Source organism: Lepeophtheirus salmonis, chromosome 6 (genome assembly GCF_016086655.4).
Source record: "Lepeophtheirus salmonis chromosome 6, UVic_Lsal_1.4, whole genome shotgun sequence".
NCBI classification, from domain to species: domain Eukaryota; kingdom Metazoa; phylum Arthropoda; class Copepoda; order Siphonostomatoida; family Caligidae; genus Lepeophtheirus; species Lepeophtheirus salmonis.
Genome location: NC_052136.2, coordinates 21,545,740 through 21,617,828, shown reverse-complemented (window position 1 = coordinate 21,617,828; position 72,089 = coordinate 21,545,740). Strand labels below are relative to the sequence as shown.

Below are 72,089 nucleotides of genomic sequence, written 5' to 3'. Positions count from 1 at the left end.
AATAATGATGATACAATATTTGATATTCAGATGAGGTCTGGGAATGTCTTTCCCCTTTTTCTTGAATATATTACATAAATAAGAAGAGGTATTTTTTGTTCATTCATTCATATAAAAGACTGCTTTTGTTTTCTGTCGTTTTCTATAGGAAGATAAGTATATTTGAGCTCATATATTTTAAATCATTTGTGCTCTATTGCCCACCTTGTTCTAATAGACATTTAGTACTCCTCCACTTGGATTTACACAAAAAAGGATAAAGAAAGTCCAGAAACAAATGATACCCCAAGGAATATGGAAATAAAATAAGAAACTTCAAAGTATATTGATGTACTCCGAGTAGTATACCTTTTTTCGATAGTTTTACTCTTGTACTGACGCTTGGTGTAGATTAAATACAAACTAAAGGAAATCGGGGACTTAAATTCAATAATAGTTCAATTTTATTAATTTCTCATTTTTATCCTTGGCTAAACAAGGATAGCAATTTGTGAAAAAAAATACTGAATTATATAATCTTGAAATAGATTCAAGCAATGTTAGACATATATATTAGAATGTGTTGAGTTTGCGTCAAACCAATTCTATTTAACTGAGGCAAAAATTAATAGGATATCGTATTTCTTATTCGATTTTGATTAAAACCTTGTTAATAAAACACAGATATTTCAACAATTAGTGACTGGTCGCCCTGAGCAAGAAAAAAAAAGAACACGTATACTTCATGCAATGGCAGATTAACATGTAGTCCATTCCCTCTCTCCATCCCCCTCATAAATATTTTATCGGGGGTAAAAGTTAAAGAGGTGTAATAAAAATTTATTGAAATTATTTTTCTAAAAAAAAGGATTCTTAATTTATTTTCTTCAAGAAAATTCAAATTTAAAAAAAAGGAAAGATAGAAAATCAATATGATAATGTGGGTCCCAACGGACAGAAGATCAAATACTTATTTTCTAAAACAAATAAAGTGTACCGTATAAGATCGCCTTTACGTCATAGTTTTTCTTTCTATCTCAAAATTGGAGACAAGGTAATAGGAAAGTTGAAATTCAATTATCACTACCTTTCAGTCGCATCTTTGAGTAAAGGAATTGAGCCCGAGTCTTTATCCATTAATCCATAAGAGATAAATTCACAAGCACTTCTTCCACATAATAAGACCTTCCATCTACTTTTATGATCCTCCAAAGAGAAAGTATGATGTGTGGGTAAGCAAAATATCTAAATAAATATAATTTTAAATTTGTCTAAGAAGTAGCTTATTTTTTTTCACATACTTTTTTAAATTTGTAGCGTAGGGAAGGTCAAATTTACAGAGGTTTCTCCTGCTATACTATTGAGGATATGTATAATCATTTCCTTTGAATAGTTAAATTGGTCCCTGTATTTACCTATGTGAAACAAGTATTTTGCCTCTGTGTTTTCCTATCATAATTGATTCACTAATCATTTTATGTACATATATTAACCATGATAAATTGCTTATAAATAAATAAAATGATCTATTTTTAACAATTTTACTACAGATAATTCGATAAAATATGCATTATGGGCTTCTAAAAATATTGTAGATAAATGAGGCCCTTCGGGGATTATTGTTGTTTTGTTTGTTGATAAGCATTGAAAAAAAATATACAAATATAAGTGTATGTATTGGTCAATAATATGGAGTATTAATACTTACTAACTAACTTGATTGAAGAATGAAGAAAAGAAAAGATATTTTGTTGAACATTTATTGCAACCCTAAGCAAAAATAGAATATAAATTTGCAAGTTTCTCCTTTTTCCTGTTAATGCTTGAAGAAAATCAAATTGTCGAGGAATAAAAATACATTTAAATGTCATAAACGATAAACGAATAGAATGAATTTGTAAAGTAAAAAGACTGAAATCATCAAGTTTTAACGATGAAGACGAAGGTAAAATATGTATGTTTGTATTTATTAAAACGAGCACCTATAAAATAGAGAACTCGTAAATATTATGTACTTATATGTTCTTCTACAGACTACTGAATCACTTGTTATTACTCCAGTTTTTATATTTTCTACTTATTTCAATGGTTTAATGGGAATAGAGTTTGATATCCATAGATGAAAATACTATTATCCGTCGTGATATTTAAAAAAACGAAAATGAACATAACCACCCTATTCATTTGAAGAATGTTTGGAGAAAGAGCTATATAGACTCCATGACGTCTTATTAAATTTGGCTGCGAGTAGCTATGAGATAAAAGAAATAAATATAACCCCCAATCCGTATCTAGGAATGATATAAATAAAGAGGGGATGTGTGTAAAGAAAAAACTAAATATGCGATAGAAAAGGAAAAACGGTTAATGCTCTTTCTTCTTTCTTGTTCATTATTAAATAAGTCGTGATTGTGATACCATCTCCCTTTAAAAGAAGAATTATTGCCTCTCTTTGGTGTAAATTGATTTAAAAATGCAGAATAAAATGAATATATATTAATTTAAATATAATTATAATATTTTCCCTGCACTAATCTTATTTTATATGTAAAAGGTTATCCTCTTTGTAGCAGTAATACATTTTCTCCCTCCAAAATCATTAAAGAGGTAGCTGATATTAACAAGGGTCTTCATTCAGTACTACTATATGCCTTATTGACGCCTTCGAACTTTTACATAAATCCCATCTCTAGACATAAACAGGAATTACTCTGATGTAGATCCTCAATTCTACTCCGAGTCAAACACTAACTATATACACTAATAACTCTGCAACAAATCCTCAGTATTACTTTTTGTCTTGCACACACTAGTGGTTACTTTATATTTAGATATTTTCTGCTCTCTGAATATTGGAAATTAACAAAAGATATATTCTTGTAGCAACTACAAAAAGTTCCATTTGAGGATATCATCTACAGGGTTGATCTTATCTTGGGTACAGATTTTATTATTTACTATTTTTTAAGAGTAAAATTGAAACGAAAGGGTTGGCGAGGAAATTTATTTACAAAATCATCTGAAAATGGCGCTCGGCACAACTTTTATTGATTATGTGACGCCTCATCTCTAATAACTGCCTCAATAAGATGCCTAAACCCCTTGCTGGACCACAATGTCGGACTTGAGATTAGTCCACTTGATGGAATAGCACACACCCTCTCCTCCAGATGCGGCTAGATAGATTAGTCCAAGGGTTTCACGCTGTCTTTCAGGAAGGCCTGGGTCATAGAGGTGCGATGACGCGGAGTTACATCTTGAGTTGCCCTCGAACTTTTAAGACTTTTACTTCAAGGTAGCCCTTTCTTATGCAGAAGTTTCATGTAAGCATCTGCATTGAGCTGTTCCTTCCCTGAGACATTATTTGGATGTTCAGTTGTGATGTAGCAGCTGTTCTGCTTATTCACAGTGGCATGAGTCGTGATTTTTTTATAAGTAAACTTTGTTTGGCTTGACAAGGAGAAAATTTATAATCTTTTTTGCTCCTTCCAACCGTGTCAGCTTGCTCTGTTCACAGATAAGATGTCTTGTTGTCCTCCTCCATGATTTTGCATGAATGTCATGGATTGAAAATAATATATTGTGGCCACTAGATACGATAAACCCTCTAAATATAATTTAATTTTTTTATTGCTTATTTTAGGTGGAACTAGAATAAATGTGTTCGTTCGATTTTAGGTTGAGGGAGGGGGGCATTGTCAGCATTCGTACTGGGCCACGATTAAAAAAATATGTACTCCACACTCGGTTAATTTTATACAAATTATTTCAAAAAATGTAATACTAAAACAAAATCTTACAAAAAAAATGTCAGTTTTAGTGGGAGGTATTGAGAGGATTTTCTCTGGTCCAGTAATAGACAAATTGAACAGGGTAGATTTTTTTTTAAATATTACCCAAAAAATGAATAAAAAAAATCTATTTATAAAAAGGTCTTGAAAATTTTTTTGAAAGGTATTTAAAAAAAAAAGAAAAAAGAACTTTAAACTAAATTCAAATTTAAGCAAAAAAGAGCTTCCTTTTTATCTTTTCTTTTGGCCTCAATCACAGATAAATTGACTCTTTTGAAACAAGTAATTAGAACAGGGAATCTTAATGTGGTGCATTCCTTTTATTATGGTGATAAATTTATTCCTCTGAGGCAACAATGGAAATAGCAACTAATGCTATTTTTATTAAAATCACACAGAGATATTGAATTTTGAATGAAGAGTTGATTAATTTAAATGCAATATGATAAAAAATTGTTTTATAATTAACCGAGAAACTCAAACAAATTGATATTTTATGGCAAAACGAGGCACATAATTAGTATCAATTAACTATATTTATGCAAAAAGAACAATAGTCACATGATTTTTTGAAAATGGAGGAATATCGTGTTGATAATTGAATTCATTTTTTAATAACCCATATTTTAGTTAGTGAGTCGGATAAAAAGGTAAATCCATAAATAATATGATCATTAAATATTTTAATAATAAATACTTGAATTCCACTGAACGAAGATGAGACAAATTGAAAGTTTCCTGACGAATATGTATTCAAGAATTGTAAATTATTTGGAAAAATGAAAAAATCGAATATTGTAAGTTTTCATGTTTTTATCGAACGATAATCTGATAATATATATCAATAGATCAAAGTTTGTGCAATGTGCATGTATCCATGGTGGATATCATAAACATATTTTGATCTAAGAACAATGTTATCGTTATTATGAAATTATGAAATACTAGTACCCGGTATTAGCAGGAGGTATGAGACGTTGAACGAACATATACATATTTTCATCTAGGAAATAACAATGTAGTTGTATTAATGAACTATTGTAGGCATGTACATATAGCATCGAACGTGGATAGAGAGTGCACAGTACTCTAAATCATATGAATAGTTTTAATACAAAAAATAATATGTAATACAGTGTTATTAATGAAATATTGCAGACGTAAGCATATATACAAATAGCACTGTTTTTAGTAGTGTCTAATGTATATCACAAGGCATTGCATTTTAGTATATTTTAAGATTTGAATTAAATATATGGTAAAATGAATATTGTTTGTTTTTGTTAGTGAGGGCTCTAAAGAATAAAGTACTTGTCGGTCTTCACAACATGTATTTTTTTTCTCAAACTCTTATTATTCTTCTTTCATTCTTGGGGAGAGAACACGTCATATGAATGGATATAAGTATTGAGTAGTTACGTACGAGTCTCTCCATTAGAAACAGATAGGAAAATGAGAGGTTTTGGGTAGTTCGCTTCTATATTATTATTGAAGAAAAATTTGTGTTTTACCTAACAGCAATGCCGGATACTAGCGTTATTTTCTAATAAAATTGGTTCATTTTATTTATTTCAAATGACTATTTAGAAGAAGAAAAATATACTTTGATTAGCATATCTACAATTATCTACTATTGGTTTTTAACAATGATGAAATTAGCGGGTGAGAAACCTTTGTATTGTTACATATCGTTAAGAATTTCTGCCGCTTCTTATGCCTGAAAAGAATATAACATATTATATGCAGGTCACAATAAATTATTAAATTTATTGATAAAATCACAAAACTTTTACTTTTTCCAAATATTTTAGATTTCATAAACAATTCTAGTAGTAAGTAAAATGCGTATGTTATTAGGTCGTCAAATTAGGGTGCATTTTCAAATTACAATTTTATTATTAGTTTTACAATATTTAAAGGTTTGACCTAATATTTGATGTAAGGAAAAAATTATTAGGTTTGTGAGCAGTTTTAATATTAATTTTATGATCATTTATATTAAAAAATAGTAAATTTGCATTAAAATGGACTCATTCTCTTTCAAATGTAATGTTGATTTCATTAAGGATATACAAATATTTTATATGAAATGATCTTATTCAGAGAAAAAGTAATATAATTTTTGAGGATGAATAGAAACCTTGTTTTTCATTTGTTCAAGAGCAAAAACAAACTTATATAAATTTTCTTCAAAGTATTATAGCAATTGGCAATAAGAATATCACATGAATAATATTTGGCCAATATATATAGATAAGAACAATTTATTTTTTGCCCTCTAGGGGTGTTGAAGCCGCCAGGAATATTACTTAATGACTGATTATGCAACTTTCATGAATTCACCCATTTCATTGAATCAACAAGACAAAGGATAAGTTACTTATGTCTTAAAGTAAAATTATAAGTTGATGCCATCAGTGGTATCATAAAAAACAAAATTTTATCCAGAAAAAAAGATTTTACGAAGAGCAAGAATATACCTAAGTGTGCTTATAGCTTTGGTTTTTGTATTTGCTTCTATGAATCAGCAACAGTTTTGATCGAATTTCCAATTTTATTTATTAACTTTTGTTCACGACTACACCTTATAATGATGCATATTTTATGCACTGCCTTTCAATCTCAACTAATAACAGTTATAGCCCAAATACTAATAAGATTGTCATACAGTTAGAATTAAAAGATTAGTGGGATTTAAATATGTATAAAATACTCTAGACTCCAATTCCCACTAATACTTAAAAATGCCATAGTATGTTAAGCCAGTAGTTAGGTAGGTCTTAAAACAAAGTGACTGGAACTGTTAGCTTGAGTGGATTCTAGGTCGGAAGGATACCTTTTTTTCATATAAAATGTCACTTTTTATCATACCAAAGATAACGTCACTTTCAAATTTTCTGTCATTTCCCTTATTGACGCATTGTTTTTCCTTAGCAGAATTCACTTTGTTAGTTCAGTTAAGAGGGTGAGTTAATGGAGGCTACATAGTTAGTGATAACCTAATATTCAACGCTCTTAGTGGACACAACTTGGCGCTAAGAATACTGCAATTTACAAATATTGATAGTGTAGATTTCCTTTTGTCACTTGGCCTATAGCTTTGGGTATCTCCAATATTATCTATAAAATAATAAGCAATTAGAATCGTTCATAGAGATAAAATACATAGAGAAATGATGATGAGCAATAGCAAAGAAAATTATTTGACGTCACAATAGCAGACGAGAGAAAAAAAGATAGTTGGCCAAAATAATCGAAAACATAGTATTTCCCCCTATTTACTCCGACAATTCCATCAAATTAAAGGTATCATTTGCATCTCATTGGTCATTACATCACATCCATCCGTGCATCATTACTACACGCCTATATTTTTACATAATGTATGTATAAATGTGTTAAATATGCAAAAAAACTTGTGTGGCCTATACTTATACGCCAAGAGCGGTGAATTTCACAAAATAACGGTTTTAATAATAATATTTAGCCCTTTCAATATATTAATGATCATGTCTTTGATTCATCTCCTGAATCAAACAATATATTAACACTTATTCTTATATTTCATACAATCTTATGCAGCCTTAAACTTTTTAATTTGTGAAAACGTGAAAGTAAAAGGATTCAAGTGACCAAAGATAATAGCATTCACATAAATCTTAATCAATTTAAGAATCAATCATTACGGATTCTTAAATTTCATTGTTGTCAGAATAATCTTCCAAATTCATATTTAATATGTTCCAAGACTATATAAAATTATATTTAAATTTAAAAATTGGAATAAAATATATATATTTCGTAATTTTCATCTTTTTAAAAATACTAAATTAACCAATGGACATCTCTAAATTCATATAATTATGGTAATAAATTATTGTTATTATATAATAAGCATTTAAAAAATAAAAATATTTTATTTTGTTATTTGTGTTTTTAACATACATAGCTAATACATTTATAATGTTTTGTAATGTGTTTTTTTTGACAGTGTCAACTACTTCTTAACAATATTGTGCTATGTAATTTATCTGTATAGACCCGTTTATACTCCATTATTAATTTTAATCAAAATCCCTTGCATTAATAGATAAGTAAGAATATTAAGAATTTTCATTCTCCATTGATGGGCGTGACTCTTATGTCATAAGTTTATTATGTGGATTTCAATTCTTCATGGATTTTTCTTCCCTGGAACGTCAATTCAAAGGATCACAATTGCATATAATGTTTTGTTGGTTTTTTTTTCTAATTTCAAAAAATTAAATATTATTCTGGGGGGTATTTTCCTTTAATATTTTGATGTTTATCAGGTATACCTATGTGTACCTATGTACTCATCAATGAGCACCTATGGAGGATTCTACATTCCGACTAACATAACATATGTGTATACATACTTGTCAGGGAAAAATGCAATCTTATGTCAAAAAATCGTTTAAAAAGCTTAAAACTAATTTATCCTTTTGGACTTGAGTTGTGGTATTTTACCCTCTATGAAATGTGCATTTTCTTATGGAAATTAAAACTTAAAAAATATATTTTCTGCACAAATTGTAACTTGTATAAACAAATTTTATAGTAGTGTGTTTTTTTCCAATTTCATTTACGGTTCAGAAAAATTGTGATATCGTAAGAAAATAACCTATGCGTAGCTTTTGTTTGTTACTATGTCATCTTTCCGTAGCACATCTTGTTCAAAGTTTGAAAGGACATGCAAGTTATTTATTTCATGAATAAACATAATTAAAATAAAACATTAATCACTATTCAATTTTTATTAATGATGATGAACATTATTCTAACTTATAAAAAAATCTTTTTCTTTTTTGAAAAAAAATATAGAATAACACTTTTTTTGACTTTTCCTTTCTGAAAGTGTAAAAATAGGATGCGTACAATATGTCGATCATCAAACTTTCCTAACATTTTTTTTTCGTTTTTTTGATTCAGAAGTAAGTTTAAAAAAGACCTTTTAAAGATTTTTTATTAGTTAAAAAGGTGTCTATCCAAATTATTTTATAAGAAATAACTAAAAATATCAGCTTAGTATCTATATTCCTTGAGTAAAGAGTTTTTTTTTTTTTTTTTCATAAATTAATCGGGATGTGCGACATAAAGATGATCTCAATTTTGTATTGGTTATTCGCATACCATATGAGAACTTTTTGCACCAGTAGTTATCGAAATTCGAAAAAAGTAGAAAATCAAACTGCTCTATTGGACAATATCTATATATAATTATGCATTATTTAATTATTATAACATCACTCATATAAACTACTAATTGATGGTATAATTTCACTTTAAAATGAAATTACATATAATAATATAACTAGCGGTATTAGCTGGCATTGCCTAGAGTAATTATGCGTCGGCTTAAAGTCATTAAAAAAAAATAATATAGAAGATAAATCCCCAGGAAATCCTCAATGTGTCTCTCCGTTTTTCATGAGCACACCTACGTATAACTAATCAATTCTTATTTCAATTCATATGACATGTTGTGTCCTCAAGAATAACATTTTGAGAAAGAAATATATGTTGTAAAAAGGGATAAACACTTTATACATTAGAGCGCTTACTAACAAAAAAAATCATAATAACTTACCCAGCATTTAAATTTTATTCAAATCTTAACATATATTAAAATGCAGATGAATTATGATATACATTAGACACCACTAAAAAAACAGTACTCTTTGTATACATGCATACATCTGCAATATTTCATTAATAAGACATTATTATTATTTCTTGTATTAAAACTATTCATATGATTTAGAGCACTACATACCTACTATGCACTCTATATACACGTTTGATGCTATATGCACACGTCTGCAATAGTTCACTAATACGACTATATCGTTATTTCTAAGATAAAAATATGTTTGCACTACTTATATAATATATATTTATTATTGTTATTTTACCCGTAAAACACGAAAAAAACCTTTAAACCTTTCTACTACAAATAGGTTTGGTCTTTAGAGCCTTTTTTGAAATAATGTTTGGTGAGTACTTTTACGATTCAGAACTATTCTGTGACGTAAAATTATATATTGTTGAGAATTAAAGATTATAACAATTAGTAATAAAAATATTGCAGCATTCGAAAAATATAATATTTTTTATATTATCTTGAATACAGTTCCTACAAAATGTGTCTAAAAATACAAAGGCAAAAGACTTGAAGGGTCATATTTGGAAAAGTAGTTTTTGCTTCTTTTTTTTAAATTGCTTTATGTTATAGCTAAAAACTGAAGAATAAGCCTTATAGTACAACTTAAACAGATTTGCCGTCAAAAAAATTTATTTAGCTTGATTGGTTTTTTAACTTTGACTTTTTGAAGGAAGTTTGCAACGTCTCAATGTGTTTTATTTAATTAAGCATCAATCATATTAATTACCAACTATAATTGATGCTATCATTTCATCCTAGTCTAGTTAAATTACATATTTATTCAACATTTATATCTATACGTAATGGAACTCAACAAAAAAAAATGTAATTCCATATTCAATTCTGATATCCTTTAACAGGAAATAAAAGTTAATTTTCTTTTAGTAAAATTGTTTGGTAATTTCAAATATGCAAGGGAATATTATTTCGATTATTACATTATCCTCATCACAAATAGTTCTATAAATTCTTTATTTTCATAAAAATAACAAAAATAAAAAAAAAGTTTAAAAATTTATTTTCTAGGAAAACACATTTAAAATTGAATTCCCATTTTAAAATAATAAAAGACCTACACATTTATCTTTGTCATAGTTAGAGTTAATATGTTTGTAATGAAAAAAATACGTTTCAAAATTAAAAACTGCATGCATGCTATTTTTTTTTTTTTTTCATTATTCAATAGGTCATTGTGGTGTTCACTTCTCCCTATGACGTAAGCATTCTGACATATATTAATATAATTAAACTATTTTCATGGCAATAATGCTATCTTAGATGTAGAAGGTTCTCCTCTTTATAGCAGTAATTCATTTTGTCCCCTAAAAATTTTATAACAGGTAGATAATATTAACATGGCTCTTAATTCAGTAGTACCATATGTATCGATCCCATCTTTTTCTTGCATATTTTTTTTTATCACAAAAATGTCAACTATAACCATAGCATATGCTCACAGTAAGACTAACCCTACAAATACTATAAAATATAAATATACACTGTATATTGTTGTCAGCTATTGATTTTTTTTTGTCCCTTATCTATGTTCTAAATGTTAATGTGTCTAATACTAATTAGCTTTTTTTTTATAAAGCTGTAAACGTTTTTTAAAAGTGATCCATAGTTGTAAAAAATTGGCTAAGAATTACCAGTTGATGTTGAGTCTTTTCAACAAATTTAAATTGATCATAGTATGGAGGTGCTGTACCCCCTCACTGGAGTTCCTAGTGTGGACGAGATGAAAAATAATTTTGCAATATATAAACAAATTAAGGACGTAATTAATAAATGCACCTACTATAAAACATATTCAAACAGAGGAAAATTGGATTTAATATTGAGGATTAGCAAAAAGAGGATTTATTATGAAAAAAAAGTAGAAAAAACTTTCTTTCATGTTGCGATTTCTAAGAACTTTTTCGCCACTAAATGAATTATTATAAATATATGTAGAGTAGAGTGGGTCGAAAATCAGAATTTTTGGAATCGATGATAAGAGCTATTGGGAAATTTGTAAGCTTTGACTGGTGTTAATAATGTAATTGTGCCTCATGGAGCTCCAATGCTCATCAATTAATACCTTGAGAGCTTCGGTGCTCTTGTCTGGCAGGTCCTAGCCTCGATATGAAGCAAGAAGGAAAAGTTGAATTAGTTAACAATTAGCGATTATGGAGGCCAGAGTGTTATTGGTCAGAATAGAATATTGCCCTAAAAACACTGTATAATCTTTAATGTGTGCGCCGGTGTACCATCTTGTTGAAGTACCACATTCCTGTATGGTCCGGTCCCTAATCCAGGGAATGATCTTAGTCCACAACATGTCGACATACTCAGTAATGTTGAACCAGTACCCTATTTCGAGCTAGATGAATGGCATAGCCAGCCCATTGGATGCAAAAAAGATCCAGCTCATCTCTGATGCTGGGTGTTTGCTATTCGTTAGGATACAGGACAATACTGCCATTAACCCCTTACATGCGATAGGTCAATTTATATAATACTACATATAAGTAAGTCAATCATGATTTTTTAAAGTACATTCAACATTTATAAATAAATTTTTGTGTATCGGCCAAGTTTAGTTCGAATCAAGAGTGTTGTTCATATGCAAATTATGACTTCCAGATAAAGGCAAATATCTCGTAACGGATAAGGTCTAAAATTTTCAATTGGATTGGGATTTGTGATCCATGATGTTACTCATAATCAACTTTTATTGATTTTTTATAGTTTTATTTCATTTTGAAGTTGGGTGGTTAAAAAATTAAACTCTGGCCTGCAGCGTAAGCATATTTATAATAATATATTGTTTCATAGGAAATATGTTACTGTCCATGAAATTTTAGATACTGTTTCAAAGATATTCCATTTTCTATGGTAATAGAGTAGAATAGACTTGAAAAAAATATATGAACCAGACATTTACTGATAGATTTTATAAATATAACAAGCGCATAAGAAGAGTTGATCTATTGGATTCAAGAAAAGCTGTCTATAGAGGAATAATTAGATGTGTTTCTGCTGTTCAAGACTGTCGATTCATGAAAGATAGAACAAATGTATAAACTATGTCTGGTATATACATTTATCTGTCATAATAATCCGTTTTCCATCTATTTTTGAGAGAAGCAGCTAACAAAAGCTTGAGAGGCAAACATGATATTCCCTTTATTAGGACTATCCCTCAGTTAAGAAGTTGCAAGGTCCAATATGTAAAGGAAAGGCAAAATTTGGTTGATTCAGATGCAATATTGGGCATCCAACATTGCCTTTAAGGTATTAAAATTGCCTTTTCCACATTATGAGAAAAAATAAGTAAAAATGAAACCAAATCCCACTCGACAAAAGCATGCAAAATATTGTTTAAAATATTTTTGCAAATTTACAGGAATCTTAGAAAACAATAAAGTCGGTCTAAATCTGTAATAGAGACTTAATATTATTTCTATCGACAACTCCATGCAAAGAATCCACCATCGTGCTAACCCAACACTCCGACAGTTTCAATTTTCTTCCGAACTTTAAACATATCTTGTTCGATACATCAGCAAATGAAGGTAAAATTATCATCCTTAAGTGACAGGACCCTGTATGTAAATATTGTCTTTTGGTTTATTAGACATACTAGGGTAGTTTGAAAAATCCATGAAAAGTCCGAGAGATGATACTAATGGTGCGTATCGTGGTTATGTTTAATTAGTAGCATCTCTTTAAAGAACATACACAAACTTTCAGCCAGATCAGTCTAATTCTTTCTATTTGGCTTTTGTTTGAATCGAGGAAAAGTCTTCGCATTTTTTGGGGCAGATTCCCCCTTGAAAACCCATTGTTTAGATTGTTGTTTGGTTTCAGGAGTGTAGTGATGTATCCAGTGACGGCTTCTCAATGGCACGGTGGAACTGTAGTACCCCCATTAATTTCTTATATACACATTTTTGTTGGTATATATTGTTATACATGGATATAATAAAGTAGGTATGATTAATTATCAATAGTCCCAAAACTTACAATGATTGTACAACCTCTTTTTTTATCTATAAACGATAAATATTAGCTACAAATAAAGTTAACCGTATTTGTAACTGCGTACTCAATAGTTCCGATTTTACTTCTATGGTTGTATGTTATAGCCTAATAGGCAGTAGCCAAGCCGGGAGGATAGGAAAAGGAAGAGTACTTTAACTCGCGCAGTGTAGGTATATTTGTAACTGCCCACTCAACAGTTCCGATTTTACGTGTATGGTGGTCTGATATCCAATCCGCGAGGATAGGAGAAGGGAGAGCACTGTGACTCATACACTGTAGGTATTCTACAAAATACCGATTTACTGAGAAAAAAAAACTTGCAAGAGGCGTACGTGGAAATCTAGAAGTTTTTGGGGATTTTCATAGAATTGTTGGATTTTCATTACTGAAATGGTAGAAATAAATGTAGCGTTATTTAGATTTAATGTAGATAAGTTGTTAATCTTTTGCAATAAATTTTCTTTTTTGAATTCGTTGCTTCAGTAAAACGCAACATTCGCTTTAAAATAAGACATTTTAAGATAGCCTTCAAAATCTCAAATAAAGTGTAATGGATCACATAGAAGGTATAATGGACGGTAAAAATTTTATTCATCTAGCACATTGGTTTTAAAATTACAACCAATTTGCTAATAAAAAGTACATAAATTTTAACCCGACATTCAATCTTTATTACTGCACAATATCCATTTATTGTCTTGTGAGTATGGTAAGATATTCATATACTCCAGTTTTATATTATACAATTCAATTGCAGATATTCAAAAGTATAATCTTTTTCACAATACTGTATTTTGTTATTCCTGAAAATTTCATTCAATTTTATTGATGTGAAAGTTGTGTTGTTTTATTGGAATATCATATTTTATTAGATCATAAGATTAGATTATTTGTGTTTATATTTATATACTTACAAGTTGGAAATGAACTACAAGGTTAATGTTCAAATTAATATAATAAACTTATCAAAATAAAAATTTCAAAATAACAAGTATTAAACAAAATCTATTTGTGGAAAAATACATTTCAATTTATAGGAAATTAAAATTACAAAATAATTACTAATAGAAATCTACTTCAAAATTAAATATAACATAAAATTATCCGATTAAAACCACAATAACGTTCAGGATTTTACTCCCTCCATAGATCAAAAAGACCCTAAAAGTAATCAATTATCCAAAAATTTAATGGTGAAATTTAAAGCGCCCCCCCCTCCTACCCCCACTAGCTGTTAGGCACACTTTGCTCGTCAACAACGTAACAGCACCCCCATGAATAATAGTTACCAGCCGCCATTTGATGCATCCATGTTTTATCCAATATGACGAAACGACGCTTAAAGGAGGATATTATGTTGGAACAACTACAAACCGTCCTTTTGACACTTCGAACGAGTTGTTTTTTGTTCAAGCCCATCGTGCAGATATCTTTGTCATGTCCAAATTTTGATGCAAAATGTTATGTTTGAGATACCCACAGCTCTAACAATTTCACACACCTTCACTTCTCTGTCATCCATCAACATATCATGGATTTTATCAATGATTTCTAGAGTAGTAACCTCAACAGGGCGTCCAGAACGTTCAGCGTCACTTATGCTCATATGGCCACTCCGAAAATTTTGAAACCACTTTTAAATTTTTTAATCAAAGGTGCAGAGTACCATAATGTTTATCAACTTCTTCTTAGTCTCATGAGGCGTTTTGCATTTCATAAAAACATGTTGAATCAACACACGAAATTATATTTCGTGTTTTTTTTATAATCACTCCACTTCCTTGATTCAAACGAATGCTTAACATTACCAAATAGACGGATCTGGCTGAAAGTTTGTGTGTGTTCTTCCAAGAGATGCTACTAAATAAACTAAACCTCCATATGCACTAGACTCACTCAGACTTTGCATGGACTTTGAAAACAACCCTTGTCTCAATTAAAATTTTTATTTATTTTTTGGATACAACTATGCCCAAGAGTACCAATCCACCACCGAGATGTTTTTTGAGTCTTTCAAGAAACGTAATATAGGTTTTGTGAAAGAGAAACAAAAGCCATTTGCTCTCCACTTTGTTTGCCCAATCTACGAATAAAGGTAGAGCTATGTAGGAATAAAGAATCATAAATCTGTTATAAAAGTTAATACGCCTCAAACCTTGACTAAAAAGAGATGGTTTTACATATTAAAGCTCTAAGCATAACCTAACTTGAAAACAATTGTCCTTGAATTTCATAGTCAATGGTCATAACATTAAATTTTTCCTTTTATAATGAAACCTTCAAGCTTTGATCCTATAACTGGACTCAATTCACCTAATGGAAAATATTAATTGTTCTTTGATTAATTTATAAACCAGATTTTTTTTAATGACAAAATAGCCTCAGTCCTCCTAATGAGTTGGGTTGATGAGTTGGCTTCAATAAACAACGTCACATTGACGGCATAAAGATCAATTAAATGGGGTTTCTCATCAAATAAAATACAATAGCTACAATACTTGTGCTTAGTTTTTATGGCTTATTCTTCTATGGCCATAATAAACGATAGAGGAGCCGTAGGACATCGTTGACGACAGATTCTATTTAGTATTGTTTATTAGTTTTTCTCTGTATTTATCAATTGTAGAGGTCCCATTAAAAAGTAATGATTGAACCGGGTTGTAAAAATGCTTTGGATGAAATTTCTTCGTATTATGGAGAATGTAGTAATGATATCCATATCAAATCCCTAACGAAAATCAATGGCGATCGTGTGTTTACCTTAAAGAGAATGGGGATATTATAATCATCTTATATAATTAAAAATGAACAAAGTGGGTACCCAAAACTTTGCAGTTGTATTTAATTACGCTTATATTTGTTCTTATCCCATGTCTCTCAGTGTAAGTAACAACAAAAAAGTCAATGTGTGTGCGATCTTCTCCGCGCTGGTGTATATACCGACAACGCAGTAAAGACAATTGGTATCTCTATACGGACTGTCTACAACATCAAGAACTCCATTAAATTCCTATACACCCAAGAAGAACCAAAAATTATCTACCAATCATATGGCTGACTCCGGGCCTTGCCTCTATGTGGCCCTCTTCCAGCCCTGACCTCAACCTCCTGGACCTTGCAGTTTAGGACGTCTTGGAAAAGAGTATCTGCCGTACTTCTCATTCTAATTTGGATACGCTCCGAGCTGCCATCATGACAACAATATACGGTATGTACACAGCCTCTGTCATAAAGAGCTGCAAATCTATTTGTCGGCTTATCGAGGCTATTATTACTCCAGAAAGAGTACATGTTAAATAAAAAATAATGCTTTATAAAGTATTTAAAGATATAAATAATTGGTTCTGATTTGTCTATTGTTGATTCCATACAAATCACTTTTTTTATTATAAGTCAAGTACCCCGTTTTCAAAATTCGAAAAACAAATATTACAGTCCATACATAAAATGAAGCAACCGTGGGGAATGTAGGGATGTAATAGAAACCTTTATCATTTTCCACGTGACTTATTTCCCATTTGCACTCCCTATGATTTCCAAAAAATAAACTGTTCTTTTTCTTCACTTGGTTGAGCTTCAGAGTTACAATCATTCATAGTGACTTTGACTCCTAAAATAATTAATATTTAAATAAGTTGAGTTAAGATGGGATTTAACTAAATTTGGATAAAAAAATATTGTAATTAATTTATTTAATAATATTGGATGGTTGTTAATCAACGATACATATGTGCATTTGGAACAATCTTTGAACTCATTCAATCTCATATGAGTGCATCACAGCAGAAATAAATTTCCATTTGTTTTCATTATTTTTCATTGTTAATTACTGTAGAGATGGGGAAACCCGATCACTGATCAAGTAGCAATTTGATAATTTGAAATTTTCAAAACTATTTGAACACAAATAAGTTCAGAGTTAATTATGATAGAGTGTTATAATTGTTTCCATCGGATTTTTTGTCATTTAAAGATTCCAAACTGGTGTAATTAATTTAGATCAGGTAATTGAACTCGGGGACCGTTTATGGAAGATTATAATTTCTATTTATGAAGTAAAATGGTTAAGATCGTTTTTACTTCATAAATTCATATAAATGCAAATATTGACATGTAAGATTTGAAATAGGATAAAATGTCATTGATATATTGATGGTTTCAAAAAGTAGCACACGGCTTGAACAAAGTCATTAGCGCCTATTCCTTGAAAAAAATACAACACAGAAAAAAGGGAAAGCTGATAATGCAAACATTTTTATTATTCAAAATTGTGTATATTCAAAAGATCTACTATTGATACAACCATAACTTTACTGTAAAATCAATATTACTAACTCTGGGACCATTTATGCAAGGTTAATATTTTTTTAATAAGTAAAATGGTTACTCCGTGGGAGAATTGGGGCAGTGATTGAAGATCATGGAGGCTCTACCATCTATGTTATTAAATAAAACCACAAAATTCGTCAAAATACATTTTTTCAAAATCTGTTTGAGGTTATATGTTGTTCCAATTGTAGTGCAGGACCCTGTAGACTTATCAGCGCTGTATATACCTTCGGTTCATTGTCGAGCACCTGAGCGGAAAGAATTGAAGGATTCATGGGGAAAAACTTTTACTCAAAAGAATTGAATGTACTAGAAAAGGAAGTTCACTTCTCAGGTGATAAATATTGATGATAACAGTTTAGGAAAAGAATATTCATTCTTCAGTTAACCAATTCCATAAAAAAAAATGAGTGATCTTAAAAAATATACTCGACTTTCATCACCAATTAATTTTATGTGATGTAATATATCATGTAGTCACTATACAGTCAATACCCTCTTCCTAGGGGAGTCACCCCTCGTCTTCTTTCTTGTTCTCAAAACACTTTTTTATTAAATATAAGAATCATTCTACTACATTCATTATATATTGATAAAAATAATTATATTATCCCTCCCAAGTTTGGGTTGCTTCTTGATTATGAATGAAGGGGGTAGAAAGAATGAATTTTCTGCTTGATTGAAAATATTTTAATATTCCTTCTTTAATTCTTCAAATCATTCAAGTGTAAACTAACAAAATATGTATGTATGAAAGTTTCCACACTCACTCGTGCACGTGACAGACTTACAGTAAAGGTTTCGTGATATACAACATGATGGGGACTCAAATTGTAGTACATACATACATTATTAGGAAATATGTATGCTGAGGCTTGGTTCAGGCCCTTCATTACACTCTCAGAGTCATGGTTAATATGTATCTAATTATGTAGAATTATTGAATTATAAATATTCCTTTGATCCCATCTCTAGATATTTAAATTTTCCGATAAAAATGAAAAAATCGAATATATTTTGTAAAATGAATGTGTTACATAGAAGGCTGAGGAAGTAGGATTTGGTTGAGTTTTTAACATATTATGAGTCTTAGAATAGGGCGATACTTTTATTTAGTAGGCAATAGGATATTTAATGTGTAAAAAAAACATTAACTATTAAGTCATGAACACGTTGATTTTTGTTAAAAACTACTGTTTAAAAATTATCAGCCCGACACAGCATATGTGTAACTCGTGCGTCACTAGTTCAAATGTATATATTCAGCTGTCTTCATGTGATAATCTGTTTCCTAGATAATAATTTTTCGAATGGAAAACAAAACATAAGTTATTTGATATTTTTTCTAGGCGCTTCCTTACGTCAAAACATAATTCTCCCTGTTAACACTCAATTTAGAAAGAGTTTCTCGAGCTACAAATCAAGGTTAAATATACATAATATATATAATATTATCACAGAGAATCATCCATGATGTAACATTTCCTTTAGTGTTGAAGAAATGACAGGTCAACAAATCCTTGACACAAGTATTCTGTATATGTACAATGTACATACTCATATTTTAAAAATAAGCCTTGTTTCTCCGTTTTTTCAATTAATGATTAACTCATAAAGGAAAGAACAGACATAAACTGAACAAAGGTGTTTTGGGTTAATTTTTAATGGTGGTTTACAAGGTGCGTAAGCGACAGTTACAAAATATGGGAGAGTTATTGTTTTTACTTTTTTATGTCCTAACGGGTCAAACATTACCCTTATGTAAAGTTGGAATTATTTTATATTGTGAATAACGAAGAAGAATCTCAGACGTCATTTACGCGGTAATGGCACAAAAGAATATTGCTCAGATTGTGGACGTCGCTTTAAAGACTGTCAACAGTGTGAATAAGGCCATGAACACTTTGTGGCTCTCGTCTGAGTCAAGTTGGATTTGATGGGTAAAACAGAAAGAAAGATGCCAAGTTCATTGCCCGTTTGAAGACTAAAATAAAGTATGATGCAATCATCTCAATGCCTTACCTACCCAAAAAAAAATGATGGTAAGTGATGGACAATTGGGGTTATTGCTCCCTCTATAAATTTTTATATAACATAATTTTCAAGAGAAAAAAATTAAATTTATTTTTCCAATGGGGGGGCGTCACCATTATAAAATTCCCCTCCCCCCACTTGAAAATACATCGCTACACCAGTGATGAGGGTAGAATCATGAAGGCTGTAAATGAAGAAAATGGCAAAAAGAGCTTTGTTAGAGTCCTACAACACCTTATAAAATTATTAGCAGTAAGGCGAAGGAACAAAAGATGCAGGAAAATCTTGTATTTCTAGTAATTTTGCCTACAATATCCTCTTATCTCTACTTGCTCGACTACTTCTGGTGAAACGTCTTAAAATGGAGTCCAATTCCACCCCTCATCTAAATTTGGATTATCCAGGGGTGTCGGCAGGGGATTGTAGGCCCCACATAAATAAAGGGACTTTTGTTTTTCTTAGACAAAAATGATCACTTTGTTGGAAAAAGTTTAAATAAAAAAATAGGGGGAATTTATTTCCTAAAAAGTAAGTTTATTTAGTCGAATGTAGGGCCCTCCAAAAAATTCAAATATAAAAAATTTTCAAAAAAATGTTACACCCACTCAGTTAATGTCAATTTTCGATTTTTTTAAAACTAAGGTTTTTGAATTCTTAATTATAAATTAAATATTTTTTCAGAATAATTACTTTACGTGAAAACACTCACTTGATATTAGGAAAAAAGGTATTCAATGCTGATATTGATTTTACAATAAATAACTGTATTGTAGATATTGGCCCGCCAACTCAAAAACAAGCTAGAATAAATTTTCTCAAGATTTAATGAGGATTATTTCTGTATTCTTAAATAAATGCTCGTCTATTTCTATCAACAAATTATTATTACTAATCCTGTAGAAGCGCCGCAAATTGCACTTAAATGAGCTAAAATTGATTGCCATAATACATTTTATTTGAAAGGCCATATTGGGACGAATATAAGTATCTTAAATCAAATAATGGTTCTAAGCTAAAGGTAAAATTCTTTAATTCATCACAAATATTTCTATACAAAGTCTATAATTGACTTAAATATGGTGATGAAAAATTGGGATCTAAGTATTTTGGAAGTTTTAAAAAATAATTAGTTTTTTTCAGAATTACTTCATTTTTGTTTAAGATTGTTTTTAATTTGACACGCCACATATTGTCTTATTTTTTAAATAAAACCTTCAAATAATATAAATTGAGCTCTTATTTTTGTTTTTAATATTTAAATGAACGTGAGAACATAATATGAATTAGCTATAAGCAATATGGTACATAATATTTATAATCATTTCCATATTTGTGTGTCAGAGGTTGTGACTTGTATCATGACTAATAAAGAAAATCCTAGCTAATGCAAAATTACTCATGAATATTCTACGTGACGATACCTGGGAGTAATATCATTCAATTAAAGCTGAATTTGCAAAAAAAAAAAAAAAAAAAAATGTTATTTGAAATGGAATAACTTTTTTGAAGGGGTATGTTTTGAAAGAAGTATAACGTGAACTTAATACCTGTTTCCGCTAATTCTGAGCGTTGTGTCATAAATTTTTGGGATTATCCTATAAAATAAATATTTTAAGGAATTTATACTTTAATCCTTCCTTTAAAAAATAAGAGATTTATTAGGATCAAACTTTAACTGTTTTTAGGAGAAACATTGTTAGAAGCCGTGTAGAAAGTAAGTTTGCAAGTTTTTGGCATTTCACCCCTTCCTTTTCCAAGTTCACATTTGATACATATACCTTATTAAAGTATGTGTTAGCAAAATAAAAAACCTCCACACCTATCTCCGTAATTACTTTGTACATAGCCCCTTACAATAAGGAAATGTTGCAAACTTATGGGTTGAGTTGGAAATATTGTCCAAATTGAAGTAAGTGTAAAAATATTTTTTATGACATTATTGCCATAAGAGTATGACAACTTTGAGAGAAAAAATAATGACTGAGACAGATCACTATGGATGTTAAATTTGTCAAAATTCTCGTGAGAGTAAACAAAAAAAAAATAAAAATATTAGCAACCTTGATAGAAGGCATATCTGCTGACAGAGATCACCATAGATGAAAATAATACTCTAATTGAGTTTCTATTTTGTAGTTGCTACCTAAATATATATTTTTATTTTTTAAAGCTGTTCTCATTATCCTTCCATTCTGAAGGAGAGAACATATTATACGCATAAAGTGTGACAACGAACATTGATTAATGATTGATAGAGAGTAACGCTGATAAGTGTAACTTATTGTTTGACTAGGAGTTGAATTGAGGATCAACATAATAGTAGTTCCTTCTTACATCATTGCTAGATACGAAGTAGATTTTTGTTTTGTTTATTTTCTTCATTTCATACCTGCTCACAGCTAATTGAATGAAATGTCATGACAGTTAAGCTGCTCTTCTCCAAAACATTATTTAAATTAATCTTGGTTTCTTTTTTTTAACATAGCACAAGACAATATTATTTCCATCTTAGGGAATCACTATAAAAACTATTACTTACTAATGCTTTTGAATTTTCAAAATAGGTAATAATAATTAACAGGAGCACAAATATCTTCTAGATTAACAGCATTTTAATTTTTTTTAAATAAATGCTAACGAGGATTTGACAATTTTCTCATTGCTAGATAAGACTTATATACTATACTGATTCTTACTCGCTGATACATTAGAATATTCAAAATTGGAAGAATAATTAACAAGAGACTCATATTATCACCTCATCAACATATACTTTCCTTTATATTTATACACAATATTTTTTTGCCAATATCCACTTACCTTTATATCAGTGAATAACGAGTTTTTAAAATTTTATTCTTCTGATACTTTATTTGCATAAACAACTATCCAATGTTCCCAAGAAATACCAACTTTTTTCAAAGAAGGAATGTCCAATGAGCAGAGGCTGTGTTCCGTAGATCAAAGCATATAGAGTTCTTAATATGGCTATCAGGAAATATTTTCACTCAGGGGGGTGCTTAAAACGAGCAGAATCGAGCGAAAAGTCTTACTTACTTTACCTAGTATAAATACAAATCGAAACATTCAATAAATACATTTTTGTGCAAATAACTTAAGTGCATAACCTAAATGGCGTTATCCTATCGGCATAAAAACGATAGCCAATGTTAATGTGTCACTATTTTCTTCTAATTAGATTTATCAACTTTAATTGGTTGAATTCGAACTATGAAACAAATGAAGAATAATACTAAGGCTGAGAAAAGTTGGCTAACTACTAACAAATTTTGGGTATTTTTTTATTGATCTTTTCAGAGAAAGGATTGAGGGATACGATTAAGAGAACATTGTACGACTACATAATATTCAAACCATAGAGAAAGAATACATAGAAATGACCAAGGTTAGACCATCATGTAATCGGGCTAACTAGAATTTTCTACTTGATGTATTGTGCCGACTGCTGGGCAAGACAGACAGATTTAGATAAAACACATAATCAATCATAGTTTCTGACGTCAATATTAAAAAGTGTCGTGGAAGGCAAACATATGTCGTACACGTGTTATGCCTTGTATACCTTGTATTTCTATTAACCTTGGAAATGACTAGGGATTTAAATTGGCAGTTCGACCTAGTAAGGCTGTAGTAGATTAAAATCTTTAGTCTTTTGCAATGAGCATCATGGCAAAGGGTAGAAACAAAGATACAGTAAAACTTTCATACACAAGTGTCACAAGTAATATTACAAAGATACATGCTGGTCGAAGTTGACGCTGGCACACAAGCGTCACTTCAAGCTTCTATTTTTATGATTTCTTTTGGGATAAATTACTTTAACTTATGCACTCCTTCAAGGCACGAAATAAATTTGTAAGTCCAGGTACTACTGTCTAGCATTTTATCTCTAGGTATAGAGATGTATTATAATTTCAACACCGGCTATAGAAAATAAGTTGATCAGTTATTATTGATCTTTATTCTAGTTAGAATTATCGACTATTAATGTAAGAAAAACAAAAAAATAGTGACGTAATATTATATCCCTATTGTCAGCTGATATCTTTCTACCATCATTTGCACATCTTGTCGCCTCTATGTATGGTTCTAACATTAACAAGCATCACTTGAACAAAATAAAGATGGCTCTTCTAGGTTAACCCCCACAATATACTCATAAAGTTAAATTGAAAAGTTAAATATGATTTGCTCAATTCTTTCTTCATCTATAAACTTTTTGCTCCTCCAAAATGCATTTTAAAAACTCGTCAATTGATTAAAACTAAATTACCATTATTTGGGATACAGGACTATTATGAATACTCTAAAACAACCTTCTCAACAATTGTATTGAATTTGATAATAAGCCAAAAAGTATTTTCATTCGGAGCATAGGTTGTACAACTCAATGAAAGCTAACAAAAAGTTGACTTTCCGTGCGAAATCTAATAAATACATCCAATCAGTCGAAAAAGTCGTCCCATGGAACAATATTCGCTAAATAACATGATCGTAGATATCAGCCTGTGAACTCAATCTCAATATATTTCGACTAGATTGGATATATAACTTATAGGAGTTACAATTTTACTATACTAATTCAAGGGGGAATTATTGTTGTTTACTTTTATTAGTTTTTCAACAAAGCGACATAGAGTGACGCCATCTTACAGCAAAATAAAATACCTCCCTGAATGATAAAAATATTTAGTATATACTGTAGTTGTGATACTCACATTAAAATGATTCTCAGCATACATCTTTTTTTTTTAAACAACTGAATTATACAACAAGCTACAGACTGTCACACCACCAATCAGATAATATATATATATTTTAAGTTTTCTCATTACCTATTCTTAAGCTAACGTAGCTACTTTACTCTAATAGTAATGGGCACTTTAAAATTTGGGGAACTCTTCCAAGAACCGATAACAGAATTAGTGAATCAGAAAATGAAATATTTTCAGTTGTGATGAAAAACGAGTGTGTTTTGCCATTAAAAGAAAACACACCGAAAATCAACATAGCAACCCTGATCGTTTGCAGAATGTTTTTGAAGGAGAGGACTTAGAGGTTGCACAGTGCTTTATTTTAAAATGAGTTAATCGAGTGATTTCAGGATGACATAAGTCATTATGTATTTCTTCTAATGATCGTTTTGACTCAATCGTCCCATAGATTCGAGAAGTGCTACTATATTTTCTTTTCCCGGACGATGAGTTATTTTGTAACTAAAACAAAACAATTCCATCCTCAACCTCATCACTTTTTCATTGTTTATTTTACTCAAGGGTTGTCGATCAACATGCACTTCACAGCCTTTTGATTGGTGATTAATTCAAATTTATATCCCAATAAAAGATGGCTCCGTTTTCTCAAAGCTTGACACTATTAAATAGGCTTCTTTTTCAAGCGAGAAGTGCCTCTGCTTGCTCATGGATAAGGCACACGAGAAAAAAAGCTATCGGTCGACTGTCTTGACTAAAAGTTATGGCATGATTTAATGCAACTGTTTCGGAAAGGAAAGGTTTGGAATGCCTTATAGCTATAATGGTAGTGTTTGCAATTCTTCATTGATAAGACTGTCAAGACGTATTTACAACTTCAGAGTTCAATGGAAATGAATCTACAAGTACACTTTCCCTAAAAAGAGAGACATTTATTTAGAGTAATCGGAAAACATATTTAATACTCTCTTGAATTAACGTTTGTTATAAAATTTATATTCAGTTTATTACTGATACATCTCTAAATCCCTATAATAGTTGTAATGTTTTTGTACTTTCTTGTATTCTAATCTAAGAAAAGAAACGTGTTACCTATCGAAATTAGATCAATATCGCTTGGTCTAATTGTTAAATTAAGTTCATAATCTGAAATTTGTTATCGGTTCTATTTTGATATCAATAAAGTATTAGTTTTAAGATACTTGAGTTTATTTAAATCATTACATAAAAATGAATAATAAGAAAGTTTTGAACGACATTTAATCCTAAAAGTTGTTTGCTCTAAGTAATCATTGTACATAACCGGTATTTGAATTCTGTCATGTCTCCTTATCACTTAAAAAGCTCACTATATATTGAGTGGACTGACCATGAGTGAAGTTTACAATTAATAATTCAAGATTACTATATATAGTAATGTTCCACTTTATCACATTGACTTGTTATTTAATGCCGGGAGTGACGTAGTTACATGATCTTTTGTTAGATTCAATTCGACACATATCAAAAGGATTATCTAGTATCTTCTAATTGATGAAGAAGGCTTATGATAATTGATAGAAATTCTATCAAATAATAGTCGATACAAACTAGTACTTTAATACGAAAGGATATATTACATTTGGTCTTGGATTGAATGAAAGAATTGATGACAACATGGCTAAAGAGTTAATACAGAATCAGCCTTCTATTTTAATTTCCTAATAGATTTGAGTGAAATTAGACAGTCTCGCTACAGTCCGCTATGGAAAAAACTATGTGATAGAAATATTTTTCCACCTCAACAGAAGCCAGCAATTATCATGAGTAAGTTTTTATATGTCCCTGTCTTAGTCCGACAAAGGCTTTTTATCATAAACATAATCATAACTTCCCAACCAAGGTTGTATAGCGTAGAATGGTTACAATATTAATCAATTATCTTACACAGTTTTATCAAGATTTAAATACTTACCATATTTTCAGATTTGAATAAAATGATCAAGTCCTGGATCATTTGTGTCCTAAAATGGCATTGCTCTCAATAAAGGCACAGAAAGTGTAAACAATATGGACCCTTGATATTACAATATTAAATTTTCCTGTCTTCTATATATTGAAATCATATTAGTCTCTTAATTATAAAATTGTAACTGTTATGAATCGCATTCAATGTTATGTAGGATGTCAAAGAACAATTCCTTCGTCAACATCAATAACCTTTAATAGACAACCCAAACTGTTTAAGTGTATAATTATGATAGAAATTTCCGAATTTAGATTAAAAATTATATATAAGGGATGCACAATTTAAAAATTAAATAATTTTATAGCTTTTAGTCTTCCTCAATATAAAAATAAAATAAAAATTCAATTTTTATAAGATATATTGCCTATATTGTAGGTACTTTAATTTTTTTAAATGTTTTCCATTTAAGACTTACTGTACATACCATTCCAATATTACTTACTTTTCTTATGAAGAATTTGAATATGTCTTACACAAAATATTCTAGATGATACAAGAACAAATAAATATAACAATTATATTTATTTGTTAGAATTAAATGACATTCAATTTTATTATATAATTGTAATGTATAAATATAAATATTAATTCCATTTCTGCCGATAATGTAGGAGAAAAAAGTCTAGACTTATGGGTAGGCTTTCAGAATTTTGTTATGTGGTCTTTGTAATTTTGGGAGTCAACCCTTCAGAAAATTCGAATTTGAACAGCATAACAAAAGGCGTATTCATGATAATAATTTGAAGCTATGTTCAAAGAATATAATTGAATCAAGTACTGATGCCAGTAATTTTATGTCGGATATGAACAAGATGTATGTCTCTTGCAATGTCCCACTCCATATTCATAGTAATCCAAATTTTGTAAAATTCATGAAATTTTATACTGGTAAGCTATTCCTTTTCGCTACCCCATCTCAAAATCAATAGAGTCCCAACGTCAAGTATTGTTCTAAAATATTAACAAAGAACTTGTGGGAAATGATAATCTTCTTCTCTCAGACGAAACGACGATCCATGACTGCAGTATTGATAGGTTGTCCTCATTTAATAAATTTGGGTAATGTTAAGAAGGCTGACAATAGAACAATTACAACTATTGAATTAAAAAGTCTTAACAACGTTTTGGTCTCCGATTTCTGTGGCGAGAGACTAAAGGTTTTCATTATCGGTGGTGATGTTTATTGAATAAAAGCAGTAAAACCTTAAGCAACAATTTCCAATGATGGTGCATTTCCCTTTTCTCGCTCAAGGTCTAAACAAAATAGCAAAGCTCTGTCCTAATTACTTCGAAAGTAACAACACTCGTATTTCTGAAATAAACATTTTGTTTCTTAATTCTGATGGTCCAAAACGATGAATTCCTACGACAAGCACATCAATTCATTCTAAATGTTCAGGATAAAAACAGTGATGAAATAAATCAATCAACAACGAGAACGTTATCCATTCAGGGCTTATAAAACCTCTGTTATTATATAATTTGTACGTACAACTTAAATATGTACTGATAAATGAGGTCATTATACATTTTTGTCGAGGTTATCATCCATAAAAACTAAATTGTACAATCAATATAAGAAACCTAATATTAAGATATAAAACTATACTCGTATCTACCTCTATTCATAATTCTCATTATTTATTTTGCATTTGCATTATAAATCCTCTTCATGTTTCATAACTAATTATTAATTACTCATTATAAATAGTAAATACTAAATATAATCAAAGAAAAGAGTAAAGATCCATTAGATACAATATTCAGAGCTACATTTGAGACCTTCTTTTAATTGTTCAGGTCAAGTCCAAGTCATCATGTTTCGTCTTTTTCTAGTCCCGAGTCCTCATACACAGTGTACATCGTAAAATAAATAATGTCCGGGTCTACCTGTAGTCTCCGCCAAGGCAAGAAAAATATTAAACTTATATGTGTACTGATGAATGAGGCTCGTAGGAATTTTCGTCGAGGTTATTGTCAATAAAATATAAATAGTACAACCAATATAAGAAACTAAATATTAAGATATATTTTATATTATATTCGTATCTACCTCTATTCGTAATTCCCATAAATTAATTTGTATTTTCATTATAGATCTTCTTCATATCCCATAGATAATTATTAATTACTCATTATAAATAGTAACTACTAAATATAATCAAAGAAAATAGTAAAAATTCATTAGATCAAATTTTCAGAGCTGTATTTGAGTCCACCTTTTCATTCTTCAGGTTAAGGCCGAGTCTTCATGTTCCATATCTATAGGGAAATAGATAATGTCTGGACATAACTGTAGTCTCGTCAAAGACAGAAGTTCCTTTCCCACAAGTTATTCCTTAATCTTTGACAATACTTATTTACTTTTGGACTCAATTAACTAAGTAATGGTGTAGTGACAGTAAAAGAATAATGATAACAGCTTTATTAAATCGGCATACCGTAAAGGCATGGAGCACTCTCACTTTATCAGTTAACAACTGAAAAAATCCAGGCCCTCTTTTATAATAGCACTTGAACATCTCTGGTTATCTCCTGTTTTATTGAAGAAAAATTTGTATATTCGTTGACACCTAATAACTCCAGGCAATTCAGGATACCACAGCTTGTTTAAAATATATATTTATGCTAATGTCACGTTTTGAATTATAATATAAGGTTATCTAGCAATGTACTAAATTTTATAAATATATAAAAAAAAGTCATCATATTTTTAACGTCCTTTGGGGTACATAATTATAATATAGAGTCCATATTAATAAGACTTTTCTTGACTTTAGTATAAAATAGTGATCGATTCCAAGTCAAATCCAAAGTTCCAATTCTTCAAAATAAGGATTCAATTCGAGTCTTGACCTCAAGTCCTCGTCTCTATTAAGGACTAATGCAACTCTAATATTCAAATAGTTTAGAAATAATGAGCTATTTTTATGTGTATATGGCATGTAATTAGAAAATAATTATCATCCTTGCAAACGTGGAGGAATTTGACACATTTTTATCTGCATTTTATTTTTCCTTTCTTTTTTATTTTTGCAATTAATAATTATTATTATTATACAAACATAATTATTGTTAATGAGATCTTCATCTTTAAAAACAAAGTGGTTATCATAGCATAAATTACTTCGTTGTCAAATCATTTATCTTCATTATACAATTATTTAAAAACAATTAGACTACAAAAATGATTTCTTGATTAATTTCTCATATTTACCATTAGTTTTAATCAAAATAGATTTCTGTTGAATCCATAAATGACAGTGTGGTTCTTAATGAAAATTAAATAAAGTAAATTTAAATTTACCAACGTGATGTTAGATAAAAATTCTTTGTAATGAATAATTTTTTCCTAGAAATTTGTCGTGAATAGAGATAAACTGGGGTTTATACAGGTGATTCTAGTCTGCCCCTAGGATTTATTAAGAGGAGGGGGGGGGGAATTTTTTCAATTTATTAATTTTGTTGATTTTTTTTGGGGATAATATAATTTATAAAAGACATATTATCCGTTGATTTTTTTATAAAATACAGTTTATTTGATTATGATATTAAGTATTCTAAATTTTTGCTAACAAACGACCAGTCTTTTCCATAAAATATTACAAAGTTTGCTTACATTACATCAAAAAATGACAACAGGTAAATACTACTCTACAAGTTGTAAATTGTACTCGCAAATTGTACAAGTTGCAACCAAAAAAGGAAATATAAAATTCATAGTTTGACTTTTGATGAGGATAATGAAATAATTAAATATTCCATAGATGGTAGAGATATATAAAAATTAAATAATTTTAAACTCCCTGCACTTTAACTCCCAAAGTCTCTGAGAATATTCATATTTTTGGATTAAGAAATTGATCAACTGCCAATTGGAGAATGAGAAATTGAGGTTTTACAACGTTTAAAAAACATAGAAAAATTACATCTATCACTATGTTATTCCACCAATATAAGCATTTAGACTGTGTTTTTGTCAGCTGCCAAATTGCTACTTATTTTATCCCATGCAGGGGCACTTTACCGAATTTAACTTTGTCAAACAGGTACTTTGCCGAATGATCAATTTGCCAATTGGACATATTGTGGAAAGGATATATATATATTTTGATGAAGATTCATACTACAAAACTATACAGTTATGATTTTGTTTCATGTTATACAAATTTTAAAAGATAGATTAGTAAACATATTTGCTACGTATTGCATTTATTAAGTGTTATTAATTAACAGGTAATTGATACATTTTGTTACGATAAGGCTTCAGTCATGTCAACCGTCCAATTATTAAATAAATAAATTAGAAATATTAAAAATATATCAATGATTGAGATTCAACGAATAATGCGAATGAATCAATCGTTTAGATTGTTGGTGTTTGAGCTCCTAGGTACAAGGTAAAGTCCTGATTGACATTCCTATATCCCAATGTGGCCTTTGAATATAATTATCAACTAATATATTATTATTTTAGTTTGGGAAAGATATGTGTTTGATCGATAAATGGCATTCAGCAAAGTGGCTTTCGGGCTTAAGGTTTTCAGCAAAGTGTACTAAGAACATTTTCTCTTTATGAGTGCTATGAAGGTTGATTGGTTAAATTAGATATTGTTAAGCTTTGAACAATTTATTATTCTTTTTATTTAACAATAAATCCGTAATTGTGAAATTTTACCATTTTTTTACTTTTTTGTCTTTTTTCTGCAGTAATTTTTTTTCCCAAAATCCAATAAATGTATCCACGTGATAAATATCCAATATATGCTCTTGTTTAAATCTTTTAGAAAAATATAGTAATATATCTATATACCTTTGTAAACTTTTCCCTGCTTTGATCTTGTCTTCGAGTAGGTACACTTACAGAAAAAGAAAAAGAACGAAGTCTTTCATGATCCTTTTAGTTGCTTTTTTTTTTTTTTTTTTTTGGAAATACTCCAAAAGAATCATTTTACCCAAACATAGAGAACTATATATTACACATGTGAGTATCAAGAAGAGGGGGGCTGTGTATTTTTATGATAAAATCTCATTAAAAAATATAGATAAAATGAAAATGGGAATGCGAGACACACAAAAAAAGATTTCACAAAATGTAATAATATATTTAATAAACTAGAACTACTTATATACAACAGATTTTTATTCTTTTTTATTTTTGATGAATAAGGAAATGATACCTTTCCTTTTAGATTTTTACATCCAAGGATTGAGAATATTTAACGTATACTCTACTTCAGTGGTTCTATCTAAGGTGTTATTTATGGTTTGTTACAAAACTCCCATTAGCAATCACTTTATATAAAGGGTACGACAACTTAACTTCCTTTTTTAAAGAGAATAAAAAAAGTTTTATAATTAAAAAAGTTTTCTTTTTCTTTCCTAATGATAGTGCACATTCAAAGTTTTGTTTTACACAGTTTTTAAAATTATATCAGTTATTGAGCATACACTGAATAAACCGAACTTTGGTATTTTAATACAATGTGATTTTTTCATTTTATTATTTCTTTTTAATTAACTCATTATGAGAAGGTTTTTTTTGTTATCTTATACAAAAAAAAAATGAAAAATTTAATTGACAACACCTCTTATTTTATAACTATTGGGGATTTGTTGATAAAGTAACTAGTTACTGGCGGTTCTGCAAAGGTCTTATAAATGTAGGTTTTTTCTGGTTGTAACTACCCAATGCGAACAAACCACCAAAATAAAGTTTTTTTGAATAATACTGGATCTGATGGCACCAATTTGATCTTTCTAACATCATTATCTATGAATTTATTCGTGTTCATAGAATTTAGCAAATGTCATTATTGCAAGATTAGGGTAACTCCCCTTATTATGGTCAGATTTTTTGATGTTGCCTTACAGATTCTTCTTCGAAGTCCAAGTTCTCATCAGTATTTTCAGGCATAGGGATTTCTTCCACATCTCAAAAATTCCCTAAGGACAGATTATAAGAATTTTGATCCATTAGCCGGCTCTCTTCGTTATTTTTACGTTCAATTTGACATTATTATTCTTATTAAAATTTGACAATCCACATTATTATATAATAACTTATATAGAATTAAAGAAATAAGATATTGCAAGAATTTTCTACTTTCCATATGTAATTTTTATCTTTTTCGTCTATTATTGCACTAAATCCGGGGGCGCGCAATGTTTATTTCGCTGTAGAAGTAGGGGATTTAGCTTAAGCAAAAAATTACATATCGTGTAAGATCATTTTTTAAGCACATAAAGCTTTTTTTATAAAAAAAAAAAATTATCTCATAACTTTTTTTTACTTCATACAGAAACCTTTCCGGACAAAAAAGGGGGGAGGGTTAAAAATTTTCTTTGGGATTTTTTTTGTAAAACGGAATTCCATTTACCATTCGCAACGTTTGAGGCGTCAAAATACGTGATAGCTCAATTTTGGGCTCCCGCTACACGCCCTAATGCATAATACGTACTCCAATTTTATTTTTCAGCAAGACGCACTGAGCTGATGCTACAAATACTTGTTGCTACATTGTTTTTTCTTATGTCAAATAGTCACACAGTTCTTAGGCCTCTACATAGAAACATACAAACTTTGCTTCAGATATATATATAAATATACATACATTTATATTGTGTACAAATTTCGATTTGTGTTTGAGTTGTAACTTTATTAGCAGGTTGTAAAAGTTGCAATTTCTTCTTTTTAAGAGTATTTATTTAATGTCGGTATTTCAACTTTATATTGTGCTACAAAACACATACAAATTTATAATTTTTTATTTTGAAAAAGTCAAAAATTACATCATTAATATAACAACCCTCTATGGAGTATTTCATTATTCTCATTACAAGTCTCTACATTAAAATCGTCATTTAAATTAATTAATTCATTTTTAGATTGCACTCTGCATACAGCACCAATAAAAGAATTGAGTTTTTTATATTTAATTAAGATAAAAAGTTGATGAATTTCTGAGCAACGAGAGGGGGGGGGGATTATTTACTTGAGCTTATACAATTTGCTAATAAAGGTGAAAAGCTTAAAAATCCTTGCTCTATTTCCTAATAATGGTAAAATGGAGCGTCATTCGTATTTTTTTTGTCCCCATGTCGTTACTTTATTCAGTACAAAATATAAACTTTTTGATAAAACCAAAAATTTACCACATCGCATGAAACATAAAATTTTAAGATTAAAAAAGTAATGGGTAAAATAAAAAAGTATCAAACTAAAATTAAAGATAAAATTAAACAGAAGAATAATTAAAATTAAAAATGTTTGTGTCATAGTCTTCAGTTAACTGAAGAACTAGTCCATATCTTACTTGACTTTGATGTGTAAATTAATATTAGAGATGATGTCTGTAAGGTCCTTGGTAGTCCTTGTGTACATATATTAATTATTGCGTTTTTGTAATGATGGTGTTGACCGTTGCCTTCCTCCCTCTCGCAATAGTGTCCTAAAAATATATATCTATATATTTACTCCAAAATTATCCAGCAGTCCATATGAGATCTGCTCAAGAGTTTAAAAGCCTGCAGCTACAGAAGAGAAGGTCAGTAGTCTCTCTTACTAAATTGCAAAACATGCAAATACTGCTCGTGTGATACATCCGAGATTTATCAATCTTCCAATAGATGTATCGATGTGCCATTAATCCTAATACGGACATATGTGAAAATTTGCGGCAAAATACTAATTAGCTAATAATTTTCTCTAGAAAAGTAAAAATTATTTAATTTATATATATCTCTACCATCTATGGAATATTTAATTATTGCATTATCATCATCAAAAGTCAAACTATGAATTTTTTGGTTGCAACTTGTACAATTTGCGAATACAATTTACAACTGGTAGCAATAAAAAAATTAATATATTTATTTTATTTTATATTCAGACATTAGATAATATAGGTAGGTACAAACATAAAGAACCACATCTCCATGCAGTTAGAAGGGTTATAAAATTTGATAAATTTTACACCTTTTTTGTTGTCACCTTTTGTCTAGTTAAATTTCATCTCGTCATATTTTGTCTTGTTGGACTTTGTTCCACACCATTTTGTATTGTCTTTATTTAATCAAGAAGCTTTAGGCAAAGTGATCATTAAATGAATAGTGTTGCTGCGTCTTCGACAAGAACAAACCCTCTGTCAACAAAAACAGTTTGTCAAGTTTCGTTTAACAAAATTAACACGGACAGCTTAGTTGGTTTATAAATTCAGCAAAATCCGGCAACTTTCAAAAAAATATCATGAAGGGAAATGAAAGGATTTTCTCCACTTATTCTAACTCATTATTATTATAGTTAATTTAAGTACAGCTTTAATCAAAAGACTACAACTTATGTATTTATACCTATAATAAAAAATGAATTGAGCAATTACTGTAATTTCAAAGATATGTAGATATTCATAATGGTTTTATATGATTTTATGAGTTTTTTCAAATGAGCTCCATATATGTATGTTAATAGACTTCTCTTAAATGAGTCCACAAAAACCCATAAAAAACCTATAATATGTAAATTTACAAACTACCTCAACAAAATGGTCTATGCTTCACATACACACACTTTAAAATTGTTTATAAACAATAAAAAAAGTTTTGGTTATTATATTACCGAAGGAAATCCATTGCCTCGTCATTAATATGTGGCCGTCGACATAAAAATGAAGATATAATGATTTTTCTCAAAATTGAGTATGGATTTGTACTTGTATTATTTGACGAATTTCGTCAAGTTCTATGAGCAAATTAATCTTATTAATCCTTGGAAAGTGCTGCAAATTGTTTTAAAAGTAGCATTAGATGATCGTCACTATAAAAAATGATAAATTGATAGATTTTGTTTGAAATGCCATATCGGGGCCCATGTAAGTCTATTAAAATCAAATGAAAGTACTAAAATTTAGCCATAATTCTTAGGTGTCCTAACTCATTCTAAAAATTGAAATACAAAGCCTATTATTGACTCATATTGGTATTTCCATGAATAGAGTGTCGTAGTTTAAGAGACAACGCAATTGGGATAAATTATTCTCTTGAACTCGTTCGATACTCAGTCACTCCAAGTGAAAAAAATGTATATTATGTATATGGACTTTTTCTAGTTCAGGAGGTATCAGTTATAAAATTAATAATATGGAGTAATTGTAATACTATATTGTTTATTATAATCTGTGGAACTCCATTTACCAATTACATGAACTTTTTTTTTAATATTGCCTTCTAGGAGAGTGTCTTCTAGGCCCCTTAGCTTCAAGAAAATTTTAATAAAATTATGCATATATAAATTGAGGAATTACAAGTTTTTATTCATTTGATGAACAAAGCCGTAAAAAATACGTAGAACTGAGACGTAACCCAGATTAATTTCGGTCTCAACGCTTCTTAACTCTGGTTAGTCCAAGACGCCTATCTTTAAACATCTTAACTGAATCCCCAGCCAAGTTTACAAGGTGGAAAAGCTAAAAAACCAAGACTTTAAAACGAGGCCTTGGACTTAATCCCACCACAAGCAAGAACTGTCAACAACATAGTCGTACTGATGTTGTCAATGATTTAGGTCTCTATAAGTCAACCATGGCTAAAGTGATAAGATAAATAGGTAATAAAAGTCTAAAACTTATTAATAGATCCCAACTCTCACAAAAACAGCGTGAAATAAGGCTTAATAGGCCCAACAAGTTATGGAATTCTTTAAAGCACATGATTTTTTTCTCAGACGAGAATTATTCATGGTCACCCCAAGCATAAATTGTAAAAATGTCCATTTTGCAATCTGTGAGATACAAAAGAAAATGTTTCAACCCACACCAAAGCATTAAGAATATACTGATTGATTTTAAAATTATAAGACCGAAAGCATACATTTTATTAATTTATACGTTGGACATAACATTACGTTAAATACATAAAAAAACATTAAAAGTTTATAACAAAAAAAAAGTTAAATTTTTTTTTATAGTGAAATAATTATTGATACTTAATTTTCAAATAGTAATTTTTTTCATCACATTTTACAAATTTGAAATATATACATCAGTATGCGCATAATAACATATAGTAGTATATTATTTATATTGTTGAGTAACCGCATAATATTTTTTTAAATATTCTTATTGAACTTGTCTATTCACTATGTTTGTATGTATGTTTTGGTAGTTGAAGGTCTTTCCTTCAAATATGCATGCTTTGACTGATAATATTAAGACGTGGAAGCCCACATTATGCAATTGTATTGAATATGTTCAATCTTTTTGGCAGCTTTTTATGACTAGAGTATGTTGCAAAACACGAGCATATGACGAGAAATAAACACATTTTTTATACTTCAATGTCATCATTAACAAATCAAGGGATTCATGGCAGAGGTGCAGTACTCGAGTTCGGATTTGAATACTGTTGTGTTTGTCCGTATTTAGAGCCAAAGACAGGGGTCCAGTACAGTTCACTTCCATCTAGACCCAATTGTTCTTAAAAAAAAGTAAATATATCTCTTGTGACGTCTTTGAAGTTTTTTTATTTTAATTATTATGTTAGATAATAAAATTTGTTATTTATAACTATGTAAAAATATAGTATGTTTTGTTAAATTGCACTTATCTTGCAAAAAAATGAATCTTTTTTGCAAGATGTGTGCAATTTCTTTACAGATAATTAAAAATTGAGCTCAAGGTCTGATAAGATCTGTCATTAGACTGTACTGGATCCAATCATTAATGACCGAAACAATATTAAATTTGACATTTCATTATTTATGGGCCAAGACTTCTGTACCATGTGGATTCATACTTGATTTGGACTCTGAGCCATATAGACTCAGACTTGCAGTAATTTGACAGATACTAAATAAGGCACACCTTCCCGTCAATTTCAGTTGCCAGTGTCCATCTTACTTCATTAAAAAAGTTGTGAAGATGGCGTAGAATAGGGTAAATACTGACAATGGAACTTTTGAGCATTTTGAGCCTTAAAATATGTGCTTTATTTTGTTTTGTTATAAAAATCAATTGTGATGTAGACCCTGTTCTTTACTTTATAACTTAATTCCGAATCTTTTTAAAAAACAACAATAATAATTAAAAAAAAAAAAAAAAAATTGAAAGTCTCCAGCGGCCTATTGAATGACAGCTTTAAAAAATTATTTAATTCAAGTTGATCTTATTATTATATTTTTATTGTCTATATTTCAATTTTTATACATTTTCTCTGCAGACTCTTATTTGAGAGAAGGACTTGGGCAAGTTCTCCCTATGACTTACCCTCTACCCTTAAAACCAGTCCTAAATATACTTCATACTTGGATTTCATTATCAGCTGTCGAATTTTCTGATTCATTTTCCCTAATCAGTGCTCTGCTTTTTGGTGGTTGAATTAAAGTTAGCTCTCGTTAAGCTTTGAACACTTATCTACCAATATTGAATAATAGGTCCATATTTAGGAAGAATAAGCATTCAATTGGCTAACTACTAAATAATTTTGGGATTTTTTTCTGTTTATTTTCGTATGAAAGATTGCGTTATGCAATAGAGGAACAAATTTTAATACTCAAGTCTTAATTTGAGCTATTTTATGAACTCGGAAAAGATTGATTCTAAATCTTACAGAGATCCTAGGTGTAAGTTTGTATCGAATTGAGATAATAGGTAATAAAATCTTAAAGAATGTATGTCAATGTCGTATATACATCCAATATCATTAAGACCCTTTTAATAGAAACTTCAATTTATCGATATAAATAAAAGAAATAATCACTGTTTAAGTTGACATTCCGTCTAGACAAGTCAATAAAAGGGATTTCCATTAAGAAGATTAATTAAATTTATCATTCAATCGGTATGAACTTCCTTCAAAAAGTAAATAGTCTCTTTAGATTAAACCTACAGATGTCGTTATATATCTATAGTACACTTCCATAAAATTAATTATCTCTTCATATGGATGGTTCTTATCTAAAAAAACATTTTGATTATTCAAATATAATTAGTTAATATGCTGTTGTAAGTTGTAATCCAAAAAAACAAGATAAAATATTGTAAACTAAAATGGGCACTCGCTTGTGTGCAAAACTCCATCTTTGGTCATTTTTAATAAAATGGAATTTGTTTTCTATATGAAGCATCTTTATTAAAGCTACACAGGGACACCCATTGGAGCTTTGTACCTAAATATTTTTTCAAAGTTATGGTATTTTTGTATTTTAACGTTTTGTGCTACCTCAACCTCTCAAAATTTAATGTCCTCTTACCGTGACCATATAAAATCTTCGTACCAAGTAAGATCAAAATCGATTTGTTACTTTTGCTGTAATTTTGGTGACAACAGACGGACAAACAAATAGTGCAAAAAGTTTGTTGGTGGAAGTAATGAAGATTGCATAATGTACAAAAATTGAGTACAGCATATTTCATAGTAGAATATATTTAAAAATGGCCATATGAGTACTAAATAAAGTCTCATTAATAAAAATAATGGCCTAAGCTATAGTCAACATTTTTTCAGAAATTTGAATGTAAAGCCAATGATGGACTGAAATATATTTTTATAAAATATTAGACTGTTTGCATTAATAAAGTTTAAAAAAAATAAATTGGATATTTCTCATTTTTTGATATTTATTCAAGATGTTTTTTGTGTTGAAGTACAAAAACACTGGTGCTTATATACACTAACAATTGAATCACAGCGTTACCTCAAGAATAAAAATGATATACAATGTATTTTATTGTGTGCTGTCGATTTTTCTACTTCTTTTCCACTTATTTGTGCTCTGAACCTTGATTTGTCATATTGAAATTAGTTTTTGTAAGGCTGCAAACAATTCCAACAATTATTGAATAATTACTTTAAAGTTGTTCCATTGGATAATAGTATTTTGAGCCTTTTTTTCGGTCTGGAGGAAAGGTAGGGATATACAGGATGCAGCAACATAACTTCCTTTTTAATCATGTGTGGCAATCAGGCGGTGAAGTAGTAGCATTATGGGCGTGGTTTCATTCTAGAGGTGAGATTATTTATCTTTTAAATGGAGTCAGACGCTATCATGCGTTAAAATAGTGAAAAACATGCGTTTGCTGTCGCAAATAAATATTGCCTAAAATATTTTGGCATTATCTTTTATGAAAAAAACTTATTGGAATTTTGCTCCTGAGTTATTATTAGCCTGATTTATGAAAATCATATAATTGCTTCAATTTAAAATATACAAAATTATTATTTTTTAACTCATTTTTGCACTTTGAACGCAAATAACTTCACTAATGATAATACTAGAGATCGGATATTGGTACTATCAAGCTTGGTGTTATCCAGTTCAATATGTCCAAATCGAATGAACAGGATCGGATCTATTTCGGAAAAACTAGCATATTTAAGGTTTTTGCGTAATCATCTAAAAATAACTAACTACCATATCAATTCATTACCAATAATAGACAAAAACGACAGGTTTTTAATTAAATTTTACATCTTTTAGTATAATATAATATAATAAGAAATTGGAATGGGAATTGTACATAAAAATGGAATCAGAATTGACTAAAATTTTTGTATTAGGATTTTTTTAAATTGTCCCATCACTATACACAAAAGAAAACAAAGACTTCGAATATAACGAGTGCTGAAGTTCCAAAGTTTTACTGTACTATCTATTAGTTAATTATTATTTATCGTTAAAATGCATAGGTAACTCAACACAAAAGGGTCATTCCTAGGAATAAGACAGTCTGATCTTATCACTTCCTCCAAAGACGTCATGGATAAATAGCAATACATATATGCTTATCTTTATAAGCACGCTACATCTTAGTTCTTATTCAATAATCCCTATTTATGGTAGGCCTCATATGATTTATGACCATTGAATGTACACATAATATATACGATGGGATCATCGTCTAAGTTAAACCAATTTGATTCTTTGATATTAGTGCATATTGCATGCATAAGTTCTTTTGAAGACGCAACAACTTCAAATGTATAAAATATTTACCTTCCTACAGTTCTTATAGGTATATCAAAATGCATTCCATATCAGAGTCACAAAGAATACGAAGAGCATGACGGAATCCTGCATTTTTGGATTTGATTATGTCTAATGGCTATGTATGTGAAGATTTTCTCTTTCGAAGGAGGCATTTACTAGTTGGATTCAAGGAACACTTTAGATAATAGTATACAAATTGGTAAGGATGTCCTTTTGCAAAGAAAAATCTAAGTTTAGAAACATATTTTTTTATTCTAAAAATTGTTTTTATTACTTCTCTATCTTTTCAGAATCGGAAAAAATGTCGTCTAAGTACAAAAATGGACCCTTTCTCTGGAAGTCAAATAAATTCCTCATTTTTGATCACAATGACAAAAATTATAACCAATCTAGGTAAAGTAAAGACATATCACTTCATAATATATAAATACTTTCTAAGCATTAACCGGCGATTCTCGGGCTAAGGAGGAAGACGGAAGTCACATTGTAAATGGTCAAATTAATTGAGAAAATGAAAAAAATATTCAAAAAATACTTCTATATAATAATAATTATAATATAAATGTTTCGTTGTTGTCGAAAAAGAAATTCATAATTCTAATTCTCTTGGATTCTTCACATTATATCAATCCGGTTAAGTAATGTTGTCAAAAAATAATTGCTTCATTTTTGCAAATATTGTAAAAATTGTGTAATAAAATGTTCCGGAAATTGAAATATATCTTATGAAATATTGCGTCGGTATTTGTTTTTTTTTGTGCAAAAAGCATCGTCTTCTGGCATTATTTCCTAAAGAACTTAAAATTGAATTTTGACGAAAAAATCGAAGAAAAATAGTAAAAAATGAAAAATTATTCAGAAAATGACAGATATTTCAGTTAAACATCAATTTTTATTTGGAAAATTTATACGCAAACCAATCTTTAGACAATTTTCTGAAAATTTTATTCGCTTTAATAATCCCATATTCCAGTAAAAGTTCATTTTTTTCCCCCTGAAATATACACAATTGCAATAATCACAGATTTCTTTTTTTTTTTTGCCCATAACTTTTTTTATTTTGAATAAATTTAGAAAACGTAGTTATTCGTATAGTTGTTTTTTGAAACGTCAGTCTCTTTTTGATAAATAACTTAAACCCCTATCTAGTCTCTTTGAGTTGCAAAAAACGGTTTTTGAGTTTTTGGTATAGTATATAAGCCCCTTAAATTACACCCCCCACCATCCAAAAAAAAAAAAAAAAAAAAAAAAAAATCCACACCCCCTTCTTTGCCTGTCCAAGCTCAAAAGAGGGAATCATGGAAAATGTCAGCCTCTTAGATTCAATGGTGTGGGAACGTATTAAGGACATCTATACACACACACAGAATCTCTCTTTTATATATACAGATAAAAAAACTCTAAATACTTGTCTTTCAACTAACTTTATTCAGTTAGAGAATTTACATTAAATATATATATTAATAAACAATTTAGTTAAAAATTAATTATGCAAGCAAAAGTGAAACATCTTACTGTATATAATGTTAACTATCAATTCATTCTCGGCAAGATGTTCCCTCTAAAAAAAATGACAATAAATTTAAAAAAAAAACAACCACAAAATAGCTAAAAAATTCTTTAAAAAACTGAGTAGTAGTTTCATAACATTTAAAATAAAAACAAATATACGGTGACTACTATTATTTAAAGAATGACTGGAAAATAAAGGAAGGTCTTCCCTTAAAATAAAGCTGCTTCACATTTGAGCTGGGAAAAATAGAATGTTCATTTTTCCAAGGCCGATGAAATATTGACCTTTTTTTTTAAATAGGCCATTTTACAAAAAGAAAGAAATATCACTTTGTAAAAAAATGTCATTAAATGACTTTAATAAAAAAGAACGTAATAAGGCTAGGCCAACCGTACTTGTTTACCCATTTTTACACAAAAAAGTATTGAAGTCCATGGCAGGATCCAGGGTGAATGCGGGAACAAGTTTATATCATATTAATCAATAATTAAAACCCAAAAGAAACATGTTTTAATCAAAGTATCTCCCTTCCGAATGGATAGTGAGGTCCAGGTGGTGGCGGAAGCTGCTGCAGACTCCCTGAATGTACTCGGCGCTAATGGAGGCCCATCCCTTGTTGACGGAGTTATTCAGGGAGCAGGTGCTGTTAATTTGTTATATTGATTTCCCGGGATCTTGCTAAAGGATAACTTTTCGAGTAATGAGAAACCTTCATAAATACATCTAAGTGTATTTACGAGGGTGGTTTGAAAAGTTTCCGACCTCAACTTATCAATAAAAGCTAGTCAGTCTATCTAGCACCTTTTGACAGTTACTCAGCAAAGTTTCAGCCATTTTGGACGGATAGTTGTTATGTAACAGTGGTTTGATCTAGTTGATGTGAGTGCTTCTGTGGAAATGAAAAAAAATTGAATATTGAGCTTTTAAAGTGTAACCTCCAAATATATTCAAACAATAGCAGATACAGGCGTGTGCGTCTAAAACTGAACACTCCTATAAATTTTATGCCATGCACATATCCGTGGTTTTATTGAGTTGAAACTGGTTTATACTTCGAGGTAAGGGTCTTGACTAGTTATAAACAAAACTCCAGCAAAATCTAAATAGCAACAGTGAAATAACAGCCGATTATATGGAGAGACGTCGAATCGCAATTTTGGAACTTTCCGCGCGGGGAAAAACTCCCACTGAAATTGCTAAGATTTTGAACTGCAGCAACACCACCGTTTACAGCGTGGTATCCAAAGGGACCCCTGAGGCGACCACAAAATCTAAGTCAAGGTCTCGAAGGTCGGACGAAATGGTTGCCGCCGTAAAAAAGTACGTCGATGACTAGAGAGGCAAAGTCACCGTCAGCGCCCTCTCCAGGGAGTTCAACGTCAGCAGAAGGACCATGGACCAGGCTAGTTATGAAGGATCTTGGCGTTAAGGTCTACAAGAGAGCCCCTCGTCAAGCCCTTAAGCCTGTAGACAAGGGAAAACACCTAAGATTTAAAGGATTGTTCAGTTTTAGACGCACACGCCTGTGGATAAATTCTTGTTGTGTTAAAACTTGACGTGTCTATATGTATAACCAACTCGGAGTAATTGAGCCATAACAAAAAGAGTCTCGTGAATAATTATTTTTCTGAGAAAAAAACCAAGTTATATTTGTACGAATTACAGATACAGGTAACTTTTTGTACACATGGATTCACCCCAAAGCAGAGTAAGATATATGATTTTATTATAAAATAAAGTTTGTACAGTCTTGAGTTTTATATAATGTATCTTACTAATTTGTTTATACTCCAAGCACTGCCCATCTATATGAGACAAAACTTTGTTCCATCTTTTAACAATTGTAAATTATGGTGTTGTAAACAAACTAAGTTTAAAGGTCCTCTTGATCCACATGGCTTGGCGGATTAATTTAATAAAATATTCCGAAAAAGGGACAAAATGTATTTATAACTTTAATGTCGAACAATTCCCGAAAAAATTGTCTGTCGTTTCTAATATTCAGCTTATAGGGCATCCCCCTCCCTTGTCTCTATAAAATTTTGCTACCACTTTAAGATTTCCATATTATTTCTAATATATGTATGAACTATTTCTCAGCAGACGTGAGCAAAAAATTCTTAAAAGTATTTTTACACTCACTATACTCCTTTAAATATTTTAGGTTGGAGAGCATTTTCTAAATGAAGACACCAGAACTATTGAAATCCTCATTTTGAAAAGAAAATTTGGACGCTGTACCCAATTCTTCTAATAGAGCAATAATGGCGTAGAGCAATTTGGTTTAATTTGCAGAATACACAGTAGGGTGTACCTTATTTTTTTAATGTTCGGAATATGAAGTCTTTAGGGTCTCAAAATGGTTTTTTGTCTTAATGTATAATAGGCTAAATTTAAACTTTTTGCAAAAATATTTAGAGGTAGCTCAACGGCTTCAAAGTTCTGAAATTTTACACTTTGTTAGAAAATAATGTGTTTTTGTTGTTTTGATAACCTCTATCAGATAAACATTACTGCTTTTGTAAGAATTAACGAATTTATCTATTCAAAATTTCTATTAACAATATTTTTATAAAGTTTTAAATATGGGCATTTTATCTTCAAAAAATTCCAAAAGTGTAGTGACATGAATTGTAGCTTTCCGCCAAAAGCTGTCAGTTCTTTAGCGTATCAGAGCAAAACTATTAAACTCATACATACCGAAATTTGTAACTACTCATATTGTTTAGTTAGATAAACCAAAAATTGCAAATTTGGATGACCTTGGTCACCTTTTTATTTATGAACTTTAATTTAAGTAGGAATTACTTTTATATAAATATAATCTCCATGGCTAGATAAGGCCAAGAGCAACGCCGAGTTAAACATTATATATCTTCCACTCCAAATATCTTCAAAGCTTTTTCAATTCAATTTTACCATAATATATTCAATCAATTTTATCGTTTACATAATTATTTATGTGTTGAAGTGTAAATTGAGCACCCACAGTCAATTATCACCTTAGAAACCCTTTGACCCAACGTCGTGCATCATCAAGAGAGTAACTGAATATTAAATGAGGTCTGGTGAGAGACCTTCTTTATACGAAACCGCAGCTCATTTGCATAAAATATGTATATGTGTATACATGTGTTGTGTGCGACCAATGCAAAAAAGAAAGAGTAAAGAAAAGGATTTAAAGGAGATGCCAGAGATTTATGATTCTCCGTCGCCACTTAAGAAAGAAAATATTATAATTAAAACAATTGAATTGCTTATAATACTAATTTTGTATAAGTTGGAAATATTTATAAAGAATTAGCATTTTGTAATGAGACTTTATTAGGAGAAGCAGGGTTTTTTTTTCATAATCAATTGATGAAATATATCATTTATTCATTTGATTAAAGTGTCTTTTATTGGCAATCCTTCAAGGTAATTTCTAGCTATGTAGGGAAGACTGGGGACAGTTGTAGGAGTATTTTGGTTTTGTCTCAAGTATCCCCTGTAATATGAATAATGTAAACAACATAAACTGGCTATTCTTGGAATATATTCAGAAATTATATAATTGGGTATTCTTAAACAAATTGCATTTGAATTTGATCTGTCAAATGTTGCAATTCGTGAGTCTATAAAAGGTACAACTCAGACACCAACACACAGTTTTATACTAATATGTATATTTTACACGAGCTAAAAAGTCCCGAGCTTAACAAAGAAAACACTTTTTTCCCCCCTAAAAATTGGTTTTATTCATTAATATAAACTCCAGAAAGAGCAACACATTCATTCCAGCACCATTCTAACATTTCAATAACACTTTTATAAAATTCTTTATCTTTTGCTTCCAAATTTATCCTCAGTTTTAGCGATACCCTCTTCATTGGAGCCAAATTTCTTATCGACAAACATTTTCTTTAGGTCTAAGAAGAGCCATTAGTTTCTGGTAGACAAAAAGGAAAGTAAAGTATATGCAATAGCCATTTGAAGTTGTGATTGACTTATGGCACGGTGCGTCATCATGGTAAAACAGCACTTTCATCTTCCTTTTTATTTAGGCCGTTTTTCCCTGATTTCATCCTTCAAAACGCACAAACAATGCTATATAATATTAATAGTTGATAGTGGTTCCCTTCTCAAAGTAGTCTATGAATATTATGCCATGTACACTGTGCATCCCAAAATAAAGAAGCCGGGCACTTTGTACGAGGTTCTCCACTCAGAGGATGATCTTTGGGATTCCGGAGTGTTGTAATGGAGCCATGTTTCACACATTGTCACATATCAAAGCAAGAATTCCAGTTCGTTACGTTCAAAAATGGCCAAAAACTGCTCAGAATCATAAGCACTTTTTTGCTCAGCAGCAAGCAAACGGGAACACATTGAACAGAGCTTTCTCATGGAAAAATGCTAATGCAATATAAAAAACAACACGTTCTTTTGATATTTTTATAATGTCAGCTAACTCACACAAAGTCACTGTCCGATCATTTAAAAAGATTTTGTGGATTTTTGGATGTTTTCTGTTGTAACTGCCTCATTTGGACATCCAGTTCATTCTGCATAATTGGTTTATCTACGACTACGTTTGAAGTCAGTAGACGAACGTTTAACTGTTATTTCTTATGGAATTGAGTCCCCATAGCACTTTTCCAGCCATTGAATGCATTTTTTCCAATTAAGAGAAAAATACAATTTTTTTATCCATTGTTTTGGAAATAACAAAAGTAGCGTCAAACTTAGAACAATAATTCACAAACTAAACAACAGATTGTCATGAAAATTTGACACCTGTCTTTTGAAGGTTTATTTTAACTAAAAATGAGATAAATTTAAACATATTGTGCTATGTACTATTGAGTTTTATGAGTGGAGAGACTATAAATATAGATTTAATTTATATCCATACGCTATTAAATATGTTAAGTAAATAATTGTGTCATGTATAAAAAAAGTATTTAATATTATGAACAGTAGAGTGTTCGCTATTTTTTAAACATGACCAAATTCAAAAATATCATGGATCATAAGATGTGTTTAGTTGTTGGTAATGACTTCCTAAATTACTTTTCTGTGCCATCAAAAAGCGTTACCCTCCATCCGGTCAAATTTCCAGCGTTCCCGAAGTATTTTATAATGAGGTCAAATTAAAAAAAGAAAATTTTCTTATTATAGTTAACGCATAAGAAAAAAAAATCATTTTATAATTTTTTTGAATTTGTAAGTAATTTTTTTTGACTTTATTTTTAGTCATTATTGTAAGTAAAAACTCATGAAGTAGCTATTGACGGCATAGAAATATAATTAAATAATAATGGATTTTCTATATTCAGCTATTTATATAATAAAATTTTTTCAAGAAACAATATACACATGGCAATGAATATACAAAGTGTTTCAATCTTGTTAAAGCTGTATAAGATTTTGCACCTTTTTCTTTCATTTCATAGTATTCGAATATTTTTTTCAAAGTCAGTTCATTCATTTGAAGTAAACAAATAAACAACATCAAAAATAAACGAATCCCAGAAAACATATGTTCAAGAGAAAAGACAGAAAAATTTAATTGTTACAAATTCCTCAAGATCAAAATTGAATAAAAACTTTCAAAAGTCTGAGTTCATTAATTAATTCACTGATTATTCAAAGATTTAAAAACTATATATGTTTAGGACATTTATATCGTGTTCATGAAAAAAATTAACTATATAAATAGCTGAATAAATAAAAAGCCCATAATTATTTATTTATATTTGTATGCTGACAATAGTTACTTCATGAGTTTTTACTTACAAAACCGACACATAATAAAGTCAAAAAAATTGCTAACAAGTTCAAAATAATAATAAAATAAGCTTTTCTTTTCTTATGCCTTAATAATAATAAGATTTTTCTTTTTTGAATTTAATCTTATTTTGAAGTACTTCCGGAACGCTGGAACTTTGACCGGATGGAAGGTCTCATGATCGATAATAATTTTGAATTTGATCAACTTTAAAAAATTTCAAACGCTCTAATAAACAGCAAACGAAATGGATCAAAAGTTATATGAATTAAATATATCGCTTGTTAATTCATAAGTTCGTGAACATGCAGGCTTGGATAGGAACGTGGACTGTTAATCAATGATAATTTTCTTATTAATATAGGAAGGTTTAGTGATTATTTTAAGACATTCTGGTTCAGCTATCTTTTGTGCATCAACAAGCTCTGCTAAAAATTTCGTAATTTCTTCAATATGAGTGAGAAAAAAACTCACTAGGCAGCACATTTCATATCTCCTTTATGCTTAAGATGAGGTCACAAGGATCATGGAAATAGTGAAGTACTCTAAGGAGCTTGGTTTTCATGGTAGCTAAGATGAAGAAGTACTCTCCAGGAATAGAGGAAGTGGAGGGCACAATTTAAAGAGGGATCCGGAATTCCTGTCCAGCATGGAGAAGAAGATCAAGGAGAGCCCCACCAAATCGATTAATTGTCGGTCAACGACTTTTCCGTGAAGGGAGATTTGGGATTGTCCTTATACATGAGGACCCTCAACCCACCTTCCGACATAGGTCATGAAGGTTAGGAGGCTCAAGATGTAGAAAAAAAAGCAAGATGATGTTGCCCCTTCCCTCGCCATATTTGAACCAACTGGATTTTGCAGTGCGGATCACTTTGGATAGCGAAACCAACCAAACTCTACACCGAAATGTGGACTAATTGAAGGTCGCTATAGTGAATACATGGGATAACTTGTCTTACAAGTTTGTCATCAATCTTTGCAATGCCTTTTGACTCCACCTCCCTGGTTGCAACCGTTAAAAATATTGCATTTGAGTTAGAATTTTTTTGAATTAGACAAATAATATTTTTTGATAAATAAATAAATAGACTTTTTATTATATTAAATGATTAAATTGCAATATATTAAAGCAAATAATAAGATTTACATTATAAATCACAACATTTTCAAAATTTTGAAAAAGTATATTTTAAGGGAGAGTTTAATGTATTTATTTTTAAGTCACTTTTAGACTTGTAATTTTTAGAAAAATTGGATTAGAATGTGCATCTCTTACGGATAATAAGATTAAAGTCTACAAACAAAAAATACTTTATCAATGAATCAAACAACATTAATTTTGGGTAAAGATGAGTCCTTCATTTATTTTATATATTTTTTTCTTTTAATTGTCCTTGAATCCATCATGCATTTTTTTGGCGTAATCATTCATTAAGAAAATTAATTTCACAGATATTATTCATGATGAACATTTTTGTTCCGTGTTTATTTTTTTAAATAACAAATTAATGCATAATTTTCTCAATGAATATTTACATACATAATAATTTTCTTAGCCCCAAACAAAATCCTGCACACATGTCTGACAATATATGCTCTTTGATTAAATCTTTACGTATAGATTTAAATTTCATAACTTGGAGATGGACATTTGCCTTTGTTGTGAATCATTTTTTCGTAAATATATCTTGAGAAAAGAGACTGGGGTTTAGTTAGATATATTTATGATGCATACAAATGATGTTCCAGAAGCCTGATCAATGTAGTCAGAATCTTTGTTGCAGATATAGATAGTCTTTAATGAGTTCAAGTGTTATCCTCACTCTTTCATGAGGTAAAGGCCACAAAGTTTCATTGCCTATGTCTTGAACATTTTGTACAACCTGCACAAGCCTCCTGAGGCAAATCCCTGATATTGTGGGTCAGAAGTGTGGCAACTAGGACGCTGAATTTTGGACGAATCACGTTTTCAGATCTTAACTCACAAACATTGGAGAGTTAGACATCGGGACTAAAGGCCAATTCTGAGGAATTTCTGTGGAAGGCTGATGTGGCAATTCAGAGGTTAAATGTCCTGAAGGAGTTTCGTGCGAAATGCAAAACATAATTCTTTTCGGGACACGAATGAAGGAAATTGAGTCAATAAGATTTAAAGATAGAATTACCGAGTGGTGCATTAAAATCTGAACACTTTGAATTTTATACTACAACAAGATAACAATAGAATTTCAATAAAATTAATACTATAAATAGTTGTGTGTCTGAGCTATCTTAATCATAAATGTAGCTGCTTTTAGCGGCAACAATGGGTGCTGGCTGACAGTAGCTTTGAGAGTCTTAGTGTTTGGATGACAGACATTGCAGGCCTTCCTCTCGACACACATCCAAAAAGTGTAGTCGAACAGGTTGCCATCAGGGCTGTAGAAGGGTCAAAAGTATCCGAAAATAGTTCAAATGAACTCATTAAAATAGTTTTGCAACGAAGTAGATAGATTTATTTCATTGTTGGTGTCAAAAGTGGTCTCTCCGCCCTCATAAGGCTCTTTCCATGCATTTAATTGATCGCTCTCTGGTGTGAAACTCAAGATCTCTTGCATTGGCCTTCATGAACTTGAGAGGATCGGCAAAGGCTGATATCTTTCACTCCTTTGGCTCCAATTTGGCTGTTTTGAACAAGCCTTTAGTCTTTTCCATCGTTACGGGTTTGCTGACGGAGTAGACGGTAGACCTTGAGACGCCCAACTGCTTGGAGCTCACGAATGAAAATTCGTTCTTCAAGTCCAAGTGTTATTTTTGTCAACTTGTACGTAAGCTAAAGAGCACAGGTTTGTGTTGTTTTGTGACTAATTGTGTATGCTTTAATATATTGAAAAATGAATTAATTTCAATCACTCAACCTTGATCAATTATTTAATTTAATTAGTGTTCAGATTTCAATGGACTACCCGGTCCAATATTGCTATTTCTTTATTATCACTAGACTAGAATATCTACTAGTCTGGTGATAACTCATAAACTAGATCCCATATATATTTGTTTGGGTCAAAAATATGCTACATTTTTTTTAAACCTGAGGACTGAAATTCAAATGTGGATCAACATTTATTTAGACTGAAAGACAAACCGTGGACCGTCTGCATCATTTTTTTGCCCAAATTTTTTTTCTAAAAAAACACTTATTTGGATTTTAAACCCAAATTTGGAACAAATTAGTTAAAATTATAATGGTATCGGACTGTTAGAGATGTCCATATCGAAACCCAACAATGATAATCAAAAACTGAAAACTTAACAACTATGAGCATGGCCTTAGGACGATATAACTTTTATGGAGGGCGTTCCAATTTTGTCGAAATATTCTTGAATAGTATTTTTTTTTGACGTTTTCTTATAAAAAATATCATTGATGACTACAAAAATACACTCTAACTCTATCATGACCTTTTTTTAAATAATATTTCTTAATGATTTTGTATACAGATGTGTTCCTTTTCAAGAAGGAACTTGTAAGATGACCAAATATATATCATTCTACTAGTCTGAATATATAATAATAATGCAATAAAAAGTGTTTATATGTTTAACTCTTTTGCAATAGAAACAGTGCATACATGATGTATTGGACTCGACGATTTCCATTATTTATCTACATTTTGGCAATTGACCTTCCAGAGCGTGGTGCATCTTTGACATACAATATAAAAAAATATTTTTCCTTAGTTATTGACTTTATTATTTAACTTGTTTTCCAACTACATTCAATTATACTCAATACCTGAAACAATATTCGCGTGTGCTCATAAAAGACGGAGAGTAATGACATTAAAGAATTCTTGCATAGTTTAATTCCAAGTCCTTGTTTGACTCAGAGTAGAATTGAGGATCGACATTAGGGTAATTATTGTCAATGTCCTTCTTTATTTCCTTCTCCCCCTCTTCCTCGTCATAGCTGATTGTTGCTGATCTAATGAAACGTCCTGACAGCTAAGCCTATGTCCTCCAAAAATCATTCTTATTAATTGTCAGAGTTACTTTGATGATTTTCGATAAGTTTTTTTTCTTATCATGCCAAAATGCAAACGATTTTCATCACTACTTATAACTACCCAACAAATTCTCAGCTTTACTGTCATTCATGGGCACACACACTCGTTGTTACAATTTTTACTGACATTTTCTTGACACAATAATGATGACAGCTTTATAAAATTAAAATAAAACACTCTTCAGATTGCCAACAATAAGAAAACACGCACGCTAAAAAATGTATAGGATACACAACACCAATTATCGTCTTGTATTTACCCCAAAGTACGGAATAGTATTGTATGTTTCATTCATTTTGTATTGATGCTAATGATATTTTAGTTCTAAAATATACATACGTGGTCTATCAACACTAAAGAAAGCTAGAATGATTGAGTTTGAATAATAAAAAAATAATCTTCTATTACTAATAATAAAATGTTATGATTAATCCATAAAGGCAACGTTAATTACACTTAAAGATCACAAAAACAAACTCCCTGTGAAAAGATGAAAAATAAGAAGATATATTATATTTCAAATGCCGTATTTCATTATTGGATATTTCGACTCATCCCAGAAATTTAAATATAAAGCCTTTAATTGACCAAAATATATTAATAAAATGTTAGATTGTATTCATTTATGAAGTAAAGTAAAAGTTTATATCTTTTTACATAAGTTTCTGTCTGGATTTCTAGAAATGGAGGCCCAGGAATTTGGAAATACTTACCAGACGAGAAACAGATGGCTTGTCGTATTTGTTCATATAAATGGGCATTTAGTCTCCCGTCTAGAATTAAACGCCACTCATTATGGGCATCCCATATCAAAAGTATGGATATTCATCTAAAAAATCAAGTTAACGATAAATACATCAAGTCAGACTTTAACTCTGATCACACAAAGATGCTTATTGCATGTAATATACCCTTATCCATTGCTAATCATCCTACGTTTAAAAAAATTATGCAAGAAAGAGAGTTACTTAATAAATCTCTTGTGTTGGCCCTGCAATTTTCTGTTAATTGCTCTATATTTTGTTGGCAGCTGTCGATTTTTCTACTTCTTATTTCTCGTCATGAAGTTTTGAACGTTGATTTGTTGAATTTGAATGATCTCTTGTTAAGCTGTAGTTGCATAGCTGGGACGAATTGGGAAATGACCAAATGAGTTTTGCCCATTTTTCTTGTTATTTTTTTCTTAGAAAGGTTGGCCTTATGAACCTAAAAGCACGAAGGACTGCAAAAGACATTTTAACGTTCCCTCATTTATATTATGGGAAGCTTTGTGTCAACATATCTGATTGGAACTCACATCATGGCAATTATAGGTACTCCTACGAAGATAATCTCGGAAAGGTTGGCCTTATTACCTTAAAAGCACGAAAGACTGCAAATGGCATTTTAACGTTCCCTCATTTATAATATGGGAAGTTTTGTGTCAACATACCTGATTGGAACTCAAATCATGGCAATTATAGGTACTCCTACGAAGAGAATCTCAGAAAGGTAGTGTACTCGTTGAAATTGCAGGGCGAGTCCGAGTCAAACTGAAACTTCAAGACCGTGTCCTGAGTCCAATTTCAAATTCAAGATCGGGACCCGAGTCTAACTAAAATTTCAGGTGTGAAACCTGAATCTGGCAAGTCGCACACACTGATGGATAACACATGACCTCAAAAGATAATGTTTATATTCTGATTGTATGAAAATCGAGACTCAATTACATAGGTTTAAATTATTAATGTACTTTTGAATGTAGACCACAGACTAGTGTTTTCTCACCTTTTTGTCGTAGTGCTCATCAAGATTGATAGACAAATTGACATATACACTGAAAATTCCCGGGCTTAACAAAGAAAACACTTTTTTTCCCTACAAAATTGTTTATTTTTTTAAAATTATTATTAAATTATAATTTTATTGTTCATTTTATGGACTGGAGTCCCAATAACACTTTTCAAGCCATTGCTTAGCTTCAACAGTATTTTTTCATCTAGATGCAGCGTAAAATTAAAACACAAAATTATAACTCAATCCAACTCTGAGTTTTGAGGTCTTAAGTTAGGTAACCACATCTATCGCAATTGTACTGTACATGTAAAACGTATATAGACAAATCATTTTTAAGAAATTTGCATATTTTAATTTTCAAACCTTAACAACACTCCCTTTCCAAATGAAAATGTTTGTCACGGTGTCGTCCACTATCGGGTTATTATGTTTTATTAGGAGTTGGACTCGTGTTAATTATTTACACATATTTATATTATTTTACATTATTTACGGTGTTACCTCGCTAAAACAAAATTACCCTTCTTGTCAGACGTCGATTATCTCGTCTAAAATGATACATCATGGATATTTCATAATGTATTCTTTTCGATAAATAAACAATGTAATAGGTTCTAATATACTTATGCTCCGTTTCCAAAAGGACAGGAATAAAATTTTTGTTTTTGCGTTGTCTTATGAAAATTTATTCCAACCAACCCTTTAGTGACCCTTCCCATATTCAGTTAGACTGATACTTTTTGTTTGTCCATGCTTTTTTCCGATCCATTCCAAATAAACTTGGAGGAGTAATAACTCTAGCTCTTTCAACGGCATTTTTATTTGGAAACATTTAACCGTCTCAAAGACATAATGTTTTGATCATTTATCAATGTTTTTGTTTTTTTAGTTCTTACCTGAATTGGAGCAAAACCAGTGAAGAAAGACTACATAATATTCTGTCATATTCTTAAGATTTTTTACTTTTTTATGGGATTATTAATACCTTATTCAGATTAACTCTGCAGTAAAATAGTATATGTTTTGGAAAATTAATTAACCTATCACTTGTAATAGGTTAAGGAAAGTAGTAGATTAAATTCACAAAACCTCGATTTAAAAAAATTGCTAAATATAAGAGAAAATCTAAGACAATACATTATCAAGATAAATAAAGACTGGCATATATCCCATTTAATGTGTCAAGAGCAAAATAAAACTATTGCCGTTAAAAGGTAGCTTCACACACTGATTTCATTACCTCTGAACAATACTTACTAAAATCAAGGGATACGCTGGACATGGAATATTGGAACAAATATTGCCTTTTTTTTAAACAAAAAATGGCAATTTTTCAGAGTAAATTTGTCATAAAATAAACAAAAAAATGGAAATAAAACAATACAGGGAGCAGGGATCCAATTGTCGCCAAAATATTTTTATACAAAAAACAACACAAAATATACATTTTTTAACTTTTTTATTGAAAATCAAAACTATGACGACCATATAAGTATAGAGTAGCCATTCATTCGATATAATAACCGTTGGCATCAATAACAGCCTCAGTACGACCTCTGAACCGGCTTCAGGCTCTTCTGACTATCTCATTGTCCATGTTGCCGAATACCTCCTTGATGGAGTCCATCAGGCTGGCCTTGGTACTATGGGAATGTCTGTTGGTATGTCTCTCGACATAGCCCCAGACAAAATAGTCCAAAGGAATAAGGTTGGGAGAGTTAGGAGGCCACAAATTATTGGTTACGACGTCATAACAGTTCTCGGTTAACCACTGCATGGAGATTTTGGACCCATGGCAGGGTGCTGAGTCCTGTTGCCACATCCAGGGCCTGTCTCCGGCCACCCCTTGGATCCAGGGCAGAACCACCTTCTCCATAACATCCAGGTAGACCTGGCTTGGAAAAAGTCGGTGTCCCTGACCTTCCTGTCGGCGCCTTCTCTTTGGGTGCCCTCCTTATGGTGGCATCAACATCCCAGGTGTCCTCTAGCTTCTTACGGATACGCTGAACAGTCCGTAAATTCACTCCTAAAGTTGAAGCAATCGTTGAATTGGAGATTTCACCTCAATTATTAACCAATTTCATGACTACGGCGGACTTCGAAAGCTCCTCGTTCCACTTATAGCTCTTTATCTCCTCATATGATGACGGCGTGATGCTAACTGAACTACGTATCGTCAGCTGACAAGAATAGCTTTCCTATTTGGTAACCAGTTTTTTATTTGATAATGTCGTCTTCAAGTTATCAAGGTTTAAAGTAGGCGACAATCTGATCCCCGCTCCCTGTACAACGTCAGGGGTATCATTTAAAAACATGGATATTGAATCCACCTCTAAATACATCCCAAATACAAACTAAATTGACTATCTCACACACACAATATGATTCATATACATTTCAATATTTCCCCGAAAATTTAATTTAATATAATTTATATTTTGGGTGTCTTTGTGAAGGTGTGTATTGATGTAAACACATTTACCTAATACTTTATTATTTTTACTTATAAAACAACCTAGTATTTTTTTTCTCCTCTTCCTTTTCCTTACTAAATTATATTATCTACTTTTTCAAGTATATATTGTGTTTCAAGTATATGGTATTATATGTATTTATTTATTTACATAAATAAATAAAAATATTATATTACTTCCTTTGAGAAGAGTTGTAGATACAAACCAAAGTACAGGAATAGATTACCTACCTCAGAATAAAAGTTATTCAAACTTTTGTTCTTTAGATTATCTATAAGAATTTTCTTTTCGTAGTACTTTAGACAACATAGATATATACGTAAAAAAATTGATTTCCAAAGTCAATATCTTAAATATATTACCCTTTCTCCCCTCTAATACTTTTATACTATACTTTTGTAGATAAATTTATGATAGCTTCACTAGGAGTGTAGGTATCAAATTAAATGGATTCAATATATTATATATATAATCTGATGTCAGGGAAAAATAGCAAAGGAAAAAAATGCCAAGGGAAGAAATGTCAAGGAAAAAGTGGCAAAATTTTAAAAAAATAAGAAGAGAAAATGAATTACTGTTATAAAGAAGAGAACTTTCAGTATTAAAATATTATTATTTCAGGGAAAATATCATAATTATATTTAAAAACGTAAATTTTTATTTTATATGAATTTGAAAAACAATTTACACCATGGATAGACGATAATTCTTCTTTTAAGATGGAGATGTTAACACCCGTTCTACCTGATAAACAATAAAGAAGAAAGAGCAAAGGATCAACCGTTGATCCTTTTCTAATCACTATACTTAGTTTTTTCATTGCATTAGTGCCTATAAGACACTTGTTGCAGTTCTTATCGCTTTGTTTGATATCCACTGGATATAGGAATTTCGAGTTCTAGATATAAAAAGTTTCGAGGATTCGAGTCTTTTGAGTAACTTCTTAATGCAGCCTGTTTCGTTCTCATTGGACAAGAAAGAAGGTGTTTGAAGAGACAAAGACGATCGTTCTATTACAATTCCAGATGGCTCCAACTGTACTGAGTTTTACGGTTTTCATCGTGCTCTCCAACGACCTAACATTTGAGTCCCTCCCCCAATCCTCTCAATGGTTTGTCTCACCACAGCCAGTTGCCTCTTATTCTGACATATCCTGGATTATAATGAAGTGGAAATCACTCTTTTTGCCTGATATTATGCTGCTGCTTGTTTGTCAATCTATGAGTCTTGTCCTATATGAATAATCCATCATGTCTAATGATATAATAATTGATAATGCAAAATTAAGTGGTTAGCACTTCTTCCATACGAATCACTGTCATATTTTTTTCTATTATATTATTTATATTATATTGGTGATTAGTATTATATAAGTTTAAAATAAATTTGCCACTCTTATCTTCTTTGTCACTTTGCCTTTTTATTCACTTGCCATTTTTTGCTCTAACATTTTCCCCTAAAATCCTATAATCTATGGAGTAAACACAACCGTGTCCTTTGACCAATGATTAAAGTTGATAATCCTGTAGAGAAAAACGCGTGCAAGGAGAAGGGGGGAGAAAGACTTATGGTATCATTGTTTAAAATACTGATGTGATTATCAACTGCCTTCTTTTTTTCGATTTTTGAGTGTATAACGAAAGTATTTATTAGCTAAATGTTTAATGAAGATATACTACGTAGACATTTTTATCCATTACAGTAGATTTGAAAACGTCCCACTCCATGAAATCGTAATTCATTATTAACCTTATTCTCAGAATAGCTAATGAAACGACAAAGTAGAGTATTTCGAAATATATTTGAAGTTCCAGGATTAAAAAGCAGGCTTTAATTAAATATAATCTACATACTAAAAAATATACCATCATAAATGTATGTTAAATATACAAAATTAAACAATTGGAATCATATAACTAATAATAACAATAAATTATAAATACAGAATATAGAAATAATATATTGATCCAAATAATATTTTCTTGATCGGACTTCGAAATTCAGTTAAATATGTCATAAGTTTAGGTTGCAAAACACAAGCCAGACGTGGAGTTTAATCAAAAAGATAGTACCCCTTTTTCTTCATGTGGAAGTTGTTATATACAATTGTGCACATGATAGATATATCTCAACGGATGATATCTAAATAATTCTTAATAATAAAGTAAATGTCAAAATCATAAAATTACACAATAAATATACTAATAAAAAAATGTTACAATTAAATACAGCGTAAAGATTTAGAGCAAAAGCTAATGTCCGGCGATATTACTCCTTAATAAGAGCGTAAAAAATATCAAAAAAAAATCAGTTATTTATGCTTATATAACAACATATCATGAAGGATACACACAATTGCTAATTATAATGCTATACCCAATGCAACTACCCCTGTTGTTGTGACCATTTAAGCAGTTGTTTTTGCCTTTTATGAGTTTTCTGAACACCAGTTCTTGGAGCTTATCAACCATAGGTAATCCTTAAGTGATAAAAAAGTAATATTTATTGACTATCTAATATTGGAAAACCTAATGACCCAAGTCTTTAAGTTAAGAAAATTTCTATAAATGACATCATTACCAACACCTTCCATTAATTTAATGATGGTTCCTCGGGAAGGGATGGGTTTACCCGTGTATTTCTGCATAAATTTTTTAACGTAGGATGATTAGGAATGGATAAGGATATATTACATGAAATAATCATTTTTGTGAGATCAGAGTTAAAGTCTGACTTGATGTATTCATCGTTAACTTGATTTTATAGATGAATATCCATACTCTTATTATGAGATGAGGATAATGAGTGGCGTGTAATTCTAGACAGGGGACCAAAGGCACATTTATTTCAATAAATCCGACAATTCATCCGTTTCTCATCTGGTAAGTATTTTCCAAATTCCTGGGCCTCCATTTTCAGAAATCCAGACAGAAGGCGACATTATTTTAGGCATTTTATTCCGTTCTCTATCGACTATAAACATCTAATATTATATTAATATTGAATAATACACGGGGGAATGATAACGTTCTTGATTGAAGAAGATGTATATAATTTAATCAATGATGCCATAAGTATTTTTTCTCTTCTCCTTGCACGCTTTTGTATCGTTACCAAAATTATCAACCTTAACAATGACTATAGTTGAAGGCTTAAATTAAATATAATCTAAATACTAAAAAAATAAACCATCATACATTTAAGTTAAATATACAATAAACCAGAATATTGAAATAATAGATTGATCCAAATAATATTTTCTTGTTCTAACATCGGAATTCAGTTCAATTCATCCAAACTTTAGGTTGCAAAACACAAGCCCTGGGTTTAATAAAAATATCATCACCCTTTTTCCTCATTTTGCATAAATTGTCCAGGATAGACAGAAGGCGATCTTCTTCAATTTTGGGGTTTATTTTATTCAGTAAAATTTTAAACCTTAATTACTATCGCCTATCACCATCTCATATTATATTAATATTGAATAATAAAGGCGGGAATGATAACGTTCATGATTGAAGAAGATGCATCAAAAAAGACCCTGGTGATTTATGCTTGTATAACAACATACTATTATAATGAAGGATATTATTTAATCAATGATGCCATAAGTAGCTTCTTTGACTTTTCTCCTCGCACGCTTTTGTATTCGTTGTTTACCCAAAATTATCATCATATTTTATGGTTAGATTTAAAAAAATTGAATACCTGTGAGATTAACAATGACCAATGATCATCAATTCCATTCTTTTTTAAATAATATGCAATTAAACACATAGCAAAAAGAAAAAAAAGGCCTGAACTCAGTTAAAAGTTAGCCAAATAAATAAATCACACACATATAAAGTGCCTATATTTCTTTAATGAAAATTGGAGACATTTTGAATACAGTGATGGAAAATCATTGAATATTATCATTACATTATATTAAAGGAGTCATGGGCTGGGTCTTGAAGAATCAAGTATAGAGAAAGTGGGACTAAAATCGGTAATGATGAATCTGTTCAGTATCTCAATGGAGAAGTACATGAAATGCCACATTTACAGAATTTCATCCTTCCATCTCTTTTACGAATGTGAAATCGTGGAACTTTGGAAAAGTTAGTGGAGAAAAAATGATGAATATGTACTGGAACTTTTTAAAGAAGCAAAATTTACAAGCACAGAGCTGTTGGTACAACTCTGAGGATATCCACTCTGTATGATTTTATAGATAGACAATTTAGAGTTTAAAAAAATATTTTAATATAAAGTATAAATTAGACTGTACCGAAATCACAAAAGTTGGGAATTTGGTATCACCAGATATTTTATTTTCCTTTGATTCATCTAAACAAGAAAATAAGCTTCAAACGTTTAAAAAAATGGTCCTTTATGGACGTGTTTTGATTTGGAAATCTGTAAATTTTGAAAAAAAGGAAATTTTGGTGTTGTTTAATTTAAATTATCGATTTAAATCGAGTTTTAGAATTTTTATTTTATTAAGTATAATAGATAAAACATATATTTTGCAAAAATTTATTCACAATCTTTCTCTAACTTTCCTCATGGTATATGTATTTTAATTCCAAACATGTTGCCAATGAATATATTTTCTCCTTTGGTACTGCGTATTATGCGCATTTACTTTGATGTTTATCTCCATTTTTATTGCTAAATATCATTTTTTGTTCCAAATTGTAAAATATATTGTTATCAAATAGACTTTTGTATATCATTTATGCCAAACAAGGCACCCTATTTTACTGATTTTTAATTTTGTACTCTGGAAACTGTCAATTTAACTCTTGATACGACTTTTTATTTATTATTTCTTAATTTCTATTTTTAATTTGTTTTTATTTAAGCATATTTTTATTTTTTAATTCTATCAGTTTGATATTTATCATTTATTATAAATATTGAATTCCTTTTTTTTTAGTAAGTTTTACTCAATTCCGTCAAGAGGGGAAATAAAAGAAAAAACAAGTTTAGTTGCATGCGTGATTATTCCATATGTCCAAAATTTCTTGTTTTAACCTATTTAGGATTAAGAACCCGGGTTATACTCCATCTCTCTTGTACGTGTATTTCTTTTTCCTTTTGTTTAAGTTCTGTATTTCGTCATTGTGGTTGTACCTTCTATTTTATATTACATAGTATTTTTGTGTTATTTTCTCTTTTTTTACGATCTGCTTCAAACTTTGAATGTTGTAATTTTATTTTGTGTCTATAACATAATTTTAAGCCTGTTGTGTGTGTTTTTTAATTATTTTTTACTCTGAGACTATTAAATATATAAAGGGAAGGAGAAAAATATTATCAATATGAAATTTTATAAAATTGACAAAAACTTTTTCTTTTTTTTTTAACAAAAGGACTCAAGGGAAAGTGTGGACACTCAGTGGAAGAAGAACATGTTTTTCCTTCTCTTTGCCTTAAAATTGTCAGCTGCCGTAAAGTCTATTTTAAAGGTCTTGAAGGGAATTTATGTACTACTTTGTGGACTTCATTTAATTATTTATCATAATTAGCCAATACTTATCAATTGCAATATAGTTTTCATAATGGTTATGCATAATGTAATAATAGATAAACTTCGAGTAAAAAGTCTTCAGGCCCATGAAAATTTTTAATTTTCCAAAAGACATCAATCCAAGGAAGTAGTTGATCAATGTCATCAAACGTGCGAATTGGACTCCCACCAAAGACTCAAGAGTTTGCCAAGTAATATAATAAACTATTTTTTTTTAAATCTTCCTTAAATTGGTTAGATGGAGTTGCACTGATTAAGTATAAGTAAACATTATAGTATTACAATTACTCCATTACAGGAATCTTTTGGTTTAAATCCATATACATAAATTTTCATTCTCTAGGAATCACCAGGGCACGAACGTACACACATCAAGTTCTTTTTTTTTTTTTTTTTTTTTTTTTACTATTTGAGGGATGTGAAAATTCAATTAATGGGTAGTTTTATAAAGATGTCCCCTGCCTCCATTTGCTAATTATTCATACATAAATTATTCATTTTAGGCTCACTTTGAAGAATTAATGTTTCTGCGGAAATCTCCAAAGGGACGGTGACGTTTCGTAGAAAATGGAATTCCTACTTTATTTGAACATTCTAAAATTTAAAAAAAAAATCCTGTTTAATTGAAACAAAAAAGATATTAGTATGTATGAAATTGTCCAATACATTTCACGATTATAGACCACATTTAATTATAATTAATTATTTAAATGTATTATTTCATAATAATATTATTTAAGTTTTTTATAGTAAAATTGACATAAGTATTTAATATTCAAAAAGTAAATTCGGTTCTTTTTTAACTTAATATTTATTTTGAAAATTTAAATTTTTAATTGAAATTATTAAGATATCAAAACAAATTTAAACAACTATTTTATTAAAAAATAACCATTTTAAATCATAAATCATGAGAAAATAACATCTATATATCAGTCGGTGCAATAGTTGTAGATGAAGGCCACTATATTTTTGTTGTTGCTGTAGGTTTTTTGTTTGACTCCACTTTCCTTTGAGTCCTTCAACTTTAACTATCTTTTTTAACAGAAATGTTTGAAGCAAACCAGTGGCTGACATCATCAACCATTCAGCCATTGAGTGAGACAAAAATATCAATATAAGTTAGGATGGATTTTTTAGATAGAAGTTTTCTACTCATAACGAAATACTGAATTGATATTTACGACACAATAGGTGGTGATAAAAAAAACATGACATGACTCTAATCCATGACATTCATCCACCTCTGCCGAAGGAGCCCATGTATAATAAAGTTTGTACGTCATACGAATATCCTCTCGGGAGATGTATTAAATGGCTACCCTACTCACCGGTGTTTGAGTCTGTGCGTATTTCCTTCCATTCAAATACAATTTCGGAGACCACTTTGACCGGGGACAGATCGTTCAAAACAAGGACGTCTGGTTACATTACATTAACTCCTCCTTATCTCCTAAGTATCTAAATAATCAAGTTATGAAGAAAAAAATGTGTTTTTTTCTTCATTGAAAAGACAATTTCAACTATGTATTCAAAGGACCAAATCCATAGGATATTTAAACTGTCGTAATATTGGGAAAAATTCCCTACTCTTAAATTTAGAATAGTCAATCATCAATTTAATAGTATAATTTCGGGCCTTCTGTCCTTATATTTCTGAAGGAAAGGTTGGACGATTCCTATGGACCATTCCAACAATTTTGTACTATTAAATGAAGAATAATACATTATTTGAGAAGATCTGCCTAGCAATTTTATCATTTCCAGCCTTTTTTTCAATTTTAGAAAATAGTTAAGGGATAGTTTTGGGATGATCCAAAGTGACAAAACGCTCCTGTTAACTTGAAGAGATTTCTTTGAGTACGAAAAACGAGATGTCTCTTCTGCGTGCGCGGACAACCGCCCGTGGAAAATTGCCCCGGAGAAAATCGCCATGGAAGAAAATTGTCCGGGAAAAAATTCCCCGTATTTTGTTCAAACTTAATGGTAAATAATTACACATTATAAATTCGCTTAATATTATTTATTTACTATTTATGTATTTTTAAAAGATTTATGATCTAATTTGCATCTATTTTAGGTCTATAAAAATTATTTAAATAAATTGATTGTATTATTTTAAATAGGAATTTAAAAATATACATATTTGTTTGCACAAAATTTTATAAATTATATCCAAAAGAAATCAGTTAGATATTCTAACCTTTCAAAAAAGTAAAACAAAAAAGTAATTAATAATTGAGTGTACCATTTAAAAATGGAAGAAAAACAATTATTGATATGACTATTAAAATACAAATAATGTAATGTACATGTAACGTAGCATCCAAAAGAAAAAGAGTTAAATTGCATAAAAACACAGAAAAAATGCGGTCCTCAATTTGCAAAATGAGGAATAAATCTATATTATTTTTTTTTTATATTAGAGGGGTTCCTTGCATGTATTGGTGGTAGTTTTTTAGCAATCCCACACTACTCCTGGCCCAATCCGAGAGCGGAGGGTAACCAACTATAATTTAAGAGGCTCTTAACTATTTATTATACTCATTCTAACTAATACTCTCGATCCAAGATTGGATTGAATTTAAAAAATTGCAAGGAAATTGTATTGCAATAATGTAACTGACACATGAAGGTACTCCTTGAGGAATGGAACAAGCAAATATGGGCTCTGAGGGGCCAAAGGTTTGTAGACAAGAAGTTCATGTTGCTATCTATTCACGCTTGAACAATATTAGCAGTATAGGCTGGAGCCTCATCCTGCTGAAATATGCATATGCCCTTGTTGGACTTCTTCGTGGTCTTGGTTATCTATGGGACCACATTTTCCTTCAATACCATCAAATAGTCGGCCGCAAGTAACCGGTATTCAACAGGAAACCAAATTGGATGCATTTTTTCTCCAGTTGATACCACATCATCACAGAGTTGGTATTGGTAACTGTCCTGATGCTGTTGTCAGCCTTGCCAAAGCATACCACTTGTAGACGGAGTCAACGTAAAAGGTCTTTTCATCAGAGAAAAAAACTACCGAGTTGCTGTCGTGCTTCAGATCATTCTTTTTGACGTTGGGACATTAGTGACCTCCCAATTCATCTAAGCGACCTTCCTCTAGCCTTTCTGATGGCATTACCCACAATAACCCGATACAACCTACTTCTTCTTTGCGTATTCTGACATCTTCATCGTTGGGTTTAACTTAAAGGCCTCCATGATGTCTTCAGGCTTTGTTTTGTTGGGGCTTCCACTCTTGGGGTTGTCCTTAAGGTTGTCTCATCAGCTAAATGATTTCTGACCACACAGACTGTGGCCTTGCTGACGTTTAAGGCCTTCATGATATCCGAGGTGGCCCTCCCGACGCGAATTAAATTGACAGTTCTTCTTCCCTCAATCACGACATATGCATAATTTTTGTTTAAAACATGTACATCAATCAAAAGGCTTTGAATCTAAGATATTCAAAAATAATCGGAACTTTAAGATTTAATCACAACACTTATTCAAAAACGTATGTAAAAGGTCTCATTACTTTTTCTCCACCTGGTATAGCATGTCGTTTCCTTTATTGTAACATGCAAACTTTCCTTCGAAAAGAAAAAGAAAAGACCAAAAATCAGTTGGTACTTAAGCAATTCCTCCCAACTTTGCAACAATTATATAAATAGACAATTGTACACATACTGAAGTCTCTTCCACGCCTTTCCTTCTCTCTCTCCGTCTGATTTGGTTTCCAATTATGTTGAGTCAATCCACCTTCTCAAGTCACAAGATTTGGTGACGCAGATGGGATCTTCGTCACGTCACAATATCTGGTGGCAAGTTAGATGGGATCAAATCTGTGTGACCTCTTTGTCATGGGACCGTCCGTGCTGTTTTTATAGATGGAGCTCGTCTAGCTGCACCGAAAGGAAGAAGTGTTTCCATGATAAGGAAATGGTTGTGGCTCGAGCTATGCATTGTGAAGGATGAAGCTGTGGGTGAGGTTGGTAACCTGATAAAGGACCATTGTCTATTTTGGGATCCCCCCGTATCTGCTACCTTTTATCCTCCGTGTGGTTGGGAAAAGAAAAACATCTCCAATCGCTTAGCTATATGCTCTCGATCCCTTATGGATGAAAATATTCCAGGAGCATGAAGAGGTATTCCTCACGTCCCACATAATGACTAAATTGTTTACTGCCATCTATGAATCATTGGTGAGAGTAAGGAATCTAATAATGTTTATGTACATATTATCTGTATTTCTTGTTTAAAACAAACAACATTGTTCCATCAATATCAAATGTTTTGTACATACATAGACTATGTCTACAGGGCATTAAAGAAAGGATACGATCAGCCATCAGGAGTCCCTCTTTCAACGTCAAATACACTAATATATTCATCTGTATGTATTGGATTTGAAAGGACTCTGATGAACCCTTTCACTTAATTTCCTCTATATATTTTCCATTTCATGTGTATACTTATTAAAATACTGTTCTTTTTCATGGGCGTCCCCTCAACTCTTTATGTACATTGTACACACGTTTCCAATATTGAAAAAGAGAAAGAAAAGGAAGGAAGCTTTAATTCAAAATCATGGGTGAATTTTCTTCAAAGTTAAGAAAATTGGTTTTGGCTCATGTTTGTTTATGTTGTAGAAATATTACATATTGTAAGAGAAGTGATTGTAAACTAGGGAGTGGGTTTGTTGTTGAAACCTTTTATGAGAAAAATGAGTACAAAAGAAAAGAGCTCATTGAACTTAAAGAGACTCTGAGGAAAGAGGTGGAAAACATATCAATGGGGGAAAAATTACCACCTTGAATTCTGAAAGGCTGAAATGGTTCTATGCACGTTATGTTAATCTTTTAATACATCCCATTGTTAGGGATGATATTTTATATAGAAAAGTAACACGTTTTATTCTCTTTGAGTTATACAAGAGCCCAATCCCAAGTCCTTTTTTGACCGAGGGTACGTGAATGATGGGACATAATTTACAAGCATTTTATATGTTTCATTATTATTTCCACCTTCTGCTCTCCATGGGTATTCACAGGATTCTTTTTTTGGTGTTGGTGGTGGGGAGGGGGGTCCTTACTTTATAAAGTTACCATTTTATCGCCGGCCCTGAATTAGACCAAATAAACTGATCATTTTTGGGTAATAACGACGAAAATTCCTTAATTTGGGGAAGAGGGCTTGATACCCTCCAGCCTACCCCTGTTAACGCATCTGTGTGTCTCCTTTGCTTATTGTATATTTAATTGAATCTATTTAAAATTAAGAGTAGGATTCTTCTTCTTTTTAATTCGTCATGTCTAAATTGAGGAATTGGGGAAGGATGCAGTGGCGTATTTAGGTCTTTAAATCAGGCCTAGGACTACAGTATGGGTTCTTTTTCTTCTTTGTCAAATTTGGTTTAAAAAAAAGAGTTTTTCCTAAAAAAATGAAAGTACGAGTATTTTGATTTATTATTGTCACAATATTTCATATCGTTACAAAAAAGATTAATTTTAGAAAGTTAAAGTTATAATGGTCTTTTATAAAAAAAATATTCATTCAAAAAATATGACTTTAAAAAAAATTGTTGTAAATGAAAATTTTTGTCAAAAAGTAACTCAAATACAAATCATCATATCAACCCTACTTTAATTGCCTAGATAATGTTACACGATGTGATTTTATTGACTTCTTCAACTTCTCTTCAAAATAGAAAGAAAAAAAGGTAGGCAATAGGTTGGTTATTAGCCAATTCATCCCATCTGAGGGACCATTCTTCATAACAATTAGGAATCATTTACAGCTCGATGAAAAATAATTCTAATTCGACCAATTAAACAAATATTAGTAACACTAATGAGTAGAGCTGAAATAAAAAAACTACCTTTAAAAATAAGAAAAGGAAAAACTGTTGTTGCGGGTCCTCTTTCTTCTTTTTTGTTCATTATTTAATAGGTCGTCATGGTGTTAGCTTTTCCCTTAGAAGATAGCATTCTCGTCCATCTTTGATGTAAATTATTTTAAAAATCTACAATAAAATTATATGTATGAATTTATATACAAATATAATATTTTCTGAGCACTAATCCTATTTTAAATATAAAGGGTTCTCCCTTTTATAGCAGCAATTCAATTTTACACCCCTCCTAAAAAAAAGTCATACAATAGGCAGCTGATGGTAGCAAGGTTCTTAATTCAGTAGTGCCATGTGTATTGCTTCCACCTTCCCCTTGCACTCTTTTTTTCCCTTACAAATATATCAACTCTACTAGTGAGGTATAGAGAAGTAGGAAACAGAGAGCTGACAATTAAAACAGGGTCAATTTTCATACATATTTTTATAATACCTGATAAAAGCAGGTTTTCTATATTTGAAAGATACTTTGAGGGCACAAACAGGATACTTGACTAAAGCTACCGATTTTACAAGAAAATCTTTATATTCCATATTTAATTATAGGAGTGATACACACGTTGATCACTAATCTGTAATTAGTTTTTTGTGTCGAATCTGGTTACTTGAAAATCAAAAAGGGGCAGGACTAGCCATTTTTGAGTATTACCTTACCTCTCTCATACTTAATTAACCTGTATTTCATCCTGAATATATATTATGTGGAGTTGACTTGCGTCACCATTTTTACTGTCTTAATTTTATTTAAAAAAATACTTAATTTGATCATTTGTTGTTAATAGACTAAAAATTTGAATACAATAACAGGCAACCACATCTACCATCGAGAAAATAAATAAAAAACAATGTCTTCTATAATAGTAAGAATCAACAATAATTGTTTAATTTTTGGGTGAGATAAGTGCCTCTCGTCTTATATTAATGAGGAATACTATAGAAATTAGGGTTCAAGGAATCTTCATCCTGTAACTTTTTTTATTGTTCATTATCTCCACTTACAAATTGAAACGGAGTTTAGGTATTCGTCTAAGTTTGTTTGTTACCTGGATTACGGAAAATTTAACAAAACGATTCTAATAAAGCTTTGTAAAACTATATGTTAACAGTAAGAGGCTATTAAATTTTAAGAGGGCAAGATCAATGTCAAAAACGCATTATCAACCATAACTTTGGAATAAATTAAGATACATAACTCAAATTTATGTCATTTTGTAGATATAATAGAAACACTGTACTGACCTCCAAATCGAATCAAATAAATATGGAGTAGGTCTTAAATTTTATTGGGAGAAATGATGTAAAATACTGTTATGTGGAGTGTCAAAACACATAGTTGGACTACGGATCTTAGAGAAAACTGTATTTATTAAGTAAGAGAAGAAACCATTAATAAAATTTGGACAAAAATGATTAAATATTGCTAAAGGGCATCAAAGACCCATGCAAATACTATTGAGAGTATATTTAATATTCCCTTTGACGTCATTTATGCTCCTCCCTAAGTGTCCACATGGTTTGCGAATGCCCCTCTCGGTTGAGGAACCCTACTCTAAAATTAAGATTTAATACTCACATAGTGAAAATCCTTCGTATACAACATTTTATTTTCATTATTTTAATACCTCTATAAAAATATACTCCGTTTCAGCTTAATTAAGACTCATATATTGCTGCCTTTTTAAATTAAATAAAACAACTCTCATTTATAAAACTGTTTGTAATTACAAAGATAGTTGTAGTTAATCTGAGAACAATAATGCAACTAACTGATTGTATCTCTTAAATTAAGTAATTATTTATAATGAGATGGGGAAAAAAAAAGATTAAGTGAAAATTATGCGTGGGATTTCTCTTGAATCTATTTATGTGCTTATTTTTGTAGACATTAAATAGTATTAGGTCTATTTTATTTAATTGTTAAATCTAACCCTTGAGTTATTTATCTACTGAGTCGATTCAAAAGAGGATAAATTAGTAATTAACAAGATAATAAGGAATTAAGTCTAATAGCTTAATAATATATAGAAAAATATTGTCAACTCATTCCTTAATTACCATATTGATACAATAATAGACTTAAGTTATATACTGTTCATAATTAATACAATAAGCTATATTATTACTTTTTACTAGGGTTTTAACTTGTACCTATCCTTAATATGGGACAAAAATCCGTCTTTCCCTACTATCAGTCCTTGAAAACTAAGAATGCTTTGGTCCCAAAAGTTTTCACCACCAAGGTCCCAATGTTTAAAGGAATAATTAATAGTTCAATAATGGTCTGAATTAAGAATAATGACCAACTATTTTTTCTATGAAGGATAAGTATCTCTAGTAAATAAGATAAGTAAATTTTTATTGGACAAATGGTTTTATTCAAAATTACATTTCAATAGAACTTTCGAGTCTAATAAAGATTCGTAGAAATTTGAACAGGGAACAAGGCAACTTCAATATCTACTTTAAATATTAAACTTTGGTCTTGTAAGATTTAACCAACCAAACTTGGATTGGGGAAGATTTGATCTGGCGTGATCAACTAAAAATAAGTACCCTGCTCTACTAAAGATGCTATTTGGTAAAGACCCACTTGTGTTTGCATAATATTTTCTCTAAATTATAAAAAATCTTGATTCCATGGTTGACTATATGCTGGATATAGCTGATTGGAAGTATTCAGCTCTAAAAATTGCAGTCAATTTTTTACCACAGGTACAGAAAAATATTAGCAAATATAAACATTTAAAAAATTTATTAACAGATTGGACCCGTTCACACTTTTGTTGAAACAAAAACACTTATATTCGTCCGTTTATTTTTATTTTTTAAACCGAATGAATTAACAATTTTTTGTCCCAACTTTGTTATTTACGAAAAAAACGTTTTCCTTGTGAAAAGTCCCTTTTGAGGGTCCACAAAAGACGTCATATTATCAATTTTTATTTGAGAAGTGTGGCACTGTTTCTTCCCTTATCAGAATTAACCTGCTGAATACAATCAAATGAACGTATACCTATGGAGATTGTGTTGTTAGTTATTGAGTAATTGATGGCCCCTCAGTGCTTCCTAGCAGATAAAATGTATTCTCGTAGACAAATAAATTTTATAAAAATTGATCACGTGGTCGTTGTTCCATCACTTGATTTCAGATTTGGTCATGGATTAAACGATGTCCGAGGGTACCAATGAAAAAGAAGTAAATAAATGAAACCCAGCTTTATAATTTTTTAGTTAGTTGTTCAACTTTTTTGCGTTCAGGCGTTCAAAAATTATGAAGAACAATCATTTTCACTCGATCTCCAATCTTAATATTTAACCAGGATTTATTCAAAATGACTAAACATTTAAGATTATAGAGTATAGGTCTGCTTGTATATATAGTTGCGTTATTTAAAAAAAAAAAAAAAAAAAAAAAAATGAGCAACATCCAAGGGGAGAAGCTTTCCTTCAAACTCACTTTGCCGTGGTGTTGCGAGGTTCCAGTTTTTGTTCGAAATCAAAGATATTGTAAATGTCAATCCATGCTGCTTGGATATTTTCTAGAAAAAATTCTTAGATCATTAAATAGTTGAAAAATGTAGCACCATTGGTGAAAAAGTATTTTGAGATTTGAATTAAGGTGATTAGTTTTTATAATGGACATAACAGGAAAGTTTTAATCATATGTGCTTAATTAAACAAACAATGAGATGATATCTTGTGAGAAAATTAAATTAAGTGAGGAAAGATACAAAAGAATTGAGGCATTCTCTATGTATTTGATAGCAAGTTGATGAATACATAGGTAATTATGTACTCATGTAATGTAGATCTTGTAAGAAATACATAATTCTATGTTATAATACGATAATAAGCTCAACTACAATAGTGTTTGAACATGGTTTACTTGGTTATATGGTTGTTTGGTGTACCACTTTTCCGGCTTGCGACTACAGGGTGTATGGAGGGAGTGCTACAACAACCCTCTGTATAAAATGTTGTTGTCAAATTTGTCGAAAAGTATACATCTTCTTTGTTATAAAAATGAATGTACGTTAATTTGATTCTAAAAAAAAGGTAAAAAACATTATGTCAAAGTTATGTCAATAAGCCCCTCCCAAAGAAAAATCTTAGTGCCGGCCCTGCTGTTACTATATTAGTACGAGCGTAACGTATTGTTTGCTATTGTTCTTTTAAGTTTGAATACAAGGCATTACGTCACTAACATAGAAATATGTACATTGCATTTTTGTTAGTTGTCATTTCCCTCCCCCAAATAAACAGTGTTCTGTAAGTTGATTGGTTGAATCCCAATTAACTCTTGTTAATCTGTGAAAAATTATAATTCAATTTTTGAAAATAATTGCTTAACTACCCACTAATTTTAAGAGGGGGAAGGAGTGTTCTATTTATTTTTGGAAGAAAGGTTGCAATATATAATAAAAGAATAATTATACCATAAACTCTAATCCGTCTCACCAACTTGTTAGAAAATTGCTATTAAAATCCATTACAAGGTTCTTCATAATATTGATGATAAT

General features: G+C 30.4%; 1 long non-coding RNA gene across 1 annotated transcript; it reads left to right on the top strand.

The window, feature by feature from the left end:
- The first annotated feature begins 40,594 nt into the window (after window positions 1–40,594).
- On the top strand, window positions 40,595–41,301 carry LOC139905613 (uncharacterized). The gene is made up of 2 exons (XR_011780516.1): window positions 40,595–40,769; window positions 40,861–41,301. It is a non-coding gene; the product is annotated as an uncharacterized lncRNA (long non-coding RNA).
- The last annotated feature ends 30,788 nt before the right edge of the window (window positions 41,302–72,089 follow it).